This window comes from Miniopterus natalensis, chromosome 6 (assembly GCF_054644295.1).
Source record: "Miniopterus natalensis isolate mMinNat1 chromosome 6, mMinNat1.hap1, whole genome shotgun sequence".
NCBI classification, from domain to species: Eukaryota; Metazoa; Chordata; class Mammalia; order Chiroptera; family Miniopteridae; genus Miniopterus; species Miniopterus natalensis.
This window is the reverse complement of record NC_142086.1, coordinates 28990924-29063012: the sequence shown is the minus strand read 5'-3', so window position 1 is coordinate 29063012 and position 72089 is coordinate 28990924. Positions and strand designations below refer to the sequence as shown.

General features: G+C 36.6%; 4 protein-coding genes and 1 non-coding gene across 5 annotated transcripts; 4 read left to right on the top strand and 1 right to left on the bottom strand.

The window, feature by feature from the left end:
• The first annotated feature begins 12465 nt into the window (after window positions 1-12465).
• On the top strand, window positions 12466-13389 carry LOC107543047 (olfactory receptor 5AC2). Its single transcript, XM_016220459.2, has one exon. The coding sequence runs from the start codon at window positions 12466-12468 to the stop codon at window positions 13387-13389; it is 924 nt and encodes a 307-aa protein (XP_016075945.2).
• Window positions 13390-24371: 10982 nt separating this feature from the next.
• LOC107543045 (olfactory receptor 5AC1-like) lies at window positions 24372-25292 on the top strand. The gene has a single exon (XM_016220457.2). The coding sequence runs from the start codon at window positions 24372-24374 to the stop codon at window positions 25290-25292; it is 921 nt and encodes a 306-aa protein (XP_016075943.2).
• A 6261-nt stretch (window positions 25293-31553) lies between these two features.
• Window positions 31554-35463, top strand: OR5H2 (olfactory receptor family 5 subfamily H member 2). The gene is made up of 2 exons (XM_016220464.2): window positions 31554-31561; window positions 34515-35463. The coding sequence occupies exons 1-2, from the start codon at window positions 31554-31556 to the stop codon at window positions 35461-35463; spliced, it is 957 nt and encodes a 318-aa protein (XP_016075950.2).
• A 22405-nt stretch (window positions 35464-57868) lies between these two features.
• Window positions 57869-58825, top strand: LOC107543054 (olfactory receptor 5K16-like). The gene has a single exon (XM_016220465.2). The coding sequence runs from the start codon at window positions 57869-57871 to the stop codon at window positions 58823-58825; it is 957 nt and encodes a 318-aa protein (XP_016075951.2).
• Window positions 58826-63344: 4519 nt separating this feature from the next.
• Window positions 63345-63477, bottom strand: LOC148092871 (small Cajal body-specific RNA 20). The gene has a single exon (XR_015714718.1).
• Between the last annotated feature and the right edge of the window lie 8612 nt (window positions 63478-72089).

The following is a 72089-nucleotide window of genomic DNA, read 5'->3' as shown; positions in this document are numbered from 1 at the left end:
CCCTGTGTCACTGAACCAGTAGTGTCAACAATAAACTTCATTTGCTCTCATGGACGTAACTATTGTCACTCCACATATCTGCATCAGAATTAGCAGCTAAATATCCCGACTTGCCCTACCACACAGCATTTGATGACTTACCAGTGGTAACGTTTTATTGTGAGTTTTGCTTTTTAGCTCAGGGCCAAGACTGAAGTTTTTTTCTAAGTGAGAAGAACCTCCCTTAACCACTATTATGGAACACTGACTGGGTGGCGTTAGAATTCATTTTTGCTAATTTGCTAATTGTGATCACTCAATGATCCTTCTTAATGAACTCAACCTAAACTTACAAGACAACACAGAACTTGCAAAACTTACTCTGTGGTAATGGCATTTTGACAATAAAAGCAAGATCTCCATTCTCACAAATTTGCAGTGGTTATATTTTTCGAGCTCAAACTACAATTTTAGCGTTACTTTATAGAGACCTCAATGCAAATACAAAATAAATTTTCATATTTCAAGACCCATTTAGTTATGCCATTGAGCAGCTTTCACTTAACTTTTAACAAGAAATTATTAGATATCACATGCTAGACAGAAACTGTCTGGAGAATAATCTAATATAATTCTATAATTTCTTTCCAAGAGATTAAAATTCTCAATTTATATCACATGCCCTTGGATTGATCTCAGTATCGGGCAGTGCTTATCTGGGTGAAAAGACTAAATTTGGGTAAAAGATTAAATGTGTAAAATCTCATTACAGATCAGGGTTAACAGATGAACATTTGCAATCAATTTTTATGACAGGGAATAACTTTGAACTCTGATTAAGAGAAATGTTACCCACCTTTCCAAAAAAGATTTTAATTCTTCTCTTTAGTAGACCTGTTTTACAAACACTTGTACTCGATATTATTATTATGTTTTAAATTTCATCAATGAGAATTTGGAAATCAGTTTTCTCTCTTGCTATATAAATACCTGTATAATATCTTCAATTTTGCCTGCTAGCCCACCAAGCCTAAAATATTTACTACTTGCAGACCTCTGTTCTAGGGGAAGTAAAATCTGAGTGGGAAGCGAGGTCTGAGGGAAGAAAGATTTCCAGCCAAAGAAGACAGCTTGTGCATATGAGCAACAACCAATAGCGTATGTGAAAACTACTCGAGTTATTGACACCAAATCATATAAACCCTCTTCCTTCTTACCTTTTTCAGCCCATCAGCAATACCAGTTTCTTCCAGAAGATGGCTCCCTTTATCTTCCTAAAATTTTGTTATGAAAAAATTCCCTACAGAAAATTTGAAATATTTTAGTGGACACCTATAAACTCACCATTTTGATTCTCTTATCAACACTTGTTAAGCTTGTTTTATCCCCTGTCTATCCATCTCTCTGCCCCTCCACCCATCTTGGTTTTTGATGTATCAGTACACCTCCCCCCATATACTTAAGCAAGTGTTTCATTAGTGTTCAATATTTACTCACAATTTCCATTTATTTACTTACTTATTGGGGTGACACTAGTTTAAAAAAGTGATACAGGTTTCAGGTGTACAAGTCTACAACACATCATGTGTACACCGTATTCTGTGTTCACCAACTCAAGTCTTCGTCCATCTCCACAATTTCCTTTTTTCTAAAGTAAAATTTATATACAGTAAAATGTGCAAATCTTATATGAACATTTCCTGAATCTTGTCAAACTGCAATTAACCCTAAACCATGAAAATACAGAACGTTGCCATTAACACAGAAAGTTCCCTTATACTCTCCCCATTCGATCCTTCCTCTCCCACCCAGAAGCAACCACTGTTCTGATTTTCCTTTTTCCACCACAGATTAGCTGTGCATGGTGTAGAACTTGATATATATGGAATCATACAGTATAGACTTTTTTGGTAAAACTTTTTTCACTTGGCATAATGGTTTTGGAACTCCTGTTAATGTGTAAAACCAAGTGTTCATTCCATTTTATTTTTGAGTGGGAGTCTATTGTCTAAGTATATATATAATAGTTTGCTTATATATTCCCCTATTGATGGGGCACCTAGATTGTTTCCTGTAGGTATTTTAAATAAAGATGCTATAAACATTTGTGTATGAAGTATTTTTGCTTTAAAATTTTTTTTAATTACAAAATAATGCGGGTGGCGTTTACTTTTCCTATTTTTTAGGAATGAATTGCTGGTCTTAAATCTTTTCTTCCAAAGCAGATTATCATTGTTTGAAACTTTTTACCATGGAAAAGTAATTAAGAGTACATCACACTATAGAGATTATTCCCCTACCCAAGGCCCAGCTTCAACTATTATCCACTGCTGGTCAATCACTTTTTCATCCATGCCCTTACCCACTGGACCCTACCTATATTATTTTAAGACAAATCCTAGCCATCCTGCTGTTTCATCTCTAAATATATAGTATGTAGCTGGAAAGGTAAACTATTAAAAATTAAACATAATGACAGTTCGATAACACCTAAAGGATTAACAAATACCTGTTAATATTGTCAAAAATCTAATCTGTATTCACATTATCCCATTGCCTGTCCAGCTTGTTTGTTCAAATTGGGCCTCAAATAAGATCCATACATTGCAATTGGTTGAGGAAATGTTTAAATTTCTTTTTTTTTTCTTTTTAAAATGAGAATTGTAAACATTTTATTGATTTTTTTTTTTTTTTTTTTAGGGAGAGTGATAGAAACATCAGTGAGAGAGAAACATCACCGATTGGCTGCCTCCTGCACACCCCCTACTGGGGATCCAGCCAGCAACCAGGGTATATGTCCTGACCAGGAATCCAACTAGGAACCTCTTGGTTCATGGGTTGATGCTCAACGACTGAGCCACACGGGGAGGGTTTAAGTTTCTTTTCATCTGTAGACAGTCAACTTCAAATTGTGCAACCAGTGTATTCATGCAGAGTCCCAAGCTCAGGAGCATCCCATTCTTGGGGTTTAATGCTCTGCAGTCACTGTCTTGAAAGGTTAATAATTGTACCTTTGAATTTGTTTTGTAAGTAAAGTACAGTGGGGCAATAGAGCATGTGATTGGGCCTTGGAGCCTCAGCTCCCCTGTGGGCCCACTTCCTGGGGCTCCTCGTTTTCTAGGGACAGGTCCTAGAGAGCCTCGGGTTCTACAGTCCACTGAAGCCAGCCTCCGCCTCTCCCTCTCTCTCTCCAAAGCTGGCAGCACCACTGTGCATTCTGCCAGCAGCTCAGTGCCCGCTCACATCCCAGGGCGTTGCCGGTTGCTGCAGGCTGGGCCAGGAGGATGGTGGAAGGGGTGGCTAGCTCCACTTCGCCGTCCCTACTGGCAAATGAGAAAAATACCATGAAAGATTGAGAGACAAATTGTAGAAGAAAGAAATAGCTTGATATTTTAGTACCCTTAACAGCATCTTTTTCCTGCTCTTTTCAAGAAGGACCCCACTTTGGGGGTCCTGAAAATTACACTGGGCCCTGAAAATTAGTTATGCAGGTTGTCCTGTTCATAGGTTCTCTCTCTCTCTCTCTCTCTCTCTCTCTCTCTCTCTCTTTCTCTCACACACACACACACACACACACACACACACACACACACACACAACACTCAGAGTCTCTCATTTCCTTTCAGTTTACATGCTGTTGAAGAAATTAAGTAATACCCATTGCACCTCTGTGGAGTCATTTCACGTGTCCCTTTGTCTGGTGATCAAGCTCTTACTGGAGTGGGTAAAGGCAGATAAACAGAACCTGGTGTCAATATGATGTTAAAGTTCAAGCTAAGGTCAAAGAAGTCAAACTTTAATTTCCTCTAGGACCATACAAGTTGAATCTTCAAACAATATAATACTTGGATTCTGCAGTAAGGTTGATCTATGTTATCTATATGAATTCTATAAATATTTGTTTAAACTAAACAACACACAAGGATATCACTAGCCTGCCAACACGTTTACGTTGGTTATCACTTTGCAACCAGAGGACTGGCCACCAGAAAAGAATAAATAAGGATCACGCCTATATAAGAAGACCTGAAGAGGGTATTAAAGTCTGGAAGGATAGATAAAACATTTGAAAATTTGCAAAAGTAAATACTTCCTCAGGACAAATTACTACAGATTTCCCATAGTTACCTGTTTAGTGGTCAATACTGTATGTACTCTTATTTTATTATTTTTTTCTCTATCCTCACCAGAGGATATTTTTTAAAAATTGATTTTTAGCGGGGGGGGGAGGGAGAGGGTAAGAGAACTATCCATGAAGGAGAGAAATATCCATGGGTTGCCTCCTATATGCGCTCTGACCAGGGATTGAACCTGAAAATTAGGTATGTGCCCTGACTGGGAATGGAACCCATCACCTTTTGGTATACGGGACAACGCTAAAACCAACTGAGCAACACCGGCCAGGGCATGTACTCTTATTTTTATTAATGAATTTTTCAAACACCTGTGAAGACTATAAATTATCAGGCACCCAATAAGGGAAGTCAAAGTAAATTGGAGAGATTAAAAACAGATAAAAACTTTCTGTCTCCTAGTTTGGTGAGCTATGATGCTTGATTTTTAAGCATATTTTTATTTTATTTTTGTTGGGGTTTTTGTTATTTTTTTTGGTTAATCTTCACCCGAGGATATTCTTTCCATTGATTTTGTTTTTCCAGAGAGAGTGGGAGGGAGGGAGAGGGAGAGAAAGGAGGAGGGAGGGAGAGAAATATCCATGTGAGAGAGAAACATTGATTGATTGCCTCCTGCATGCACCCCAACCAGGCAGGGAGTTGAACCTACAACCCAGGTATGTGCCTTTGACCATGAATAGAACCTGTGACCCTTCTGATGCTCTAACCACTTAGCAATACCTGCCAGGGCTAAGCATATTTTTAAATGGCTCAGAAATGTTTGAGCAAGTCTTGAGATGCTTAGCTCCTATGAAGAGGCAGCCTTTAGGTGAATAGCCAGGTGGGTAATTGAGAAGAGTCTGGTCCAAGAAAAGTCACTTGGTTCTTGACCTGGTGAGATGCTGGCACAAGGGAGCTCTCTTTTCAATCTTAACTCATTTAGAACTTTTAGAGACGAAGGATGAAGCCGACTTCAATAACTGAAATACAGACTGTATTCAAGCCCTGTTACACAAGTCTTGAGAGAGATCATCTTTGTGCTTATGGAGAAAAAACAACCTTAACAAGGTGCCATGAGAATGGTAATCATTTGAGGTAATGACAAACTACCCAAGGGAAATTTGAAAAAGTTTGGTGACAGAAAAGTAGATAACAATTTCACTAAATAATTTCCCAGTTCTCATATGAGCATTATTAGTAGACATTTCTATCAGTCCCCAAAACATCTCTAAATGAGGCTGGTGATGAGAGACTTTAAGTTGAGATTCAAATTATATATGGGGTATTGAGTAATAAAACCTTTATTAATTGCAATCCTTATTAATCCTGGTTTAAATCAGGTCTGTGTCAGCTGGGGATTCTCATTTATTTGTCCCTTCCTGAACTCTATCATTGTCAGGATCTCTGGCTCTTTACAATTCAGTTATGGTATGAGTTGATAGAAGAAGTTGGCTGCATCCTAAAATATATTTGGAAGTGAGCAGTTCTCAATCTGTGCAATGCACATGCTATTGAATTCTTATTGACTTCAGAAACTTTCTTAATCCTTTAAATCACCAGTGTAACTTCCTTTAAAGTTCTGAAAAATGAACCTCTTCAGAAGGTAACTCTGGGAAGCAAGAAAACAAAACTATGTTTAAAATGGATATAGCTATAGTTTGGTCTGTCGAGTTCAAAGAGAAATTACTGTAATGTGTTTATCTTAATTCTTTCAATACAATTAATAAATCAACAAACAACGAGTGCTGGTGAGGGTGTGGAGAAAAGGGAACCCTAGTACACTGCTGGTGGGAATGCAGACTGGTGCAGCCACTGTGGAAAACAATATGGAGTTTCCTCAAAAAATTAAAAATGGAACTGTCTTTTGACCAGTGATCCCACTTCTAGGAATATGTCTAAGAATCCTGAAACACCAATCGGGAATAATATATGCACCCCTATGTTCATTGCAGCATTATTTACAATAGCTAAGATCTGGAAACAGCCCAAGTGCCCATCAGTAGATGAGTGGATAAAAAAGCTGTGGGACATTTACACAATGGAATAATATGTAGCTGTAAAAAAGAAGGAGCTCTTATCCTTTTTGATAGCATGGATGGACCTGGCGATTATTATGCTAAGCGAAATAAGCCAGTTAGAGAAAGACAAATATCACATGATCTCACTCATATGTGGAATCTAATGAAGAAAATAAACTGATGAACAGAACAGGTCCAGAGACATGGATGCATGGAACATAATGACAGATCTCAGAGGAGAGGGGTGTGGAGGGGACAGAAAGAGATTAGCCAAAGAACATATATGCATATAGGCATAGCCCAAGGACACAGACAATACTGTGGGAAAGGCCTGGGGTGGGACATGGGCTGGGTGGAGGGGGGCAAATGAGGGGAAAGTGGGGAACACCTATAATACTGTCAACAAAAATTTTTTTAAAAAAAGAAATCGAATCTATCTCATCATTCGTATAATATTTAATACAGAGTATCTGAAAGTTCATTAAGTATAAGTCACTATATAAACACAAATTTGCTCATTATGAAGAAAATAAGGTTTAACCAAGATAATAGAAGGCCTTTCAAAGTGGGAGGCAACAAGAGTTTATTTGAGATTAAAAAAAGAAAATGAATAGCCACTGGGAAGCACTGATTTCAGTAGAAGCCCAAATATTGTTCGAATTAGGAGACAAAGACAAGGGGTATTTATGAGAAAGGAAAAGGGGACAATTACATCAATTGAAGGAAGGCTTTTCTATTGGCATAGGTAAGCTCATATAGTGATGCTAATTCTTTTTTTTTTTTTTTTTAAATATGTCTTTATTGATTTCAGGGAGAGGAAAGGAGAGGGGGAAAGAGAGATAGAAACATCAATGATGAGAAAGTCATTGATCGAGCCCGCAACCCGGGCATGTGCCCTGACCGGGAATCGAACCCCAATCGCCTGGATCCTAGGTCGATGCTCAACCGCTGAGCCACTCCCGGCCAGGCAGTGATGCTAATTCTAAACATTGTTTTTCATTTTCAGTCTGGTAGACATCAGTCCCCTAGTCTTAATATCTACTTTCTTGTAATCTAGGCAAATAGTCCTTTGGGGCACAGTGTTGCTTTAGGCCCAGTCCAAAGGTCATTTTGCCCTCTTAACATTCCAAAGGTTTGAGGCATAAGACTAGCAAGGCAGTTCTTCTGGGATGGCAGTGCCAGCTCATTTTAAAGTGGCTCTGTTTATATTATTTTTTCATTTTATTTTACTTTATTTTTCATTTATTTAATTGAATATGTTATTTTTTTGCAAGACAGATCCAGACTGTAGGACATTCTGGTGCATCCTCTTCAACAAGTTAATATTTTAAGTATCTTTGGTCCAGATGAGCATAGCAAAGATGGATGTTATGTGTTGAAGTGGTGGAGAGACAAGATGGAAGGACCCAATGAGAATAGAACCAACTAAGAAACCGGTTTATACCTTGTTTGAGAGAGAAATAAAATTACTGTGCTAACTCACTAAGATATTGAGGTCCCTTTCTTGAAGCAGCTAGGGTTGCTATAACTGATACATCTACTCAATGCAAAAGGAAAAACAGTGCCTGTAGTTAAATATTTTACCTGTTTTGTAATATGTGATTAGGGAAAACTAGGCTTAAGGATTTTGGTTCTTGGCTTAAATGCAATGGAAAAAAATTACAAGTTTTAAGTGGAGATGGGATGGGTGGATGTATTGGATTACTAGGGGTGCCATAACTATTATCATAGACTGAATGGCTTAAACAACAGAAATTAATTTTCTCACAGTTATGGAGGCTGGAAGTCCAAGATCAAGGTGTCAGTAGAGATTTTTTTGTCTAAAGTCTCTCTCCTTGGCTTGCCTCCTCTCTGTGTCCTCATATGGTCTTTCTTCTGTGTGGGCATCATAGCTGGTACCTCTTTGTATCTTCAAATTTCCTCTTCTTATAAAGACGCCAGTTAGATTGGATTAAGACTCACCCTAGTGGCCTTATTTTAACTTAATCACCTCTTTATTTTGTTCATTTATTTTAATCCTCACCTGAGAACATTTTTTCCATTGCTTTTCAGAGATGGGGGGGCGGGGGGGAGAGAAACATCAATGTGAGAGAGACACATTGATTGGTTTCCTCCTGCCTGGCCAGGGATAGAGCTTGAAATCTTGACCAGAATTGAACTCGAGACACTTCAATCCTCTGGCCAACACTCTAACCACTGAGCAAAACCAGCCAGGACAACTTAATCACCTCTTTAAAAGCCCTGTTTACAAATACAGTCACATTCTGAGGTACTGGAGGTTAGGGCTTTTATATATTAATTTTGGGGGGACAGAATTCAGCCCATAACATAAGAATGGAATCTGGATAGTGATATTACAAGTTTTACATTTTGTTAAGATTGGTCTTGAGGTAGTGTAGAGAATGAACGGACTGGAGTATTAATGGATTCATATAGATGAGTTAGGAGGTTATTTCAGTAGTCAATGCAAGAGGTGAGTTTAGCTAGAATTTGGTTGTAATTATAGAGAGTGTGAGAAATGGATGGATATAAGAGACTTTAGGAGATAAAATTTATAAATTGGCAAAGGTTGAGCTATAGAATCTGAGGGAGCATTCAGTGTCAAGAAAATCTCCCTGTTTTATGCCTTGAAAAACTGTTTAGTGGTACCATTCCCCAAGTCAGAGAACATCGGAAGGTCTGGGGATAGTGTCACTGGACAGACCCTGCAGTCGGAGAGGGAGGGCTGTTCCTTCTTTGGCCTTTGCCAATCTCATAAGAAAGATTTCAAATGAGGGACAGAAATTGTGTTGTAGCAAAGCAAGCAAATTTATTAAGGAAGCAAAGCAAGCAAATTTATTAAAAATATATTGGCGTATAGCACAAGTGGGCACCCAGCTAGTCTGAGTGCTGTCCGGTGGAGGTTTAGGGATTTTTATACTTTTCTGTCTACAGGTTTCAAGGTTCCTCTGCCATATATCTTGGTTTCCCTTTTCACTTTGTTGTGGTTTTTTCCAGAATTTATGTGAACATCTGTCACTTTTATCCTGGCAAGTTCCAGGGCTGCTGACTTCTTTGTTTAGTGGGTGAGATAAAGCTCCCATTCTTTCCCCCTTCCCTCTTTCCTGTCTTAGTATCCCCCCAAGTAATGTTTATCCTTGGGTTTAGCTGGGGTCTTTGTTTTCTATTTTCCTAGGCCAGGGTGATTCAAGTTATGTATTCTCTGGTTAGGAAGGAGAGGTATTAACCATTTAGTTTCAAGTGTCCTTGTTTGGGGAAGATAAAGTCTTGATATTTATAAGCTTGCTGCAAGCTTCCCAAACTGTTGGGCCTTGTTTAATTTTATTATCTCAGTTTCTCCTTCCACTTGCCCAGGAATTTTCCTAGCTTCTTACTATCCTGCCACAGTAGGGTAACTGAAGATCCTAATTTCAAATTTGGACATGATGACTCTAAGGTAACTTTGAGACTTCCAAAGGAACATGTAAAGTAGGTATCTGAATGATGGCAAAAGAAACAAGAGAAAGGAAAACAAATATTTCCTAAAATTTGTTTATTGATGTTCTGTAGATGTTCCCTCAGTAATCCCTGTGAATTATATAGTTTTTAATTGTTACAGCTAGTTATGGGGATAAATCATGATTAACTCACAATGCCCAGTAGAATGAATTTGACTTCATCCTATTGGGAATTCTTTGGAAGTGTAGAGGGAATATCTTTGTTTCCTTTCCCTTTGTTTTTATAGAGCAAGTTTGGAAATAAATATTATCTCCATTCATTTTTGAGTTACTGATGAAAATCAGTGTGCCAGTAATCATTGTCTCATTTCAGCATATTCGACGTTAACTTCAGGAGAACTATCACTTTCCAATTATTCAGTGTTTTGCAGGAACTGGGTAAGAGTGCAGCGATTTCTACATTTTCTATTACTTAAGAGTTTTGTGATTTGCCTTTAGATGTAACAAAATATCTGTGTAAGATATCTATGTAAGAAATTAAAATTCCAGTGAGTCATTGAGATTTTTCTCAACCAGCCATCAAAATCTGGACAGACGGGAGGAGGATGGCTTACTGTAAAGGAGATATTTATCACTAAATTTTATAAGTAATAAAATTTTGATAGAATTAAATAAATAGGAAAACTTAAAGTAATCACAATAAGAATGATTTAACAGCTTTAAATTTTATTGTATAATATAGAGAGTTTAGAATTGAGATACAGCTATGAAGCTTGTATCTACTTTATTTGTAATTTTACAGAATAAAGATCATCTTAGCCTTTGAGTTTGGTTGCTATCTATAATACACAGCTTTTAAAATTTCATGAAATCATGAGAATAAAGGCAAAAGTCAGTTACACATAACCCTTATATTATACATATATAATATATAGTCAGCACTGTTTCTTTTACTCTAACCTGAAGATATTTCTTTCATATTAGTCATAAAGAAAACAATTCCCAGAGCTAACTACTTCTAAGGTTAATTATACTGAATTTATAAAGTGAAATTGGGAAGATCTATTGTTCCATGATTTGTATTGCAAAAAAAGTAAGGCCACTTTATTCAGGACAAAATTTCCACTTTGGGGAAAAAAAAGTGACATCTCCTTAACATTAACATAGTCCATGTTCAGCATATATACTCCATTGAATTTTCTTAGGTATATATATTAATAATAGTTTCCCTGAAGGTATGTGTTTGGTAATTTATTAACTCTTTGTTTTAGCTTAGTGAAAGTTAAACAAACCTAGTTCTTCTAATGCATCCTCATTCAACATGTCTTGTATTATTAATGTTCAAAGGTATGGCTATAGAATTATGAAAATGTTTTTTTAAATAAGTAAGTTATTATTATTTCAACTGTTATTATTGTGGTAAATGTATTTTTGTTTCCCTCTCAAGGAACATAGGAAGTTACACATTTGTCCCAAAACATTTGGGAAATTCTATTTTGGATTCTCTTTGAGATATAATTTATAAGCCATAGAAGAAAACTAATCTTATTACTTCATGAAAATATCAGATATTATATTCATAATAGCACTAAAACCTATAAACCCCCTAGAAATAAATTTAACAAAAAAGTGCTGATACTATATAAAGAAAACAGTAAAAATGATGACCAAACTTGGACACCATCTTAAACCATTTCAAAATACTTTTGACTAATTTAAAAAATCATTTCTCCCCTCAACAGTCAAAGGTCAACTACCAAGAATTTAAGTGGAAAGTATCATTAAGAATTAAAGATCATTATGCTAAGTAATATAAATCAGGCAGACAAATACAAATACTGTATGGTTTCACTTATATGTGAAATCTAAAAAAATAAAACAAACAAACCAAACAAAAACAGACTCATAGATGGTTACCTGAAGGGAGGGGGTGAAGGGATGGGTGAAAAGGAGAATATAGTCAATAATACTGTGATAAGTTTGCATCGTGACATAGAATTAGTGGGATGATCATATCGTAAGGTATAAAAATGCTGAATCAGTATATTGTACACCTGAAATTAATATAACCAATATAATATTGTATACTAACTAATTAAATAAAAAAATTTAAACATAATTAAAAATCATTAATAAATATTTTGAAAATTTTAAGATTATTTATTCCTAATTTTACAATACAGTTTTCAGTGTCAAATATTCCTTGTTAAAAGTATCATTAGCATTTTACTTAGTTCTATTAATATAATAGTGACTGTCCTTTTATAGACCTTCTAGGTACACATGTGCATATGGGCAGACAAAAAGACATAAACACAGACGTACACACATATATACACAGATGTAAAAAAATTATAAAAGAGCATATGATATATATTCTGTTTTTATCATGAACTGTGGGGGTGGGGGTGGTGACAAAGAATCTCTCCTCTGCTTTTTCTGTTCCTACCACTACATCTACTCCTGAACAGGAAAACCAATGTTAACCACTTAATATATTATTCTACATCTTTATCCATGCTCATATAATCATATTTATTTATATTTATAAACAAAAATTTGAAAATTATAAAAATGTTTATGATTATAAAACGTGGTTATGCCTAAATCATTAGTCTATTTCTTTTCCATATGCAATGGTCTTGCATTTGCATCTCTTCCACATGCAATAGTTTTTCACGTGGTTTTAATATTCGCTCAAATATTTGCATTTATCCCCTCCCTCCCCCCCAATTTTAAGGTCAGATACCTAAACACAAAATTTGTAAACAGACTGACTATAGGATGAAAGTTAAGCATTAAAAACTAATAAAATGGTAAGTAACACAAAGATATAACTTAATTTGAAAAAAAACAACAACCCACTACTTCGTGTTATCTCAGTCACATGTTTTCTCATTATAGTGATCAAGTGTGGCTATGTCAGAAGGAAACAAGACTCTGGTGACTGAATTTGTTCTCACAGGACTTACAGAGCGACCATGGCTGCAGGTCGTCCTCTTCCTCGTGTTCCTTGTCACCTACCTCACCACCATGGTGGGCAACCTTGGACTGATGGCTCTTATTTGGAAGGATGCCCATCTCCACACGCCCATGTACTTGTTCCTGGGTGGTTTAGCTTTTGCAGATGCTTGCACTTCAACTTCTGTAACTCCCAGGATGCTGGTCAATTTCTTAGACAGGACAGTAACGATATCCTTAGCTGAATGCATCACCCAATTTTATTTTTTTGCTTCCAGTGCAACTACAGAATGTTTCCTCCTGGTCGTGATGGCCTATGACCGCTATGTAGCCATTTGTAACCCCTTGCTTTATCCAGTGGTGATGTCCAACAGACAGTGCACTAAGTTGATAAGTATTTCATACATAATTGGTTTTCTGCATCCTCTGATTCATGTGAGTTTGTTATTAAGATTAACTTTCTGCAGGTCTAATATAATACATTATTTCTACTGTGAAATTTTACAGCTGTTCAAAATTTCATGTAAGGACCCATCTATTAATGCACTAATGATATTAATTTTTGCAGTTTTTATACAAATATCCACTTTAATGACCATCGTAATGTCTTACAGTCGTGTGCTCTTTGACATTCTGAAAAAAAAGTCTGAAAAGGGTAAAAGCAAAGCCTTCTCCACGTGCAGTGCCCACCTGCTCTCTGTCCTGTTGTACTATGGCACTCTCATCTGCATGTATGTGCGCCCTGCATCTGGCCTAGCTGAAGATCAGGACAGAATGTATTCCCTATTTTACACCATTATAATTCCCCTGCTAAACCCTTTCATTTACAGCTTGAGAAATAAAGAGGTTATAGATGCCTTGAGAAGAGTTGCAAAGAAGTAAACTGTTCCCAAGGAAAATTTCAAATTGTTTTTCTTTTCATCCTTTGTATAAATAGTCCCCAAGTCTTGCAGATTAGCCATGGCTCTGCCCTTTCGCCAGGAGTCTAGTGGTCAGGGTGGTCACTCAGCGCCGGGTGAAGGAACCCAGCTTCGCACAATGTTTTCTTGGATGTGGGTCCAGTTGAAGTTACTACTTCAGTTGAATGACTTACATCTTCCATAGCTGACTTATTTAAAAATATCATAATTCTTTTTTATTTGAACATTTAGTTTTTTAAAATTTGTTGTCTGCAAGGAACTTCTCCCCCAAATTTTATTTAATTATTGATAGTAATTAAATAAAATAATTACTGAGGCTGGTATATTTATTTGTCTAGAATTGGACAAAGGTTATCATAATCTTTTTAAAAAATTTATTGGGTATGAAAGGTTATTTCCTTTTTTACATTTTGGGGGGGTTCACTTTTAAAAATTTAGGTTAGCTAGTAATTTTAGTATTTTATGGATGTTTTAAAATACTCATCTCATAATTTTTTTATTACATCTAACTTTCTTTGCTATTATTAAATGCATTAATTCCCCCTGCTTTTTTTTTTATCTGCTTTCTTTTCTTATAATATTTTGTTTTCTTCTAGCTTTTATATTTAGAGTTGAATTCATTTATTTTTAGTTTTTATTTGTTGTTGATATTGTGGGTATTTATATTTTGTGATATTATTAATATTCTTCTGAAATGAGTTAGCTTCTGAGCGTTTCACATGTTTTTCGCTTTCTGCTTCTCATTGTTCATATGGGGTTTCTACTTCACTCTAATGTGAAATTTTATTGCCATATAATATTTCCAAACAGATGAATCTATTAATGCATTGATTCTTTTATCTTCTCAGTTTTTTTTTAAATATATCTTTATTGATTTCAGAGAGAGGAAAGGAGAGGGAGAGAGAGAGATAGAAACATCAATGATGAGAGAGTCATTGATCGAGCCCACAACCCGGGCATGTGCCCTGACCTGGAATGGAACCCAGATCGCCTGGATCCTAGGTAGACGCTCAACCACTGAGCCACGCCCGGCCGGGCTCTTCTCAGTCTTTACTCAAACTTCACTCTTATGAATAACATTCTCTCCTACACTCATGTCTCCTTTGGCATACTGAAAAAGAATTATGAAAAGGGCAGAAGTAATACCTTTTTCACAGCAGTGCCTATAGTTTCACTGTTCTCTTGTTCTACCATAATGATCTCTTTTTAGATGTGTAAATCTTGTGTATGGCACAGATGAAGAATGGGGCAAAATACATTCTTTATTGTATATTATTGTAATTTCTTGATAAATATCTTTTTTTAAATCTTCTCCTGAGGATATATATTTAAAAATTGATTTTTAGAGAGAGAGGAAAGGAGGGAGGGAGGGAAGGAGAGAGAAAGAGATCAATGTGAGATAGAAACATCAGTCTGTTGCCTCCCATGTGTACTCTGACCTGGGATCGAGCCTGCAACCTAGGTATGTGCCCTGACCAGGAATTGAACCCACAACTTTTTGGTGTATGGGACAACGTTCTGACTGAGCCACTTGACCAGGGCACTAAGTCTGTTTTTATACAGCAAAAGAAACAAATTTTAGATGGACTAATAAAATGATAAAGGAATACATATTTTTAATATATTTTACAATTTCTATTTAAATAAACCACAACACCTTATAGGTATCTTGTACATTAACAGTACTCAATACATTTTTTATTGAAAAAAATGGAAAAGATGCAAACTTTATATGACTATACTATAAAAATATGGTTGATAATTTTAAGTGATTAAGTCTTTTAAACACTCAACTAATTTGTCAGAGTGTATGATTTGTTTTTCATCTATAGTCAAGAGTGAAGGACCATTTCAGTTGCATCTCTTACTATATTATCATGTCAATGGGTAATCATTGGGTGAGTTAATGCATGAAAGCTCTTACTCCAATAAAAGCCCTTTTTGGAAACTGTTTGAAGCACACGTAAAGAAAGAGACTTATGTAAGTCTTTTTTCATAAAACCAAACCAATTTTTGACTTTATTATTCCTGAATAAGTTGCTTTGCAAGAGTTTTATATACAAAAAATGGTTTGTAATTAAACAATAAGTCCATGTGTTTTAAAAACAAAAGTGACTATATACATCTTCTTCAAGCATTTACAGGTGATTACAGTCACTTTAAAAAGTAATTTTAGCCCTGGCAGGTGTGGTTCAGTTGGTTGGAGTGGCTTCCTGTACACCAGAAAGGGTGGTGGGTTCGATTCCTAGTCAGGGCATATACCCAGGTTTCGGGTTTGATCCCTGGTTGGAGCGCCTATGGGAGGCAACCGATCAATGTTTGCTCTCACATTGATGTTTCTCTCTCTTTCCCTCTCCCTTCATCTCTCTCTAAAATCAATAAAAACATATTATATATATTTTAAATCCTCATCAGAGGGTATTTTTCCACTGCTTTTAGACAGAGTGGAAGGGAGAGAGGAAGGGGTGGGAGGAGAGAGAAACTTCAGTGTGAGAGAGACACATTGATTAGTTGCCTCTCGCAGTGCCCCAACTGGGGCCAGAGGAATGAACCTGCAACCCAAGTAGTGCCCTTGACCAGAAATCGAACCCCCAACCTTTTGGTGCTTGGGCCAGCACTCTAACCACTGAGCAACACTAGCCTGGATAAAAACATATTCTTAAAAAAAGTAATTTTAAACAAGTAATTTCTCTTCTAAATATATAGATTTAGACAAATATTTATCAATAATTTTCACAATAAGCAGAGATAAAAAATTTCTGGTATGTATGAATTTCTGTTTTTATTCTGACATAATATCAGTGAAAATCGTTATTAGAAGAACTGTGAATATAAAATGTATATTTTTAGGAATTAGAAACCATCTGAAAATTTTCATTGTTTCCAGTAGTCTTCTAATACTGGTGTCTCATTTGAGAGGGACTGATTAAACTAAACCTTCATTGTACCTTCCTATCTCCTTTCACCTTTTCCCTTCCAGCCTGGTGCCCATTGTATGCCTTTAACCTTCTTATTCTTGTATTTTACTGATGAATAAAACAAAAATATTTGTCTAAATAAATGAGCAATATTTTTCTGTTTCTGCTATATTTCTTTCCTGAAGTGTCATTTTTAGATGACAATATCTAGCCTTTCTGTATTGGTTAACATACAATTTTGCAGAAAGTTCTCCAGATAAGTTAGTGTTTGTACTAAAGAACAGTTTGAAACTCTGGTTGCCTCCTATACCCACTACTCCCAATGAGCCTAAAGCAGGTCTGTGCAGCCAGGTATAGAGTTTTTATTACATGAGATTTCTACCTTGGTCACAGCTGACTAGATGAGAAGTCACAAGATCCAGGACCTCACAATCTGCAGGCCTCCCTTTTTTCTCTATCATTTGTTTCTGTGGTTGCTGTCTTCATGTACATCCCTCTCATACCTAATAATGCATGGGGTCAGGCCATATAAATATGGTTTTTTATCACTATGAATGCCATGTCAGTTAAGAATATCTGAGACTATAATATCAATAATGCTAGCTACTCAAGGAAACTAATGAATTTTCTGTATGGGCCAGAAAAATTCCAGATCAGTAGTCTTATGATATAAATCAATGGAACACATCTACATCTCACATACCAAGGGAAATATTGCCCATTTGTAATGTAACTGTGTGTGTGTGTTTCTGATAGCATATAGACAATGGACATTTGACATGTATGGAATAGGTAGTTATGAACATTGGAATTCATCCCAAATAGGATATTAGAGATTGTTCAATATACTGAGAAATGTGAGTACATTTTGTAGCTCTGCCATACGTAAATTTTGGAGATGAACCTGAAAAAGTAAGTGGGAAACAAAGTTCGGAGAAGTTTTGAACAGCTAACTGAGGTTTTGGGGCTTTGTTCAAGTTGCAATAGGGACTCACAGGTTTTTGAGTGGAGTGACTTGATAAGAACCAAAACAGATTTGAATGCATGACCTAATTTATGGGCATGCACACAGAATATTAAACAACATAATCAGTGAACTAAAGAACCATGATGCAAGAGCCATACTATAAAATATGAGCAAAAAACAAATTAGGTGATAAATTAAAAATAATTTATCCACAAATCAATAAAACCTAGTTTCAATGAATTCCACCACTAAAAACAAAACAACAGAAAAAAAAAAATCCAAAACTCCCCAAAAATGCCCTATTGATAGAAGACTGGCTATCTGATTTCATTGGAACATTTTATTGGAGTGAGATAAAATCATAGCAGCTCAGCGGAATCACTGTAGGATACTTTAATTTATGCCAATATGTTAAATATTTATTAGCATTCTAGCTATAGAGAGGAGAATAAAAATCTATAAGTTGCTGCTGTGTTACTTTCTCACTGATGCAAGGTTTAGAGAAAAGCATTAAAATCTCTGAACACTGAACACTAGTGAAACACTCAGGAGGATAATTTCTTTCCTTAGTAGACTTGGGAATAAAGCTGCATCTTGCATCTGTCCTATACATTTCTGTCTCTCTATTATGCTAAAAGAGAAAAAGAAAAGCCCGAATTACAGCCAAATCAAGAAGAAAGAGAGATTTTCTTCCCTTCCCTACTTTTCTACTTCTGTGATCTTTGAAATTGCTCCCAGATCCCAATAAGCAAAAATTCCTTAGAATTCAAGGCCCAATGGAGAGTAGACTTGTAAAGGAGTTAGGATCCTCTGGCAAAATCTTCTTTTTCTTTTCTTTTTTTTTTTTTTTTTTCTACAGAGGAGTGCTAATATTACACCACGCAGAATTAACAGAGGCAGTTCCTCATCACTTCAGCGCTTACTTTAACATTTCTATATTCATAAGCCTCCGCCCGGGGAGAAGAGACACCATCAATTATCAGAGTTCAGGAGTCTGTTGCAGTCATTAGGCTCAGCGTTTGTGTTGTGAGAAATGGTGAATGAAACAAGTCAAGTGAATGAAACTGCAGCAAATATCAGAAGTTGAGAGGAGGACACTGAGACCCGGTCGAGTAAGAGAGTATTAGAAGAGGGACAGGCTGCTCCGAGGGACAGCTCCCAGCTGCACTGGGTGAGAAAGCCTAGTGCAATGTTTGAAAGTTACTGCTCTGACAAGAAAACACAAAGCCTTCGGTGCTAAACTTGCACAAACCGTAGACCTACCCACAGACAGCATAATTTTCTTTTTCATTGAGTAAATCTCAATTACTACACCATGAGGATCTCTCAGAGGAGACCTTTGCAACTCAAAAGAGTTGACTCATAAATTCCTGTATTTATCAGAAATGTGCATTTTACTATCTTGTACCAAGAACAGATTTTGCTGTATGCTCTACTGTGCCTAAGGCAGTAAAAAGGACAAGCACATAATTCTTGTTTGCCAACTTCATACTTGGAAACTTTTATGACATGCTTACGTTACTGAAGGAAACACAGTGCCAACAGTTGGCACTTTCAGGGCTTCCACCTGGGTTCATGAGCTCTATCGGCCTCGCTCAGCATATGAAACCCTCCTCCCACAGAGCCAGCGTGTCAGGCAGAAATCTAACGGGCCTGGAGAGATACTGGGTAGCTTGGCCACTTTTCAAGGAGAACTCCTTTCATTCTTATAATAAGATGAGGAAAACAAAGGAATAAACTGAATTTTTTTCTTAGCAACATTGCATACAGAAGTCACAGATGAAATTCTGATTTTTAAAAAATATATATTTTTACTGATTTCAGAAAGAGAGAAAGGGAGAGGGGGAGAGACATAGAAACATCAATGATGAGGGAGTCATTGATCGGCTGCCTCCTGCATGCCCCCTGCTGGGGATCGGGCCCTCAATCTGAGCATGTGCCCTGACCGGGAATCGAACCATGGTCTCCTGGATCATGGGTCAGTGTTCAACCGCTGAGCCACATCTGCTGGGCTGAAATTCTGATTTTTAACTTCAACCCCTAGATCAACTTTATTATCAAAGAAATATCCGAATCATTTGCCTGAAAAATCTGACTATATTGGACAAAAACTTTGAATAAAGGATAATTGGATACGTTTTAGGATGAAGAAAAGGAAAGGCCTAAGGATTTCGATCTTTCTTCTAAGAGCCATGGGAAGTTACTTATGAGTTTAAGTGGAGTTATAGCTGTGGGTGCGAGAACAATCAGTCTCAGTTTGGCTGTTTGTAAAGAATGTAGAGAATGACCCAAATGTAGAGAATGGTGGGAGAAAATATTACAAGATACACATAGATTATTAAAAGGTTATGTCAGTATTCCAGGCAGGAGATGGCATTTTCTTGAAACTGGAGAGAAGTAGATGGTTTCAGCAGACACTAAAGAGCAGAAGTTGTGAGTTTGATAATGGTTTTGACATGGGTTTGTGGGGGGAAGGGGCTGGAGAATTCAGCATCACAGAAAACTCTTGGGTTTATTTCTTTAAACATAGAGTAGACGGTAATGACATTATGGAGAATGGGAAGATAGGATGAAGTATAGGTTTAGGGCCAGGGTTTGAAGAGACTCTAAAATTGGTTTTGGATACATTGAATTTGATGAATCTTTGAGATGTTTGAAAAACTATTAGGTGGTTGGAAAGTGGCAACATCAGGAGTAATAAGATAAAGGAAATGAGCGTGTCCTAAAAGTTGCTTAAAGGCAGTTTGTCAAAGTGCCTCACAGTGAACCCTAATGACACAAATTGTGGTTCTAATTGTTACACCTGGGTGTGTCTGGGGTATTGTTGATTAACTCACAATGCCCAGTAGAACAAGTGGAACAACTTTGCCTTCATCCTACAGGGAATCCACTGGTGACTTTCACTGAGGGAATTCCAAGGTTCTTTTTACTTTTTTATGTATGAATAGATTTGAAAGAATGCATATAAATATGCATGTCCCTGAAGTTGAGGTTTCCAAGGAAAATCTTTGCACAAGGAAACACTGCTTCATTCTGCAGCTTCCACTTTTCTTCATATAAGGGGTTTAGAAGAGATGCGGCCATGGAAGTGAGGGCGGTGGGGGCCTCATCAGTTTGGCAATTTATGGAGATGACCGGCCCCGGTGTAGAGTACAGTAGAGGAAGATACACATTTTTTTCTTTGAAAATCCAACATCTTTACTTCAAAAATCAACCATTTTCTCAACCTCCCAAAGACTTAGAAGAACTGAGTGAGGACATCAAAGTCTGTCTAATTTTAATTGTTTGTAGTTTTTCAGTTTGCCTGTTTGATAATAAAATGTCCAGGTAAGAAATGAAAATTCGGGCAACCCTATGAGATTTTCTGTTTGTCTTCAGGATAGAAAATTCTAGATGCTTGTCATAAATACTAGATGTTTTACTGTTGTGGAGATATGCATAATAAGATTTCTTTTTAATAGTAAATTTGGAATAATAGAAGAATGAAGCAAATGGAAAAAAATGATAATAACTCAGAAGTTTCAAAGATTATTTCCACATTAGAAAATTTTCTTTGTTAGGGTATGACAACTAAACTGTGCTGCTCTAACTTCTGTAATTTATTCATGGAATCATGAAAAGACAAAGTAAGGTCACCAATGATAATTTTCTTAGGCTCTTTAAAATGTGTGGTGAGATATGTGTGTGTATATATGTCTTAAGGAAAAAGTCCCAAATGCCTAATGACCCTTGACCTAATTATGAAAATGGGAAATATCAATGATGGGTTTAAAGTTGGCGAAAAAAGAAAAGTAGGCTCACACAGGACAAAACATCCACTTTACACACTAAATGATTACCCTCAGTGTCCACAAGGCCAATTTTCTGAGAGACATATCAGTCAGTCTTCTTGCGTTGTGTTTCCAGAGCTCCTTGTGGGTATATATGGTACTTTAAAAGATAAATTTTTAAAGCTATTTTTTCTTGTTCTAGTCTCAGTGAACATGGGAAAGAACTTACTACTCTCCCTAATGTTGAACCATGAAGAAAAATATTGCCTTTGGACCTATTTTAAAGTTAAACAGACCCAATTTTGGTATATTGATAATTTTTAATGTTTTTAATCAGTAACAAGTATGTGTATAAAATTGTGTTATTTATTTTTGGAGGGGAAGAAACAACTAAACTGACACACCAAATTATAGGTGAATTTTCTCTTAAGTAATCTAAGAGTCTCTGCATTCACCTTCAAATATGTTGGGATTTCTTCTTTTGGATTTACTTTTAGAAAAAAATTGTATGTCACAGGTCAAAATCAAATTATTTAAGTACCACATAAAACATTCCATCTGCAATATTTATAAAAATTATAAAGAATTTACCAATATATCCCAAAAGAATGGTACTTAAATATGAAGAAAACGATAAAAAAACTTATTTTACTTGTATATAATAAGCCCTACTTGTATACTTGCATACCAACCTACATTTGCAAAATGCCTTTGTCTATTCAAAAAAAGAGACAGACAAAGAAAGAAATTGCTCTTAATGGTTGAAGTTAGATATCACTGAAAATATTCAAAAGCATATGCTATATTATTCAAAAATAATTCTGAACTTAAAATATATTTTCACAAAATATTTATTTATAATTAACTTCTATATTTTAATAAAAACTTTATTGCCACCTACTAAATACAATAATAGCATTGTTATTCTTGTTTCTATTTCTCACTATTATGAATTTTAAGACTATCCTTAAATATTTTTTGTACATATAAATATATATATATTTGTATAAATAGATTAATAACGTATTTTTTTATCAGAAAAACTCTTTTGAGGGGCTATCTCTCTCCTCCTCCATTCTTTCACCTACACAGACACAAATATTAACCTGGAATCTATCACTTTATACAATCTTTATGTTTATATGTTTATATTCATTAACATATGTGTGCATATATTCATAGATATACCTAGAGTGAGAATTTTAAGACTTTGTTTTCTGTTTGTCTAATGTGATGATTTCATATACATTTCTCTGCATCTTACATTTTTTACTTTCCTAACAATTGTGGAAATTTCTTTGAGTCAACTGGTAAATGCTAGAACTCGTTTTGAAATGATTATCATAATATTGATGAGTTCAGCAGGATTTGTACAACTATTGCTTCATCCTGTTTGTATTTTGTATTATTTCCAGTCTTTTGCCACATGAACACCACTGAAGTAGACTTTCCTCCCTATGAAATGCTGTTGTTGCTATAGAATGGACTATAAATGTAGATCACTAGATTGAAGAGTATTTTTATTTTTGAAAGATACTGCCAAATTTTAAAGGCTTAATAATTTACATTTTCACTAGTAAGTGTGAGAGTGAACTTTTCCAAATTTCCATAAGCAGTAAATTTTGCAAATCCAAGGAATGAAAATTGATGTCTTATTATTATTTTATTTGGATGTCCTGAGCACTGGGGAAGGTGAGCATCTTTTCCTACATTTGTTAACTATGTTGACATATTGTTCTGTGACTTGCCCATTAAATTCAATTTTAGTTTTTCTATTGAATTGACTTTTCTTACCAATTTGTAATATTTATTTGTATGTGATAGATACTAATGTTTTACCTATCATATTTACTATCCATATTTCTTCCAAAGTTCTATTCATCTTTTACTGTATTATAGATTTGATACATACTCCATTTTCTTGCAATTAAAATTAGATTAAATATACCTATATCTTTCTTTATAATTTGTGAGTTTCTTCTATTAGTCAAAGATTTTTGTAATATATTTCAATTATATTTATTTCATGAATTTTCTTAGAATGTTTTAATTGCTTGTTCATAAAATTTTTACTTTTAAATCCTTGATCCAGCAGCTTTTTAAAAATAGGCATAGGAAAGGGAACCATTCGTACTTTTTTTCCAGATAGATAAACAAATATAGCCAGACTATTTATTGAGTAAATCATAATTTTCCTCAACTTAAAAATCATCCATGTAATATATTAAATTCCAATATATACTTGAATCTGTCTTTGGAGCCTGTGTTTGGTTTCACTATTATATTTTCCTGTTTTCATGCCATATCATACTCTGCTGAATAGCTTTATGTTTTAACACTCACCTCTGCACACTTGACTTCCTTACTGTTTCTATTTTCTTTATCTCCTAAAAATAATTTATTTTACATGGATTTTATGCTCATGCTACTATATTAAAAAGTGATTAGGATTCTAATTGAAATTAATTTCAACTCTACCAACCTTTTTAATACTGTCTTCTTACCAAAGAAGACATTTTGCTGTCTATTTCTTCAGAAATTGTATAATGCCCTTTGGTTAGTTTTGTGATTTTCTTCACATAGATCTTAAATATTTCAATGCATTTTAAAGTATTATGGCTAATAAAATGGATACATTTTCCTTTTATTTCTCTTTCTTGTTGGTTATTGTTTGCATAGAAAAACCTAGTGATTATTTACATATTCATCCTCCATCTGATATTTATTAAAATCATAGTGCTATTTAATTATAACAATATAACATCAGTGAGAGATATAAGTTTAATTTTTACAAGTTTTATAATTTATATCTTTATTATATTATTTCCTTTCATTACTTAAAGTCTTAGCTGTATCACAATTTCTAAGGCAACACTGCATAGTAATGGTCAGAGTGAATGTTTCAATCTGTTCTTAATTTGCAGGGACACGCTGTACTATTGAGAATGTGTGCTATTAGTTTTGATAACTAATCCTTCACATATTTAAAAAGCTAAATTTTATTTTTATTTTCAAATATTTTTTAAAATTAGAAAATGATTATTAGCTCGCAATCAATTTTCCAAATGAAAGAATAAGCCAAACTTCTCTTACTTTTTAGGACCAGTTTCCCAAATACTTATTGTTTGTAAATAACTTTTACTAAAGGGTAAAGGTAAAAGTTCTGATTCAAGGGAATACATAAACAAGAAAGATGCATCTTTCTCACATAAAATGTTATTTTCACGGTATTTTATAACTGTGTTCTTCACTTATTCCTTCACTGCAGTGATCAGCCTGAGCGAATGTGATGGAGGTAAACACCACACAGGTGACTGAGTTTGTTCTCACGGGACTTACAGATCTTCCAGGACTGCAGGTGCCCCTGTTCCTGGTGTTCTTGGTCATCTATCTGACCACCATGGTGGGCAACCTCGGACTCATTCTTCTCATCTGGAAGGACTTCCATCTACACACTCCTATGTACTTACTCCTTGGCAGTTTAGCCTTTGCAGATGCCTGTTCTTCATCTTCCGTGACTCCCAAGATGCTAATTAATTTTTTGTCTAAGGATCATGTGATATCCCTGGCTGAGTGCATCACCCAATTTTATTTTTTTGCTTCCAGTGCAAACACAGAATGTTTCCTCCTGGTCGTGATGGCCTATGACCGCTATGTAGCCATATGTAACCCCTTGCTTTATCCAGTGGTGATGTCCAACATCTTCTGCGTTCAATTATTAGGTGTTTCATATGTTATTGGGTTTCTTCATCCCATGATGCACGTTGGTTTGTTATTTAGATTAACTTTCTGCAAGTCCAATGTAATACATTATTTCTACTGTGAAATTTTACAACTGTTTAAGATTTCCTGTACTGACCCTGGGGTTAATATGCTCCTGATTTTTATATTTTCAGTGTTTATACAACTTTTCACTTTCATGACCATCATAGTCTCTTACAGTCGTGTTCTCTTTGTCATCCTAAAAACGAAGTCTGAAAAGGGCAGAAGAAAAGCCTTGTCCACGTGCGGCGCCCACCTGCTTTCTGTTTCCTTGTACTATGGCACTCTGTTCGTCATGTATGTGCGTCCTGGGTCTGGCCTCACTGAGAATCAGGATAAAATGTATTCTTTATTTTACACAATCATAATTCCCCTGCTAAACCCTTTCATTTACAGTCTGAGGAATAAAGATGTTATAGGCGCCTTGAGGAGAATAATAAATACATAAACAGTTTTAAAGGCAAATTTCAAACTTGTTCTTTTCAAACTTTGCACAATGCAAACCAGCCCTGACTTTATCATTTTAACAGAGGGCTAGTGCCTGGTAGTTTATGAGTGCTGTGATGATGAAAGTCAGCGTCAATGGGTTTTCGTTTCATCGGAAGAGCTTTATATCACATGAAACTAAATTCTTTATTTAAAATATTTTTAAAAATTAAGCACTTAAAATTTGAAATTTTTGAATCTTTATAAATTCCCTCTGAATTAGAGATAGTAGTCTGTAATTTTACTGTTGCAGACATTTGCTGGAATTTTACTGTTGCTGACATTTGCATGGTTTTTTGTTTGAGGCTCGTGTGACTGAGCCAAGACAGTTGGCCAGAGCTTGAATATAAAAATTCCTGTTGTTTCTCAACTGTTCTGAGACTCAGGTAAAGTGACTTCTTGTAGGAAACTCCTGAAGAGGAAATTTTGTAGTAAAGATTTTTTTTTTTTTTTTAATGAGGAATATAAGATATTGGTGGATTTTACTGAGAATAATGGAAGTTGGGATAAAATAGACTATTGAATAAAAGTATGGCTCACATATGTGAAAACGCAAAGTGTGTTTTATCAGGGAAAATATAGGCAATATTGGTATTCAAGAATTTCCAGATTTTGGGAGATTTCAGGGTATATCCCCTCAAATATTTGAAGTCTATTATGTTTATCTTTACATGTTTAATAAAGCTGGAACTCAGAAATTTGCATAGTTATCACTCTGCTTATAATCTCTTACATGTTTATTATATTTAAGCTAAAATAATTTACTTCTGCAATTATAAGATGAAGCATATATTAATTTGGGTGCCACTATGGAATGATTCTCATATCTGAAATGATTGTAAAATCCTTAAATGTAATTTTTTTCATTGATTGCTTTTTAGAAAATGTGTAGTGGCTTTCTTTGTTGGCCATATCCTAAATTTAAAGGAACTCTAAAGTGGTATATGTATAATTTGTTTAAGTAAAGGTGTTATATCTTTAGCTACCCATGGCTGCTGCAAAATCCTCAGCAATACCAGGCTGAGCAATAATGAAGAATTAAGAGGAAGAATCATGGATACAAAAAACCTGATATATGTGTGATGTGGAGTTAAACAGACACTAGCAGAGCAAAGACAATGGGTTAGGTACAGAAGGTCACCAAAGTGGAAAGCCCCAGGTGCTTACCAATGGCCAAAACTGGGGAAGCAAGGGCCTCACCCCCAGGGTAATGTTTCCTGCCCTAGCATATCACTGGTCATGAGGTTTGGACACTCTCTTGAGCTTTCATCTCCTGGCATGCCACTAGCCATGCCGTAGATCTCCAGGAAGGAGCAACAAGGGACCAAAGAGTTGCCTCATGTGACTCCTATGTATGTCTTTGCAAGATCACTCCCTTAAGCATTAACCTCTAGGGATAACATCCAGGCCTCAGTTGTGTATCAGCTCCAGGCCCAGAAAAGCAGCAAAAACCAGACAACTGACACCGAGACTAACGTCAGGACCAGGTGCATTGACTAATGACCCCCTGCCCTGGTGCCAACCAATCAGTAGAGACCACAACCCTGAAAGGACACCCCTGGAAAGCTGATGATATTCTGTTGATATCTTCCTCTGAGACCTCCAGATAAACACCCTCAAAATGAAGACCCAGTGTGGCTCTCTCTATGGAGCATGCCCATGCCTTTCCCTGCCCCCTTGCCCCAGGCATGGTGTCCTTGCCTTTCTCTTTCTCCTAAGTTCCAAGGACCCTTCCTTTGCCTCTGTAATTCGTTTCCTAAGCTTATTTCTCCTGTGCCTCACTTCTACCTCTGTGACTTTCTAAATAAACTTTTGCTTATATTTGAGAGTCAGTTCTGAATTCTTTCCCAGCCAAAATTGAAGTACCAAGGTTCCTAAACTGAGGTCCAATCACTGGTAACATTCTGGTGCCTTTTCGCTGCCAATACATGGGCATAACAGGTATTTAAGGTAGGAATATACATGGTTGAGAACAGAAGCACAACACTGCTCTGTACATGCTAATGCTAACTGAATTAAAAATTTCTTTTAATTAAAACAGTACTAGGTGAAAATGGTCCTTGTGATATAATGGGAGGGACTAAACAGAAGTACCTTCGGTACTGATGGAGATCCAAGTGGATAATCCATTCATACTTCTGCAAGGTCCTCTGCCCTCTTTTCAACCAGGCAGAGGAAAATGGTTTAGATTGTGAAGAAGGACACTATTATTTCAAAATACAAGAGCTGTGAAGCCATATAATATAAAACTCCTTTGAAAATTTCAAAGATTGTACTATTTATCTTTTAAGAGTATTTAGGAGAGAATCTACTAATGGAGGAGACCTATAAAGCATTTATCACTTTTAAGCTGGTGATTCTAGAATGGGCAAGTCAGGCTTACTCAGTCTAAACTAGAACTCATCAAGCCATTTACTAAATGCTATGGAGGTCACCTACAGTATACTAAGCACAAGGAAAATATGCTCCTGGCAAAGAGTCCCAGACTGCAGGGTTATAGAGATCTACAGGCTTCCAGACAGAGTGACTAGATTACTAACAAGGAAAGATAAATACAGTGACATCTCACTTCCCATTTGTTGCACTGGAAGTACAAAAACAGTGGGACAGCATTTATCAACAATTGATAGAAAAATAATGGGATACATGAGTACTGATGAGACAAAGTGTATGTAGAGGGATTATAAATGGCCATGCACACAGTGTTTACTGCTAAACTCAGGAACACTATCCATGACACAATATTGTGTGATTGGCTGCCCAGTGTATAAGACACCATAAATACTGGATCAATAGATGATAATAATGTAAGTGGGAACTGTATTATAAGTATTTATTTTGATTTTAAAGACTGTAAAAAATTATATAACATTCACTTCTCTTTTAGGGGAATTTCGGCCAATATCAGGGACTCTCATCCAGTGAAGAGGCCCTATGTTAAGTGATATGTAGCACAAATTGTATGCTATGACTTTGAGACACTGTTTTCTACTTTTCTAATCCCATAAAAACAAATTTCAACATTTATTTCATTATTTGCAGACAGATCACACCTTTAGTTTTTTGAGAATGGGTTGCTTGAGGGATACTCTGACTCACTATAATATCTAGTGTTGAATGGCTCATTCAGTGTGAATCACAGATCACATCACTCATTGATTCCTATAGAATGCCTGTCACAGATATTGTTGGTGTCTGCCCACATCTTCTCTAACTATATCTCTGCATCTGAGGGCTTTCACTGTTGGTCAGAGCTAATCTACTCTCACATAAGGCATCTGGTTAAGATCTGGGAAATAAATGCAATTCATAGAATCTCCCCCAGACCATTTATCAACCAATAACTGATGGGAGATGGTGAATAAATACTCCCAACTTTGCCCTTTGGGTGATATAAATTTGAAGTTCATGCTTTACACTGGCTCATGGTGTTTCCCAAAAAGACAGCTAGGTTGCCCACAGTTGTAATTTGTTTCATAAATCACCCTTTATTGGCTACATTCCTTTTCTGTCCCACTTTCTCATTTTCTCACTCATCAACTATTCACAGATAAATTACTTGCACTTGAATTATATCATGTCTCAGGGTTCGGCAGAATACAAACTGAGATATTCCTGTTTCCCTAAGGCAGAATTCATATTTGATACGGAAACCAGGCATACCTATACCATCTTATTTCAACATGACACAGTTATTACTTCTACAGAAATATTAATGGTTGGTGGCCTCTCACTACTTTGAAAATACCCTATTCATTCACATGTTATTTAGATTCAAGTAGAATCTTAACGTGGTTCATTCTTCTACCTCAAACCTTTAAGAGTCTGGGCCCCACCACACACAAACATACAATCTGTCAAAGTTGAAAGTCCATGCCCTGCCAGGCTGGGCATGGCTCAGCGGTTGAGCATCGACCTAGGATCCAGGAGATTGGGGTTCAATTCCCGGTCGGGGCACATGCCCGGGTTGTGGGCTGCAGCCAATCATTGACTCTGTCTTCATTGATGTTTCTCTCTTTCTCTCCCTCTCCCTTCCTCTGACTGAAATCAATAAAGATACATTTTAAAAAAGAAAAAGAAAAAGAAAAAGAAAGCCCATACCCTTATTAACTTGGTATCTTAAATATAGACTTCAGCTATTTAAAATAACTTTAGGTTTTCATAATTCAGTATATCTTATTTGTTTAGCCTTTAGTTATTCTTTGTTTCCATTTTTACTGTCCTATAAATAAAGACCATATTTCAATTAAAAATTATGAGATAAACAAAAAACAAACAAACAGGAAAGAAACAACCTAACGTTAAAGGACAAAGCAATCAAAATAGCCTGTCTCAGATACAACTCAGAGGTTGGGACTATCAGTCAGGAAATTTTAAAATGATCATTATTAGTATATGAAAGTTTCCATGCATGACCAAATGAGGAATTTCATAGAGATGAATGTAAAGCATGTTTTAAGAGTCAAGCAAAAATGAAAGAAATTTTTTTTTGGAAAGATATGTGAGAATAAAGGTAATGAATGCCTGTGGTAAGTTCATTAGTAGATTAGACAGAGGGGAGAAACAAACATTGAACTTGAATATGGGTCAAAATATATTATCAAATAAACATAAAGAAAGAAAAGAGTAAAAAAAAAAAAAAAAACACCAGAAAAATCAAGTACTGTGAAAGAATATAGTTATCTAACATATTTGCAATTGGAATCTGAGAGGAAAAGAAAGAAAGTGGGGTAGAGAAAATATTTGAAAATATAATGGTCAATAATTTTTTGAATATAAGGAAAGGTGTCAAACCAAAGATCCAAAAAGTTTATAGAACCCGAAGTAGGATAAATACCAGAACAAAGAGAAACCAAATCACAAACAAAATAAAAATACAAAAGTACTTAGGCAGATGATATTGAAGTTGTTATAAAACAAAGATAAAAAAAAAGTTTGAAGGTGTACAGAGGGAGAATAAAAAGTACAAAGCCAGAGGATAACTAAGTGTCATATTTCAAATTGTGAGGGAAAAATATAAGCCAACTCAGAATTCTATACCCAATAAAAATAACTTCCAAAAATAAATGTGGTCCAGGTCCTCACTTGGGGGGCCTAGCTTCCCCATGGCAGGAGTCTTGGTTTCAATTTTTGCCTTTCACCCCAGAGGATGGTGTAGGTGATGGGCCAGGAGGGCTGGAGCTGGGCTGGTTTGACCCTCTAACCTGTCTGGGCTTCCAACATCCCCTGTGTGCTCCTTTCCTCATAGGCCAGGAACTGGGCAGGGGGCTGTGCAGTCTCTGAGGAGTGGGGTTCTCAGCTCTAAAAACTCCATGGATGACCTCACTTCTGCAGTCAGGAAGAAGAGTGAGATGACTGGGCCTGTTTCAAGGAAGCATACACAGGGATTATTTAGCATTTCTGCCAAAAGAACAGAAAACCAATGGTAAAATCAAAGCCACAGGCTGATCTTTGGGTTCCCCAGTAACCCATCCATGTGGTCCTGCCAGAATCTTGTCATTTCACACATCATGTCGATGTCTCCTTTGTTTGGGAGAAGGAAAAGGAAAATGCAGAAGGAATCAGAGTATTCCTTTCTCTAGAGCTATCTAAATAAATTAAGCAGAAACAGCAGGTTACAAAACTGTATGTATACTGTATAATTTCCTTATCTGCAAACATGCTGATGTTGGATATTTGCCTAATATATGATAAAAAATTTGAAGTTTCATGCTAAAATATCAATAGTATTTCTAGGTGACTACAGGATAGTTTCAATTTCCTATTGTTATCATTATTTTTCAAATCTTCCTATAATAGTGTTCTGCAAACTAAAATAACTTAAAAGAGTGAATGGAAGGTATTGACCATGATTCTCTCATTAACCATTGTGATTTTTCATCCCATTTCAGCTTAAAGAGGGGAGTTAGCTATATATCTGAAATGTGAGCTGTAGTTTGTATGAAAAATAACTACTTGGGTTTGGCTCCTGCAAGGGATCTAGAATTTTGGCCTCATTAAAATCATGTATGACTAGCTCAGACAAGACCATAATAATGAAAGCACTCAGAGCATCGAAATTTATAGATAAATTGGAGTTTGCATAAACATGTCAGAAGTGTTATTTGTGGTGGAAAATAGTGACATAAAGTACAATTTCAATTCTTAGAACTGTCTACAATGACTCAATGTTTATGAATTTAGAGTTTGTAATGACCTGTGGAACAACATGGACTTCTTATACATGTCCAAGTCCACAATACCCAGTAGCTTTGTCCTAAAGGGAATCCTTGAGCATTACCATGGGGATTTTAGTTTTGCACTCCTTTCTCTTCTGGCAAAAGCACAGAGTTGTATAAGTAGTTGAGTCTTCTATTAAAAGAAAATTAATATAAACAATACTTTCCTGAGTTTGGGAAATGCACCCTCCAAAGTAAATCAGAGTGCGAAGAATTGCTACCTATGTTATCGTCATTCCTGTACATTATACAGGGTGCCCCAAAAAATGTATACACACTTTAACAGCTGATAGCTCAATTTGGAAAATGAAATGTATTTTAATATAATCGGCCTTTATAATTATTCCAAGTGTGTGTTTATATGTTTTTGGGGACACTATATTTTTCTACCTCAGAAAGCTTAATGTATTGAAAGAATCTCCATAATTTCTCAAAAGATACAGGTAAGAGAGAAATGATTTGTATAATATTTATTGTTATTTATATAAAAAATTTAAAATACTGTTTAATTTATAATACTTTTAGATTGGGTTTATAAGATGTCAAAATAGCCAGGTGGAAATGGGAAAAAATAGTGCATTAATTTTGTATTTTATTTGAATGACAAACATTTAGATATGCAAAATATCTATTAAGACTAAATTATTGCCTTTAATGTGTTCTATTATTTTGTTAAGCTAACTATATTTTATGAGGTAAATTTTGGTACATAAATGGAAATATGTAGATGTCCCTCCACTATGCTTTCTAACATTTATGAATAAATCAGTACCCACACAAACTGAATTTGAGAGTTTTCAATTATTTAGTGATTGGGATTGCAGGGAAGGAAAGCCATTCCATATAAAAATCTACTTTACTGCTGGAATTATTGACACTCATTATTTATATTGCTTGTATTCAGGATCCAATTTTAGATCAGTTTTATTTTGCAAAAATCACACACATACACACACATAAAATCCTTAACTGGTGGAGAGGAAAGTGTTCTCAAGTAAAACATACAGGATTTCTGGAGAAAGTCACTTCTAATCACTGTAATAACAAAAGAAAGCAAGTTTTATTTATGGAAAGAACTTTCAGGCAGTGCTAATACATTTATGAAAAACATAAAATTTATAAAATAAAATTTAGTATTGAAGCGTCTTTTTCATACACATTCGCAACAGGAAATTACTTAATTGAATGGAAACTGTCTCAAACATAGAAATGTAACAGAGGTTGGAGGAATCACCTGGAAAAAATAAAAAGGGCAGGAACAGAAGAAAGCCAAGTAGCCATTCATCAGGCAAAATCATGTCCCAACAGTAGCTCAATGAGACTTGCTGCCACTTCTGCTGAATTTGGCATGCCAGCTCACACTGACAATACCATTAATACGGATGCAGGATGCATGTGTTACAGTCTTCATATTTCTTCCTTTGCAACCAACATTCTCTTTTGTCCCTGTATATTTTCTTCCTCTCTCCAAATTCTTCTTTTGTTTGTTTGTTTTTAATTCTCACCCGAGGACATCCTTCCAGAGAGGAAGGGAGAGAGAGACAGAGAGAGAGAGAGAGAGAGATGAAAAACATCCAAGTCAGAGATCAAACCCTCAACCCATATATGTGCCCTGAACAGGAATTGAACTGTCAACGCTTGAGTGCATGGGAACGACACTCAACCAACTGAGCCACTCTGGCTAGACCCCTCTCTCCATATTCTAAATGTAGGTGAGGTGGGTTTGATTGGTCAAGGCCCCTCACTCTGGTGCAAGGGGGATGGGAAAGTAAATTTCTAGCCATTGAGTCTTCTTGAGTGGGTGGTCACCTCTGCAGGTCACCAAGACTATGTGGCATAAAACAAGATCAGATGTTGGCCATCTACTATGCTGTGCAATCACTTCATAACCTCTTTAATATAACGTCCTCAAGTTGCTTTCTGTGATTTCTTTTCTTTACTTTATGCACACTTTCCAATGGATAGGTCATCACTAAATATGCCTCAGCTATCCTAGTGACTCCTAGGACTATTTCTATTAAGCTCTAGGAGACTCATACTACTAAGTATGTCTCACATGGATTTCAGAGGATACTCTCTCAACAAACTAGCCCCTAAATCTGAGTTCTTGATCTCAGTTTTGATGACCATCTTACCCTGTCACCAAGTGACTTCCCACTCCTTCACTCCTTTCATATCTAATATGTCTCTTAGTCCTAGTGACTCTGCATTCTGAATTCATCTGCATCTATCTCTCATTCCTCCTCATCACTCCCCATGCTTGACATGCATTTGAATCACTTGGAGAGGATTATAAAATGCAGATATAAACCAGATTCTTGACCCAATCAATCAATCTCTTCAACAATACCTCACAATCCATATTTTGCACAAAAAAATTCCTCAGACAATTCTGATGTGTATTCTGGTTTAGGAATCACAGGACCTAACTATCAGCTTTCTGACTAGTATTCCTGACTCCAGTTTTCCCTCCCAACAGCCTATTTGTACACTACCATGTATTTACTTTTTATGATATCTCACAGTACCACTCCCACGTCCTAATCTCCAGTGCCTCCGTATTGCCTCAGGAACAAAGTTCAAGATTCTTCATATGGCGTTCAATTCATTTTATTACCTCAGCTGTTCATCAAACCTCTCTTCCCTTGACCCTATTTCCATGTCTCATACACAAAATTTCCCTATAATAATAAATGGTATCCGCATAAGTCTAACACATCCTTAGAATGTGTTTTTTTCTTCTAAATTTGCTCATTTCTGCACATTTTGAACTGAAATCCTTGCATTTCCCCCTTTTGTTCAATTACCTCAAAATTAATTCTACCTACTATAGAGGTAAGATAATTAAGGGGGGAATTCTGGTATGCATGGTTTTTATCTCATCTATCCTCCCCCATATTTTTATGTTATAAATCCTTAATGATATATCTTTTCATTTATTCCATTTCAGTTCAGGCAACCTAGAGTGAGGACATGGAAAAGGAAAATGCAACGTTGCTGACAGAGCTTATTCTCACAGGACTTCTGTATCAACCACAGTGGCAAATCCCCGTGTTCCTGGCGTTCTTGGTGATCTACCTCATCACCATGGTGGGAAACCTCGGTCTAATTGCTCTCATCTGCAATGACTCTCACCTTCATACTTCCATGTACTTACTCCTTGGGAGTTTAGCCTTTTTGGATGCTTGGATATCATCTACGGTCACACCCAAGATGTTGGTCAGCTTCCTAACCAAGATTAAGGTGATATCTCTCTCTGAATGCATGACACAGTTGTTTTCCTTTGCATTCAGTGCAACCACAGAATGTTTTGTGCTGGCAACAATGGCATATGATCGCTATGTGGCCATATGCAAACCATTACTTTACCCAGTGATTATGACCAATAGACTCTGCATCCGGCTGTTAGTCTCATCCTTTGTAGGTGGTGTTCTTCATGCTCTCATTCATATAGGTGGTTTATTCAGATTAACCTTCTGTAATTCTAACATAATACATCACTTCTACTGTGATATCATGCCACTGTTTAAGATTTCCTGTACTGACCCTTCCATTAATGTTCTGATGGTTTTTATTTTCTCTGGGTCAATACAGGTGTTCACCATACTGACCGTCCTTGTCTCTTATACACTTGTTCTCTTTACAATCTTAAAAAAGAAGTCTGTCCAAGGCATAAGGAAAGCCTTCTCCACCTGTGGAGCCCACCTCCTATCCGTGTCTCTATACTTTGGCTCTCTTCTCTTCATGTATGTGCGCCCTGGATCTGCACAAGCAGATGACCAAGACATGATGGACTCTCTATTTTACACTGTCATCATTCCTTTGCTAAATCCAATTATCTATAGTCTGAGAAATAAGAATGTCCTAGATTCACTGGCAAAAATATTAAAGAGAAATGTTCAAATCTCATACTAATGTATTTTCTCTTCTTTATTAAAACAGTCAAAATGTGGTGCAGATTAAATGTAGCTCTGTTTTGGGTTAGTGTTCCAAGTTTTTTGCAGTTATAATTGCCATACCATTGTAAAACTTAAGGTGGGAGTACCTAATAACCTCCTTAATGTATGTGTATATTTTATTCAAAAACAGAAAGATTTGTGATCAAGTGTTTATATAATACTAAAATAAAGAGAAAAACTAATAAACTATTTTACATGTTTAAATGTTCTCAATGTGGCTTCATAAATGCATTAGGCACTAAAATACTGCAGTATCTCTGAATAGGACTTATTCTGATGTATTGATAATTACAGGACTGAGCAGCCTGAAGAATCATATCATAGTTAATCCACGGTGGAGGCAGGTTTGTGCTTGAGCGAACAGAGACAAATCACAGGAATTCTGTTAGCCATCAAAAGGTCTTTCATTCCATTATATTTGGGACATGGTGAGTTCTACCTCTTGTGGGGACTCAACTCATATATCACACAGAGAAATAAACAATAATGGAAATGCAATGGAAAAAGAAATGAGAATAGAGTTAAGGCAGTGAAGGCTGGGCCAAATTACAAGAGAATGCTCTTAGCCCAATGTGCTTCCATGAGTAACAAGAAGAAAGGAGTTGTCTCTTGGTGCCTGTGATGCTTGAAAGGCCCTTGCCAGGTCGATGCTCAACCGCTGTTTGTATTTTGTAGGACAATATGAAGTACTCTACTATTCAGGAAGCTAAGAGATGAGATTGAAGAATTTAATTCAGATGGGTATAAAGAGAGGGGGAAAAAAGGTAGAATCAGAAGGAAATAGTCTTAATCTTAATCTTCCTAGAATTATAAAGAGGAAACTAATAAGATAAAGAAATATGTAATATATATAAAGGTTATTTGAAGGTGTTGTTGATAATGAGAGGGTTCAGATGCATGTTACCAAAGTTCAAATAATGTTAAGATACAATGTCATAGTGGCCAGAGGATGTTTGGGAAAGACAAAATCAGCAAGATTTTGGATGTTTTGTGCCCCAAAGTGCTTCAATGTTAGTTTTGCATACTATAAATACATAATGAGTGGTCTATCTTCACCTCCACCCCTGCCCTTCCTCTCTCATCACTGAGTCCCTACCCATTCCTACTGATATCACTGAGGCCCTCACACTCATAACTAAAAGCCTCTTTGATGTACAGAACTCTAGGTCGTTATCTCTTACATCTTGCACACATTCTCTTATTTCCCAAACACTGCTGTCAGATTAATCTTTTTTTAAAAAATATATCTTTATTGATTTCAGAGAGAGGAAAGGAGAGGGAGAGAGAGATAGAAACATCAATGATGAGAGAGTCATTGATCGGCTGCCTAGCCCGAAACCTGGGCATGAGGCCTGATGGGGAGTTGAACCTTGATCCCCTGGATCCTAGGTCGATGCTCAACTGCTGAGCCATGCCTGGTCGGGCTAGATTAATCTTTATAAACAGAGCTCTGATTAAATCATATCTGTCTTTTATAATTTTAAATGAATTGTCATCACTAACAGATTATATGCATATAAGGTATATTTACATAGATCTGTGTATACATATGAATTTTATGTTTATTTGTTCATGTGTAAGATTACATTATATCTAAACATATCTACATATAAAAACACATACATATCTACATAGATACATGTAAATATTATATATATAATTGCTTCCTGGAATTATCTGAAGACCTTTCCAGTACAACTGGTTAAACTCTGAAGTCTCTTCCTCCACAATTTTCCTAATCAACCCTGTTATATAGGATACGAATTACTGGAAACTTTCTGGACATACCATCCTCTCAGGTACTTGCTTCTATTAATACAGGTCTTTCCACAAAAAGATCCCAGCCCACCACCAAATAACCCCATCTTCTTTTACAACTGAAATGCTATCCTTTCTTTAAAATCTGTCTCAAGAGTTACAGCTTCCATGATGCATTTCCAGATTCCCTTGAAGAGGATTAGAATGCTCCTTCACTTGAAATGTTCATTTGTTTACTTATGTTTATTGATTTTTGGAGACAGGAAGGGAGATAAAGAGAGAAACATCGCTGTGAGAGAGAAATAGCAATTGGTTGCTTCCCGTACGTGCCCTGACTGGGGATGGAACCCTCAACCTTTTGGTGTATGGGAATACTTTCCAACCAACTGAGCCACCCAGCCAGAGCTATGTATTCTTTTAAGACACAAATGACCTTGTGTAATACCTATTTTTGGCCTACAGCTTTTTTAGATTATATTTTAAAAGCTTTAGTACTCTTTTTATCTTTTGCAGTGTTTAACAGAGTCGTTTACACACATAAGATCCTTAATAAGTATTTGTAAAATATTTGTAAAATGGAAGTAAATATGACAGCACAAGTACTCAGAATGCAGTAAGACTGTCTTACTTCCTTTCAGTCTTATAATGAGCCCCAGGAGATTACTGAGCGTGGGATGGCTGCTGCATGTCAACCAACCTTCATAAATTTCCTCATGACAATTGTATCATAAACTTACAGTGAATTATTCTTGATCTTCTTATCACTTAGGAGAGACTATGATAAAATGTGAGGTAGAAATTATTCAATTAGATATTTGGATTAAAGGGTTCAAAATATGTAAGTATTTAAAACAAATATCATTGGTCTATTTCTGAAAGTTCACTTTATAAGATTAGACAGGTATTCCTTGAGGGATGCCCACAATTCCTAGGGAAAAAAGTGAATATATCACTGACCAGACACTTTTATTATTTCTTACCAGAGAATCCATGTGATTGCACATATTTGTATTTTTTGATATATGTTGTTGCATAATATTCCTATTGCTCTGATTTCTTAGGAACTATGACTGACAGTGGTGATAGGCAGTCAAAACCTTATGGTATAAATACCAGCAAGTCTGAAGGCCTGAGGACCAAGAGGGCCAAGAGCAGGAGAAGATCAATGCCACAGGTCAACCAGTCAGGCAGAGAGTGAATTCAACCTTCCTTTTCCCTTTTGTTCTATCCACGTCCTCAGTGAATCAGATGAGACCCACCAGCATTAGGAAGTGTTAATTACTTTACCTAGTCACCAATTTAATACTAATCTTTTTCCAGAAACACCCTCACAGACACAACCATTAACAATGTTTAAACAGGTATCTGGATATCCCATGGTCAAGTCAGGTTTACACATAAAATGAACCATTACAAGTCTACCTGTTGACAATTTCTTAAGCCATACTTAAACTTCAAATAAAGACATCTGCAAGGTCATAATTCCACCTAACCTGATACAACCATGCTGTGTAAAACTGAAAATGCACTAACCCCTTCAGAGAAGAAGGTAGAATCTTTGAATAATGTTTACTCTTCTTCTTGATATCTGGTAACTTAAATACTTTAATGTCAAATTAAGAATACTTAATACTATGATATAAAGTCAATACATTTTATGTTATAAAAGGAGTAAGAGAGTGGAAATATATCCATATATCTCCTCCACAAATTTTCTTGTCATCAATTTTCCAGTCAGATTTCTTCAAAGTCCCTGACCATTCAGCCAAACCTTTGACCAAAGCCCATAAATTGTTATACAATCACTTATGTGGCTATTTTTTCTTCGAGGCAAGTTAACAGCCAAGTGCACTGTTCCCGGTTTTGCCCACTGGGAGGATTTTCCTTCACCACTGTCCTTCAAGGATGTCCCAGAGGGTGGTAGTAGTGCTGTAGGTGTCCACTTTCTGATGTGGAATCATCAGCCAATTAGGCCCAGGTCATCTCCTCCTCTGGTTACTGATTATAGAGAACCCCTGGTGAGACCATAAGTGCAGTCTTGGGTAGAGGAGCCAGTGTAACAGGTATGGGGGACCATGGGCATTTTGGCCACTTCTTCATGTAACTTACTGGTGCCTTCAGGGCCTACTCAAACTAGATCATATATATATACCACTTCCATTTGATGATGCTGTGTCTGTGTATCCCCAACTTTATGAATCGGTGGGTCACATAATACTCAGTTTATAAAAGGCAGCTCTTGTTCCCTGGGAAATTGGTGGCCCATGGTTAAGCATTCAGTCTCTACTAAGGCCCCGTAGCAGAGGCCAACAGCTGTTTCTCAAATGGAGAGTAGTTGTCTTGGTAGAATCTGAGAGTAGATGGCAGGGTTTTGCTCCAAACCTAAGGGTCTGCACTATGGTTACCTATAGAGGCCTGACAAAGGCTCCAAACAGCATCCCTATCTGCTTCTACCACTTTGAACACCATTGTTTCTGTTGGATCACACGGCCCAAGTGACAGAGCAGCTTGCACTTCAACCTATACTTGTTGCAAAACCTTCTGATCTAAGCCTCACTCAAAACTAGCAGCTTAACTGGTTATTTGGTAAATGGGTTAGAGTAATACACCCAAATAAGGATGATGTTGCCTCCCAAATCTGTAGGAGCCCACGAGGTTTGTACCACATTTTTGGTGCAGGAGCGTCCCGAGGCAACAACCTCTCCTTCAAGGGGTTATCTCCATTTGACCCACACAACTGGACCTCCAGAAATTTCAGAGATAAAATGGACCTTAGAATTTTTGTCTTTCACTAGCAAAATTCTAAGGACAAGCGATAATTAACCAATGATTCTACCAAAATATATGCTCTTTGCTTTCCCCTAGCTGCCAGTCAAGTCCTAAGTGGAGGTTAAATGTTATTTCTACTCTTCAGATATCAAATCAAATAAAAATATTACTATTTTCATATAGTAGAATTTTAATATAAATATCTTTAATTTTTTGAATGAATATCATTATCAACTTCTCTGTTAATGCTTAAACACAATTATAAACACCTTACCATCATTTTCAAAGCCCCTTAATAGTTTTCATTTAAGTAGGGGAAAGAGCAGAGTCCCTGACCTTGCCTCCAGACCCCGCATGATCCCACCTATGCTGGCCTCCCCTTGGCCTGTCTAGCTCCTCCTTGCTTCTCTCTTTGCTTTTTTCCTCTCTCCTTAATGACCTAGTTTGCTGAAAATCTATACTCTCCAGTGACAGAAGGTCCAGAGGGTTGCAAATGTCCAGAAGCATCACCTTGTTAGAAATAAAGACCCTTAGGGCCTGACCCCTGACCTATTTAAACAAAATTTGCACTTTAAGAAAATCTGCAAGTAATTCACAGGCATTAAAGTCGAAGAAGCACAGACTTAGGCCACCTCCCACTACGATCCTTTGTTTTTTGGTTTTTTGCTTCTCCACTGACCTTTGCCTAGTAAGATTTCTAGTCAGTTTTCAGCTTAGAGCAGGGAGTTAGGTATAGGTCTGAAAAGTAAATGGCAATTTGCACGAGGATGACAACTTTACTTGGGGTTGGCTCCTGAAGGGAATCTAGAACTTTGGCCTCATTAAACTCATGTATGAATCAAAGAGCTCAACCCACCAAAATTTATGATAAATTGAAGTTTGCATGAACATGTCAGAAATATTATCTGTGGTGGAAAATAGTGGCATAAAGTGCAATTTCAATTGTTAAAACTGTCAGTGGTGCTGAGAATTAGCGAGATCAGATTCTTACCTCTCAGAGAAAAGGTTTCAATACAAGAGAGGGAAAATTGCAGCAAGCGCAAAATTTTATTCAAAGTGAAAGTGAGTCTGAGGGACACTCAAATGGGCTCGAAATGGGCCTAGCTCGTGCTTTTGTCTTATTCTTGCCCCTCTCACATTTGATCTTAATCTCCCTGTACCATTTGTCCTTTAGCTGGTGGGCTTCCTAGAATTTTGTTTGCCTGCAGGTGTCTTGTAAGATTTCCCCTTTTGGTGCTGGGAGTCATTTTTACTGCATTTCTTTGTCCCTGTTTTTGTCTAACTTGGATGGCTCTTTTAGTTTTCTGTTCTTCCCTTTTTCCTATTTATTTAAGCATGGTCTTTGGTCAGTTTGCCCTTTCTCTGCCCTGCTCATATCTATCTACCTACCTACTCTAACAAAACTAGAACTGTCTACGATGACTTGATGTTGTAACGCCCTGTTGGACAACATGGACTTCTCATACATGTTCATATCTACAATACTCAGAAGAATAGCTTAGTTTTGTCCTAAAGGAAATCTTTGAGAGCTATTAAGGGAATTTTAGTTTTGCACTCCTTTCTCTTCTGGCAATAGCACACAGTTGTACAATTGGTTGACTCCGGTGTTCGACACAAACTTATATAAACATTTTCTTGAGCTTGGGAAATGAAGCTTGCAAATTGAATCAGTCTACAGAGTTGCTTTCCTAAGTTTTTGTCTTTTTCCTACTTTAGAAAGCCTAAGTCTTTGAAAAGATCTCCACAATTTCTTACAAGATATGGGTAAGAGAGAAATGAATTCTATAACATTCATTATTTTTATATAAAAATTTAAAAATGTATAATATTTAATATTTTAGATTCGGTTGACAAGATGACAGATAAGTCAGATGAAAAATGTAAAAGAATTAGTGTATAGCTTATTTTTGTGAGTAAACTTGAAGAATAATACCTGTTCGAAATATTCCCTTTAGCTACAATTTATTATCTTTTTAACATAACTATAATAACTTTATAAGATAAGTGAACTAGAATGTTAAACTATTTAAACTGGATTTTAATATGAGGTCATAATGTTTTCTATGTAAGAAACTCTTCTGGTTATTCTCATTAAAAGACCTATTTTGTTTAATTAATCACATTTTCTGATTAAAGTTTCAAGGTAGTTCCCTTATGTATTAACTCCTCTAATCTTTCACCTACTTCTGACAATAATTTCATTGAATATTTTATATAAATATAACAGGAAATATGAAGAAAATTTCCTTCCATGGCTCTTTTCAGCTTTATGGCTTAATAAGTACCCACACACAAATTTAATTTGAGAATTTTCAATTATTTAGTGATTTGAGATTGCATAGCAGGAAGCCCCTTCCAAATAAAAATACATTTATGAACCAGAATTATTGGCACTGGTTATTTATATTGCCTGAAATAGGTTCCAGTCTTTGGCTCAGTTTTATTATACTAAAAAAACTGGCGGAGAAAAAAGCGCTCTAAAGTAAAACCAGCAGGATTTGTAATGACAAAACCAAAGCAACTATTAAAATTGTAAAGAGCTTTCGGGCAGTGCTAGTATATTTAAGAATAATTCAGCCCTGGCTGGTTTAGCTCAGTGCTTGGAGCACTGGCCCACGGCCTGGAGGGTCCCAGCTTCGATTCCAGCCAAGGACACCTACCTTGGTTGTGGCTCGGCCAGGTCACATGTGGAAAACAGCCAGTTGATGTGTCTCACATCGATGTTTCTCTCTCTCTCTCTTTCTCTACACGCCCCCCTCCCCAATGTCTCTGAAAAGCAATGGAAAAAATATCCTCAAGTGAGGATTCAAAAAAAAAAGAACTACAAATATGGTAAAGTAAAAGTTAAAATAAAAATCTTTTTCATACAAAATTTCGATAGGGAGTTTGACTGTTCAACCCTAGATCAAGTCCCCTTACTATAGGTACAAGGGGAACCTGAAGCTGAGTGGTTGTTATCCTAGCTGGTTTTGCTCAGTGGTTAGAGCATCAGCCCTTGCACTGAAGGGTCCCAGGTTCTATTCCAGCCAAGGGCTGGCTTGATCCCCAGCCCTGGTTGCTATTCAAGTGGGAGACAGCCAATTGATGAGTCTCTCTCACACTGATGTTTCTTTCTCTCCCTCTCCCCCTTCCACTCTGTCTGAAAAGCAATGGAAAAAAGAAGCTGAGTGGTTGTCTTTGCTGACATCAAGACTCAAGTGGTAAAAAGGGGGATCAATTGTTAGCAATCTAAAAATGACGTGTATCCACCTATAATCTCTTTAATATAACTTTAGGTTTCTTTCCCTACTCTTCTTTTTACCTTATGAACACTTTCCATTGGATAGGCATCCTTAAGCATGCCTTCGGTTACCCCAGTGACTTATCGGTCATTGTTTCTGTTAAGCTTCAGTAGACTCACACTACTACTAAGTATAGCTCACCCAGATGTTTAGAGGATGCTCTCTTTACAAACTTCCCAGTACATCTGAGTTCTCAAACTAAAATTTTTTTTTTTTAAATATCTTTATTGATTTCAGAGAGAGGAAAGGAGAGGGAGAGAGAGAGAAACATCAATGATGAGAGAGTCATTGATTGGCAGCAGCCCACAACCAGGGCATGTGCCCTGACAGGGAATCGAACCCTGATTGCCTGGATCCTAGGTCGACTCTCAACCACTGAGTCATGCCCGGCCGGGCTCAAACTCAATTTTTGATCACCATCTACCCATCCACTTTTAAGTGTCTCTTCTCTCCTTCACTGACTAACCTTTGCATCTACTATGTCACTGAGTCCTAGTAAGTCTACATTCTGACTTATTTTATCTATTTATTTGTCCTCCTTGTTAATCCCAATACCATATACATGCCTTTGAATCAACTGAAGGCCATTTTTATTGATTTCAGAGGGAGGGAGGGAGAGAGACAGAAACATCAATGATGAGAGTCGTCATTGATCGGCTGCCTCCTGCACGCCCCCCACTGGGGATGGAGTCTGCAACTGGGCATGTGCCCTGACTGGGAATTGAACCGTGATCTCCTGGATCCTAGGTTGATGCTCAACTGCTGAGCCATGCTGGTGGGGCAACTGAAGGGTATTTCAAAAATGCAGATTATATGATTTCATTGCTTACTCAATGAATTAATAGCTACAGTAATACATCACAATCTGTATTTTGTACAAAAGTTTCCCCAGACAATTATAACATGTAATGTGGTTTGGAAACTACTGGACAATAGTAACAGCTTTCTGATTAGTCTCGATTCCTGCCAAGGGCACATACCTTGGCTGCAGGCTCAATCCCTGGCCCCAGTCAGGGAGCATGACAGAGGCAACCAATAGATGTTTCTCTCTCTCTCACTCTCTCACTTTCTCTTTCTCCCTTCCACTCTCTCTGAAAAGCAATGAAAAAAATATCCTCAGGTGAGGATTAAAAAAAAAAAAATTATGTTCCTGGGAGAGGTTGAAACTGCAATTAAATCAAGTATTAAATCTAGGTTTGGTATCATGGGTTTTCAGCATGAGTGACACCATTTTTGGTCTGTGGTTTTTTTGTTTGTTTGTTTAAGTACAAAAATGTGTTTCCCATTCTTCTCACTTAAATTAGATTAACCTCCCTTTGGAAATAACCTGAGAGGTCCAAGACAAATCCAGAGCAGGGAGCTCTGTCCTTGAACAAACCCCAGCTTGGACTTCCATATAAAGCTTAAAACCAGGATTGTAGGCATCACATCTTAGCTCCACTCCCACATCCGGAGACAAGTCCGCAAAAGAAAGGACAAACAAAGGAGCTCTGAGGAAAACACTATGAAAATCACGAAGGAAAGAGAGAAAATGGGGGAAGAAGAGAAATATTTAGGTCAGGACAGTGACACAGGTAGGGCTAGAGATTGTGTCATGAGCATGGGAGCATCCCAGAAAGGAGTCTTCCCACAATGCCAGGTTTCTTAAGGGAGGCCTCCCCAATAAGCCAAAAGAGTCACATGCAGGTTACACATAGGGAGGGGGAGTTTATGTGATAGAAGAGAGAAGAGCAAACATGCGGAGCAAAGTTCTGCTCACCGACAGCGTCTGCAGGTGAGGAGAAGAGGGCACCGGTCTCAAGCCAGGTGACTACAGTGATGAGTCCGGCAAGGCCCTGAGCATGACCTGTGATGTAGCCAAGCCCAAGCAATGCTGGTGGGAACTCTGAGTTCTTGTAGCCCATAGAGTGGGGGTCCCACTCATTTCGGTGTCCAGATGGGGTCCTTACCCATGTGTCCAGATTTGGGTGTTTCAGGTCTCTCCTAAGGGCATTCCTTTTACACCCAATTACCTCAGTCTTGATATAACTGTCAGTCTTGGGTGACACTGACTTCATGCTGGATTGTGAAAGGTGTCAAAAAAGTTCACTCTGCTCTTGCTCTAATAGATTGGAAAAAGGAAGAGGAAGGGATTTAAAACGGAAGAAAAGAGATTTGGAAATACACTCGATAATGCTTTATATCCATTACAGTTTACACCATTAAAAATGAATAGAAGTTTTAAAAATGGATGGAATTAAGGCTTTCCAAAAGAAACTGGATTTCCTTCCCCTCTGTTCATTATCTCAAAGTTTACGCTAGGCTAGTCTCCAATGTTTATACTCATTTTAAATGTATTATAAATATAAATCAGTGGCTTCAACAAATCTGATACATAAGACCCAGAGATCTTCTCTCATTTTATTATACAACCAAGGGGAGGGACTACTTCAGTGATTTCTCAGAACAGAAATAATAAAAAACATTTCCCTTTCTGAGACTATCAATAGTTTTTGAAAAATGATTCATCACTTGAGAATCATTGAAGATAGTACCCTGGGTAATACTCTCGTTCACTTTTTAACTGAGGACATACATAGACAATTAATACTCTTTGTTGAAAATATAATAATGAACCTGAGAGTCTTCTCTAGAGACTCTATTAAAAGTTTGATGCTTAGAGACTGTGAATAAGAAAACTTCTGTAATTGTAAATATGTATCAGCATTTACCTGTCATCTCAGTGGACATTATTAGAGAATCCACAGGGATTTCTTAGGAAAGGTAATATGGCTGTCATCAAATGAGACAGTGTTTACATAATATTTATAAAACCCAATAGTAACCTTGCATAAAGGGCAGATATTTTTTCTCTGCTCTGGCCCTAAGCCAAGCCTATTGCATATTCTCCCACCCCTCAACCACTATCAAGCTGAGGCTGACTCATTAGTGCAAAATGCAAGTGGTAACGGCTGCTCTCTGAAATTTATAATCCTTCTCTCTGTGAATTCTGATTCATTAGTATTTATTATTTTCCCTTAAATATCTAATTTCATACTCCACCCCATACCTCCATAGTTGTCCTGTCAAGATTTGATACTTCTGCCCCGGTCAGTGTGCTCAGTGGTTAGAGCATCAGCCAGTGCACTGAGGGGTCAGGGGTTTGATTCCCAGTCAAGAGCAGGTACCTGGGTTTCAGGTTCGATCCCCAGCCCTGGTCAGGGCATGTACCGGAGGCAACCAATCCATGTCTCTCTCTCTCTCTCTCTCTCTCCCCCCTTCTCTACCTTCTACTCTCTCTAAATATCAATGGAAAAAATATCCTCAGGTGAAGATTTGATAGTCCTGAGTCCTAGGTGCTACAAAGGAATGGTCTGTTTTTCTAGTTTGAATTTAAAGTTGGCCACAGATTGCATTAATAGAAATCTGCTGCATATGTTTTTTAATGCCTCCAATTTCCCCCCAAATCTCCCTGGACTAATCACCCATAATGAATGGGGCATTGGCCTGATCCAGAGCAGCACTATCCTAATTATTAATGCTGGTGAAATAGAATGATGACATGCGTACACTCTAGGTTTAGACACTTTGGTTTTGAAGTCACGCTGTACCACTCACTAGCCATATGCTCTGGCTAAATCACAAACTCTCTGTGCCTCTGTTTTCTCACTTGTAAACTAGGGAGGGGCAAGAATAAAATTGACTGTAGAAATTTGTTGTGAAGATTTACAAGAGTAATCATTGTATAACATTTAACACAGAGCCTGGCACCCAGAAAGAGACTAGCAAATGTTAGAGTATTCCTGGTAAAACAGACGTCTCTGGCGATACTGAGCACCTTTTCAGGTTCCTGTTGGTCATTTCTATCTCTTTTATGAAAAAACGTAGGCCTTTGCCCAGTTTTTAATTGAATTATTTGTTGTTTTGCTATTGAGTTGTATGAATTCATTATATATTTTAGATAATAGCTTCTTATGTGATATATGGTTTGCAAATATTTTCTCCCATTCCATAGGCTGCCTTTCATTTTGTTGTTTCTTTTGCTGTGGAGAAGCCTTCTAGTTTTTAAATTAAATTAATTGAGGTGACATTGGTTAATAAAATTATATAGGTCTCAAGTGTACAATTCTGGGATACATGATCTGTGTATTGCACGGGGTGTTTACCACATAAAATCAAACCTCCTCTGTCAGCATATATTTGACCCCTTTCCCCTTTACCACCTCCCACTCAGCCCGCGTCCCATGTAGTAACCACCACACTGTTGTCTGTGTCTAGGAGTTTTTATTTGTCTGTTTGTCTCATTTGTTCATTTGTTGCTTCCAGTTTTATACCCCACATAGGAGTGAAATCATACGGTTCTTCACTTTTTCCGTCTGACTTGTTTTGCTTAGCGTGATGCTCTTCATTAAGATCCGTCCATGTTGTTGCAAACGGCAGTATTTCACGTTTTCTTATGGCCGAGTAGTATCCACCGTGTATATGTCCCACATCTTCTTTATCCAATCATCTATCAAAAGGCACTTCGGTTGTTTCCCTATCTTGGCCACCGTGACTAGTGCTGCAATGAACATAGGGGTGCACATATCTGCAAATAAATGTTTTCAAGTTTCTCAGGTAGATACCCAAAAGAGGGATTGCTGGGTCATATGGTAACTCTATTCTTAATATTTTGAGGGACCTCCATGCTGTTTTCCACAGTGGCTGTACCAGTTTACATTTTCACCAGCCGAGAATGAGGGTGCCTTTTTCTCCACAACCTCTCCAACACTCATTACTTGTCTTGTTGATAATAGCTATTCTAACAGGCGAGGTGGTATCTCATTGTAGTTTTTATTTGCTTTTCTCTAATAGCTAGTGATGTTGAGTATCTTTTCATATATCTGTTGGCCGTTTGTATGTCTTGAGAGAAGCATCTGTATAGGTCCTCTGCCCATTTTTTAATTGGATTGTTGTTGTTATATAATTTCTTTATATATTTTGGATATTAACTCCTTATCAAAAGTGTTGTTTGCAAATATCTTCTTCCATTTGAATGGTTGCCGTTTTGTTTTGTTGACAGTTTCTTTTGTGGCGCAGAAGTTTTTAGTTTCATATAATCTCACTTACTTATTTTTGCTTTTACTTTCCTTGCCTTGAGGTCAAATTCATAAAATCCTCTCTAAGACCAAGGTACATAAGTCTAGTACCTATGTGTTTTCCTATGTTATTGTCTTATATTTAGGTCTTTGGTCCATTTTGAGTTACATTTTATAGATGGAGACAAATAGAAGCCTAGTTTCATTCTTTTGCATGTGGCTTTCCAATTTTCCTAGCACCATTTATTGAAAAGGTTGTCTTTTAGACATTGTATTTTTTTTTTTTGACTCCTGTATTGAAATTTTTTTGCTCATGTACATGTAGATTTATTTCTGGGCCCTCAGTTGTGTTCCAGTGATCTGTGTGTCTGCTTTTCTGCCTAGACATGCTGTTTTGATTATTGTTGCTTTGTAGTATAATTTGAAGTCAGAGAGTCATTCTTTTTTATCAGTATTGCTTTGGCTATTTGGGCTCTTTTGTGGTTCTATACATATCTGATGATTTTTTTTTTTCTTTCTCTATTTCTTTAAAAAAATTCCATTGGGATGTAAATGCTATTTTTTTAATTTATCTTAAAAAAAAAATCTTTATTGATTTCAGAGAGAGGAAAGGAGAGGGAGAGAGAGAAACATCAATGATGAGAGTCATTGATCGAGCCCGCAACCCGGGCATGTGCCCTGACGGAGAATTGAACCTCGATCGCCTGGATCCTAGGTCAACGTTCAACGGCTGAGCCACGCCCGGCCAGGTGTAAACGCTATTTTAAAATGTCTTTGCATTAGAGGTGTTATATTGCTTTGGGTAACATGGTCATTTTAACTATGTTGATTCTTCCAATCCATGGACAAGGAATATCTTTTTTTTCTTTCCCTTCATTCTCTTTTAATAAAGTCTTGTACTTTTCAGTGCATAGTTTCTTCACATCCTTTGTTAAGTTTATTCCTAAACTTAATATTTTGTTCTTTCTGTTGCAATTGCAAAAGAAATTGTTTTCTTCATTTCTTTTTTTAAAAAATTTCCTTGTTAGTATATAGGGATGCAATGGATTTCTGAACATTGATTTTGTATCCTGCAACTTTACTCTATTTGTTTATTGTTTCTAATAGTTTTTTAGTGGAGTCTTTAAGGTTGTCTATATAAAGAATCATGTCGTCTGCAAAAAGTGATGGTTATAATTCTTTATTCCCAATTTGGATGCCTTTTATTTCTTTCTCTTGACTGATTGCTCTGGCTAGGACTTCCAGTACTATGCTGAATAATAGTGGTGAGAGTGGGCATCCTTGTCTTGCTCCTGATCTTAGAGGAAAAGTTTTCAGTTTTTCACCATAGAGTATGATATTAGCTGAGGTTTTGTCATTTATGGCCTTTGTTATGTTGAAGTAGTTTTCTTCTATACCCATTTTATTGAATATTTTCATCATAAATGGATGTTGTATCTCATCAAATGCTTTTACTGAATCTATTTATATGATCATGTGGTTTTTAATCCTTCATTTAGTTAATGTGGTGTATTACAATGATCGATACGCATATGTTGAACTATCCTTGTGTCTCTGGAATTAATCGCCTTTGTCGTGATGTATTATTTTTTTAATGTATTGTTGTATTTGATTTGCTAGTATTTTGTTTAGGATTTTGGCATCTGTATTCGTCAGAGATATTAGTCTGTAGTTTTCTTTTTTTGTGTTATCCTTGCCAGGTTTTGGTAACAGGGTTACGTTGGTCTCATAAAATGTGTTAGAAAGTACTGCCTCTTGACATTTTTGGAAGAGTTTGAGAAGGGTAGGTATTAGATCATCTTTGAATGTTTAGTAGAATTCACTAATGAAGCCATCTGGTTCTGGATTTTTCTTTTTGGGAGGTTTTTGATGGTTGTTTCAATTTCCTTTCTGTTGATCGATCTATTTAGATTTTTCAGTTCTTCACGATTCAATCTAGGAAGGTTATATATTTTTAGGGGCTTATCCATTTCTTCTAGGTTGTTAAATTTGGTACCGTGTAGTCTTTCACAGCATTCTTGCATGATCCTTTGCATTTCTGTGGTGTCTGTGGTAACTTCTCTTTCATTTCTGATTGTGTTTATTTGAGTCTCTTCTCTTTTTTCCTTAGTGAGTCTAGCTTGTCAATTTTATCAGTCTTTTCAAAGAATCAGCTCTTTGTTGTATTAATTTTTAGTATAGCCTTTTTGTTCTCTTATTTCATTTATTGCTGCTCTTTTTTATTATTTCCTTCTTTCTGCTGACTTTGGGCTGCTTTTGTTCTTTTTTTTCCTAGTTCTCTAAGATGTGATATTAGGTTGTTTACTTGGGATTTTTCTTGTTTTCTTGACATAGCTCCGTAATGATATAAACTTTCCTCTTATTACTGCTTTTGCTGCATCCCAAAGGTTTTCATATGTTGTATTATCATTCTTATTTGTCCCTACCTCTCTTTTCATCTCTCCTTTATTTATTCTTTGACCCAGTCATTTTTAGTAGCATGTTGTTTAATCTCCACATAGTTGTCTTTTTTCCCCACTTTCTTTTTGCAGGTGATTTCTAATTTCAAAGTACTGTGGTTGGAGAATATGCTTGGTATTATTTCAATCTTTGTAAATTTGTTAAGGCTGGTTTTGTGTCCCAACATCTTGAGAATGTTCCATGTGCAGTAGAGAAGAATATATAACCTGGTGTCCTGGGATCAAAGGCTCTGTAAATGTCATGTCCATTTGGTCTAATTTGTCATTTAAGACTGATATTTCCTTGTTGATCTTCTGTTTGAATAATGTATCCATAGTTAGCAATGGGGCATCTAGGTCCCCTACTATAACTGTGTTTTCGTCAATTTCTCCCTCTAGTTCTATTAGTAGTTGCTTTATATACTTTGGTATTCCCTGATTGGGTATATATATATTGAGAAGTGTTATGTCTTTTTGATGTAATGTCCCCTTTATCATTATAAAATGTCCATCTTTGCCTCTTGTTACCATTAGGTTTATGGAAAAAAAAGTTTTATATATATAATAGTCCTTTTTATTTTGAATACATCTTATCTCCATTTCCCTTTGCAAATTTAGACCTTCACCCCCTCCCATTTTATGTTTTTGTTGTCACAAATTATCCCTATTTTTGCTGTGAATTCATTTCAGAATTGCAGTAGCTACTGTCTTCTTCTCTTTTAAAAAAAATGTTTTACCTCCTTTAACCTTTATGTTATATTTAAATGTATAATACCCTATTCTGAAAAAGGGTTGCAATACCCTTCTTCTGTCTGTCTGTTAGTAATCTACCCATAGTTTTGTATCCCTTTGCCTTTTGTTTCTAGTAGAACTATCCTCTTGAGTATTTCCTATAATGAAGGTCTTAACAGGGGTAAATTCCCTATAATGAAGGTCTTAACAGGGGTCAATTCCCTAAGCTTCCCTATGTCTGAAAAAGTCCTTATTTCTCCTTAACATCTAAAGGTTAACTTTTCTGAATTTATTATTTTGAGCTGGTAACTTTTCTCTTTCAATAGTTTGAACATTTGTTTCCACTCTCTCCTGGCTTGTAAGGTTTCCAATGAGAAATCCAATGATAATTTAGTGGGATTTCCATTATATGTTATTGTCTTCTTTTCCCTGGCTTCCTTGAGAATTCTTTGTCATTAATTTTTCAGTTTTAATATAATGTGCCTTGGAGAAGGCCTTTTTGGATTGAGATAATTAAGTGCTCTGTTTGCTTTATGGATTCAAGGATCTAGTTCTTTCCATAGGTTTGGGAAGTTGTGAATGATTTGTTTGAATAGGCTCTCTGCTCCCTTCTAACTCTTCTCTTTACCCATTAGTCTTACATTGCTCTTTCTGATGGAGTCAGATAGTTCTTGTAGAGGTCTTTCACTTGAGACTTTTACTCTCAAGTCTCTCTCTTCTTCCATCTGTGTCATTTCTAAATTTCTGTCTTCGATATCACATATTCTTTTCTCCATCTGCTCAGCTCTATTTCCTAAGCTCTCTAGTTCATTCTTTATCTCTGTTATCGAGTTCTTCTCCAGAATTTCTATTTGGTTCTTGCAAAAAGTTTCTATCTCTTTGGTAAATTATTTGTCTTGTTCATTGATTTTATTTTGAGTTCATTAAACTGCCTATCTTTCTTGTATCTCTTTGAGTTTTTTTCAGAACTGCAATCCTGAATTCTGTCATTTAAATCACAGATTTACATGTCTTTGTTTATTTTCTGAACTTTTTTTTTTACTTTCCTTCTGAGCTGCCTTGTTATTTTAGTTATTCATGGTATTTGGTGGTTTCCTTCTCTAAGCATCTGAGCGGCAGTTCTGTAGTAGGCTGCTGAGTCAATAAGAAGTATTTCTTTTGTTTACCAGTAGGTGGCGCTGAAGCAAAAGGGTTTTCGGTGTCTCTTACTCTGCTCTGGCTTCTCAGGTCTCTGCTGGGTGTGGAAAATGTTGTTTCCTGGGTAGGTGGGCCTCCCCTCCGTAACCAGGTCACCTGAGTCTCAGGGCACGAACCCCACAGCTGAATGTAGTGGGTGGTGGGGTTTCAAGCCTGAAATCCCGGTGCTTTCCCCTGCAACCAGATAGGTTTCCGCAGTGCAGCCGTGATAGGTGGGAGTGCAGTGGGCCTGGGAGGCCTGCTGGTGCCTTCGGGGCTTTGTTCTCCTAGTAATGGTGACTGCCAGACCCCAGTGCCTCATCTCTACTGCCATCGTGCTCAGGGAAGAAATGCTTCTGCGAATCCAGGTCTCAGGGTTGCGGATAATGTGCTCTGAACCACACACTCACTGCTACAGCTCCTGCTGGGGCCTCTGGTAGCTCTGGGAGGGAGGGTGAGGGGAGTCAGCCCGGCTCCATGGCTTTGATTTTCTTCCTGTTAATGGTGGTTGCCAAAGAACTGTGGCTGCACCTCTGTGCTTCGTCTCTGCCCAGGTCACTGGGTTCCGCGCAGCTTGTACCGACCCCTTCTGCAGCCCATCAATGACTCTGTCAGTATTAATGTTTCTATCTCTCTTTCTCCCTCTCCCTTCCTCTCTCTGAAATCAATAAAGACATTTTTTTTTTTTTAAATGGGCAAAGGACCTGAATAGATACTTCTCCAAAGAGGACATACAGATGGCCAAGAGACATATAAAAAAATGCTCATTGTCAGAGAGATGCAAATTAAAACCACTATGAGGCATCATCTCACACCTGCCAGAATGGCTGCCATCAGTAAATCAACAAACAAGTGCTGGCGAGGGGGTGGAGAAAAGGCAACCCTGGCACACTGCTGGTGGGAATGCAGACTGGGGCAGCCACTATGGAAAACAGTACAGAGTTTCCTCAAAAAATTAAAAAAGAAACTGCCATTTGACCCAGTGATCCCACTTCTGGGAATATATCCTAAGAAACCCAAAACACCAATCAGAAAGAATATACGCACCCCTATGTTCATAGCAGTGTTATTTACAGCAGCTAAGATCTGGAAACAGCCCAAGTGCCCATCAGCAGATGAGTGGATAAAAAAGCTGTGGGACATTCACACCATGGAATAGTATGTGGCTGTAAAGAAGAATAATCTCCTATCTTTTGTGACAGTATGAATGGACTTGGGGATTATTTTGCTAAGAAAAATAAGTCAGCTAGTGAGAGACAAATATCACATGGTCTTATTTATATGTGGAATCTAATGAACAAAATAAACTTATGAACAAAATAGGTCCAGAGGCATGGATGCATAGAACAGAATGACAGATCTCAGAGGGGAGGGGGTTAGGGTGGACAGAAAGATATTAGCCAAAGAACATATATGCATATAGGCATAACCCATGGACACAAACAATAGTGTGGGGAAGGCCTGGGGTGGGGCAGGGACTGGGTGGAGGGGAGCAAAGGGAAGGATGGGGGACATCTGTAACAGTGTCAACAATAATTAAATAAAACAAATCATTGGAAATGTCATTTCTTTGCGAAGTCTTTTTTTTGTCTTCTAAGTTATGTCCTTCTTTGTGTTCCCATATACCTTGTATACAGTTCTATTTTGATATTTAACTCAGTCTGAGTGGCTCTATTTGTAGTTGTATAAGTAATTTACTCTCTGAATTGGTAGTACTATGACAATAGGATTATTTCTTATTTATATATACAACTTACTTCCCAAGCCCACCTCTACTGAGGGGTCAATGTCTGACTCAGTGACTTGTCTTTTATAATCACTCTGTGGATGTTGAATTTAATTTAAATGAAATTTCGGCAACCAATTCAATAAGCATTCTTTGATGGCCTACATTACCTGGTACAATGAGAGGTTTGCAGTATGGAAAATAAATAAAAAAAATTCAGCTGAGAATAAACAAGACTTTCATACAAACAAAAACTGAATGAAGGGATACACAAGTGAAGTATGATTAAGAGCTCTTTGTATGATAAACACAGCTAATTATTTTTCAGATCAGACAGCTGAAGACGTCCTCATGAAGGGAATCAGACCTCATACAGAGAAAGATTAAATAGGACTTGGATAGAGGAATAGGTTAAAGAGGGCAAGGGCCTTTTATTTATTTTTTAAAATTTATCTAGTTGAAAGTATTACAGATGTCCCCCCTTTCCCCCCCATTGACCCCCTCCCCTTCCACTCCCCCCCCCCCCAGGCCTTCACAGAAAGAAGTAGATTCTGAGTAAATATTCTGAGTTAGGATTTAAGTCTAGTGCATTGAGGAATAGAGAAGTGATGGCTATGTTTTTGGAGATAGATTCTTAAAGATTAATGGTAAAAAATAAAATCATAGGTGAAAGAAGTCCAGTCCATGGAGGCCTTGAAATAATAAGATAAAAGACAAAGATTTGGTTTGGAGAGTAATGAAGAGCCAAAAACATTTTCAGTCCGTAAGAGCATGTCTATAATAGAAAAACGTGGATATGGAAGACTAATTAAAAAGTTCTCTCATGATGCATAAGTGAATCTAAAAAACACACTGTTGCCCAGCCAGGCGTGGCTCAGCGGTTGAGCATCGACCTAGGATCCAGGCGATCGGGGTTTGATTCCCGGTCAGGGCACATGCCCAGTTGCGGGCTCTATCAATGACTCTCTCATCATTGATGTTTCTTGTCTCTCTTCTTCTCCTTTCCTCTCTCTCTAAATCAATAAGGATATATTTTTAAAAAATAAAAAGTAAAATAAAAAACACAGTGTCAGAGTTGTTTCCGAGGAGGAATCTAGAGGACGGTCTTACTCATCAAAGGGATTACAGAAGACTGTAACCTCACCTTTGTCCCTTTTCCACAAATCCAAATCTCTCTTCACATTTTGGGTTAACTTCCACTTCCTCCATTAAATGATCAATATGAATTTTTTTCTCTCTCCTATAGTTTTCAAGCAAAGAAGATGAGGGGGTGGATCTCAAGTGTGTAAAAAATCAAAAAATCAACATGATCCTTAGCTGACTTCAGTGATGGTCATTTGATTTAACCCCAGAATCTCAAAGGACATTTATCTTTAACTGATGCTGTTTGGTTTACTTGTGTTTTGGAAACAGTGTCTCTCGGGTTAGGAGTCTCTGCTGAAATATCATGACGGCAATGCCAAGGAAATCCCTTTAGAGTCCATGGAAAACTCTAACTTTGTCCTGAGGCTAACATAATTATTGTCACTGACCTATTGGTAGAGAGAGTACCCTAAATTTACTTAATTTATTCTCAAATGATTTAAAGACCAAGATTTTTATTCTTCATTTCTCTAAAAGCAAACAGCATCAGTTGGCCAATCAGCTACTATAAAATGTTTGTCAGTAAACTCAAAATATGAGGACTGATTTCTAATTTATTTATATTAAAGCATTAAAATGCAGAAATACATATTTCCCTAAAATATGTCAGCAGTTTTAAATGGTTTTGTATTTTATCCACTTAAATATTTTCTTGGCCTGTCTCTAAATTGAAGACATCATGGAAAGCCGTATGAGACGTAGTAGTACAGTGGGTCATTCTGTTCTATTCTGAGCTCAAAAATACCATTGTCTTATCAGTAAATATACAGGTAAGGCTATTACTAACTTTGTAAAATAATTATGGGATATAAAGTAAAATTGATTTCTAATTCAGTTGAATAATATGTATTTCATATTGGGGGAAGGAGAGTGAGTTTTCACTCATTATTCTGATCCATTATTTTCTAAATAAAATAGTGATTATTGAAAACTAAACCAGAATTCGTATGATATGTTATCAATTGATTTGCCATTGTGTTTTGCGAAAATAATAAAAAGCTGTGTGTATGTTTTGCATACTTTTACTTAGTTTTTCCAAAATACTATAATTCTAAACAGTATTTTTAAAGTGTTATGGACCTAAAATTCAAAAGACAAACTTATCCTGTTCATTTGATTATAATCCTCTAGTGATAAGACTCCAGAAAACCTTACCACACTATATGAACAAATAGAAAAATAGTATATTAAATTCAGTGTAAACAATGATAATAGAAAAAACTAAACAAAATATGTTTTAAAAACAGTGTGCTCTAATTAATCATTGTATGCTCTTTTTAAAAACTGTCTACCGAAAAAATGCTGAGGCTAAATATTTTTAGCAATTTATGTAAGAAAAGAAAGATGATGTTGACATTTTTTTAAAAACCATGTTTCTTGTAATATTATGGTAGCTAAACTGTAGTAAATAATAAGCTTGGGTGTTCACTGAGTTCCAATATACATATGGTGGGTTAGGAGTAAATGAGTTTGTAATGTAAATAATCATATAATAAATGCAGAACCTCCAAAAGAGAATACAAGATAGGTATTTATCATGAGGAATATGAGTATTGTGAGTGGAGACTTAGTTGCCAAATCTCATAATATTAGATGTGCATGTAGGATACTTAAAACTAGAGACAGAAAATATTAGGATAAACAAATAATTAAGAATAATTATTTCTTGGGAAATGTGTTATATTAATATAAGAGTAAGATCAGAATGTTGAACTAAATACAAAATGGTATAAAAATTAACTTATATTCTCACCCTGTCTTAAAGATGAGTAGGTCTTTCTTTAAAATATCCCTTGGTAAACCTAGCTGTGAAAGGATACTAAGCTAGAGAAACCATTTAAAAAACTCACTGTGATTCTGTGGAGTTTTTAATATTAGATATTTCAAATGTCTAAAGAGCAATTTATTTTCAAACACCACATCAATCCCATAAGAAAGTATTTTAAACTTGTTTATTTTTTCCTGGAGAAAAAGACAACATAAAAAAATGTCTTTTAATTCTGTAAATGCCAAATTATATACACTGACTCGGAAATTTCACATCAGATTTGGATCATTCATGCAGCAAAAGCTATCATGTCTTGGGACTTCACATGGGCATTTCTAGACAGCCCTGTGGACACTGCCTGTGATACTTTGCCTCTCACAGACTGGACCTACTGTGCATATGCTAGTTTTCGGGAGACAGCATAGGATGAGCAAAGAGAGTTGTTTCCTTTTTGTATATGGAAATATTAACGGGGAGAATGAGAGCCCCTCTGCTTTAGAATCTCATTTCTCTATGATTTCTATCTCAGCCAAGAAGCCAGGAATGACTAAGGAAAATCACTCCTTGACAACTGAGTTTGTCCTCATGGGATTTACAGATCATCCAGTGCTGAAGAACCTTCTGTTTTTGGTGTTCTCTGCCACCTACCTGATCACCATGATAGGTAATCTCGGCCTGGTGGCACTGATAATCATGGAGCCTCACCTTCACACACCAATGTACATCTTTCTGGGCAACCTGGCTCTCGCAGATTCCTGTTGTTCCTGTGCCATCACCCCCAAGATGTTAGAGAACTTCTTTTCTGAGGACAGAATGATTTCCGTCAATGAATGCATGGTACAGTTTTATTTTCTCTGCCTTGCTGAAACTGCAGAGTGCTTCCTCCTGGCAGCAATGGCTTATGATCGCTATGTGGCCATTTGCAGCCCCCTGAAGTACCACACCGTGATGTCAAAGAAGCTCTGCATTCAGATGACCACAGGGGCCTTCATAGCCAGTAATCTGCATTCCGTGATCCATGTAGGGCTTCTATTCAGGTTAACTTTCTGCAGGTCTAATCAAATTGACCATTTTTTTTGTGATATCCTTCCACTCTATAGACTCTCCTGTACTGACCCTTACATCAATGAATTAATGATATATATCTTTTCAATGCCAATTCAGATCTTCACCATTGCCACTGTCTTGATTTCTTATATTTGCATCCTTTTTGCTGTTTTCAAGATGAAATCCAGAGAAGGGAGAGGTAAAGCCTTTTCTACCTGTGCGTCCCACTTTCTGTCTGTCTCCACATTCTACACCTGTCTTCTCATGTATATTCGCCCACTTGACGAAGGGGATAAAAATATGCTGGTGGCAATTTTTTATACAATAGTAATTCCTGTACTAAACCCTTTTATTTATAGCCTGAGAAATAAGGAGGTAATAAGTGTTCTGAAAAAAATTACGAAGAATCATATTCTTAAGTGAACTTCATCCTCAGTGAAAAACATTTTAATGTATTAAAATGGCTTCACAGATAAGGGGCATAGAAACCTAAAAATGTGTTTTATATGAAATAATAATCTCTAAATTATTAGACTTTTTGAAAAGGTATATGAATGGAATTTCAAAATTGTCTGTCAAATCTTCATCCAAATTCCACCATTACCAAGTAAAGCAGGAGGAAACTCAGTGGTAACTTTCATTATCAACTCTCCTGGAATTGTGTCAGCCTATCGTTCCAAATAAATCAGCACAGCATCAAAATTAAATGTTTAAATGTGCAGAAGAGTCTGCCTTGATTAACCTTGTCTAGTTCATGGAAGACATTATATCTAATCCTATGTAGAGGGTTTGAAACATTTAAAATTTCCTAGCAGGAGTCTCATCATTTTCATTTCAGAAAACTGACCTGGCAGACACATGTAGATTAGTCTAGGGGAGAGAGGCTAGAAGCAAATTAATTGCAGTAATCCATTTTTAAAGTAATGAAGTTTAATCTAGAGAAGACCTACAAATGGAGAGGAAAGTGGAATGAGAGGAAATACACACACAAAGTCACATATACTTTATGTAGAATAGTTAACAATGAATTATAACAAGTTGACTGTAGTAGATTAAGATCTACTTTAACCTGTAGTAAGGCCCTTTACCTTTTTATAAGCATCAATCATGTTATGTATTATAGAATATAGGACATCAAATTACATGGTAAACACTCAATAAACATTTAAAAACATTAATAGCCCAGCCGGGCGTGGCTCAGTGGTGGAGCCGCGACCGAGGATCCAGGTGATCGGGGTTCGATTCCCGGTCAGGCACATGCCCGGGTTGCGGGCTGTAGCCGATCAATGACTCTCTCATCATTGATGTTTCTGTCTCTTTCTCTCCCTCTTCCTTCCTCTCTCTGAAATCAATAAAGATATATTTTTTTAAAAACTATAAAAACATTAATAAAGTCACTTTTGTTTTTATATTTTTAAGTAATAATGAAATTAATTAATATTTTGTGTTTACTGGCCATTTTTACTTCAATAAATTATCTGTTCAATTTTTCTTTAAGTCTCCTTTGTTATTTCCTAATTTATTTATACAACTGTTTACAGAGAAAAAATATTAAATTGCTGAAACTATTTGTGGCAATTGATTTCTGTGTATTAATACTATTTTAATATTTATTTATTTATAATTGATATAAATTTAAATTTTATATGCTCATATGTTTATTTTTGTACTATATGATCTTTTTACTTCTTTGTTTATAATTTCTTAATCTGAGGTCTACTATTAATTAATATATTTCTTTTCCTCTTTTTCTTTTCTCTCCTCCTTGCTTTCCGAAGCCCTCCTCTTTTTTTATTTCTTTTTCTTTTCCTTTTTCTTTTTTTTTTTTAATAGTTTAAATTTTTGTACTTCAATTCTGATTCTGCCTGGAATTTATTAGTAGATGGCATGAATTGAAGATGTAATTTTATTTGGCTTGTTTCTCCAAAAATTATCCAGAGATTAATTTAACACAAAGAAATACTCAAGGAGAACTTCTTTGAGATCCTGGCAAGATAGTTCTAAAATTTTTCTAGAATAATAATAATAAATAAAACAAATAGACTTGATGTATATAGATTAAAATATATGATGAAGTTCCAATAGTTAATACAATTTTATCTTAAATCAAGACTCAGTAAACAGACCAATTGAAAAAATCAGATTTTCCGCATTTTAATACTCCTATGTAAAATAAGAAGAGCACCACAAATCAATGAGGAAAGAAAGGACTGATAAGCGAATAGTCTAGATAAATTGATTAGCTGTTTATCTCTTCCATTTGTGTTGAAATTTATGTTTCCCCTCATTGAGATCTTTTATAAACATAACTTGAATTTTTCTTTTCTCATAGCTTAAATTTTTATACATAGCACTCTTACTCAACTGGGATTCATTTTAAAACCTTGTAAAGTGAGAATTAAAATTTGATTTTTGTATGGCTAACCAGTAGTCAGTTGCAAAGCATTTATTATCTAACTCTTTCCTTACTCACTGATTTCTTATGACTTCTTTTTCTTCATACACAATCATACACTCACAGGCACTTGCATATGGAGAGGGGTCTATTTCTGTTCAATAAAAACAAAAACAGACAGTCCCAAAATCTACACTTATATTCTAGTAGGAAAGAGAGACATTTTGAGAAGTAATTAAGCGAAGCAGTAATGACTTTTATGATTGGAAAAGATTCTTCTGCCTCTAACCATAGTCTGAATGCTAGGATTCTGTAAGTTTCAGACATGAGGTTCTCTATTCTATCATTTTTATTGTTTCTTTTTATACGACTCCATGTATTTTTTATGGCTTTTAATATCATCAATATGAAGATGACCCATAATGTATGTTTCCAGTCCTCTAATCTGCAGACTCATGTATCTAACTGTCAAGAAGGGCATCATTATTTGGAAGTTTCAAAGACATCTTAAATTTAACATGACCAAAAAGCAACTCTCAAATTTTCCCCAAAACATGGCTCTCCCTGGTCTTCTCTGTCTTGATGGCAGCAGCCTCCAACCAGCTGGGCAAGGAACAAAGGATGTTCTGGAAAGATAGTTGGACTTGATGGACGATCGCTGGGAGTGCGGCTTTTACAACATGATGGGAATGAAATGTAGGTTACAGGCAATTAAAAAGAGTTAATAAAAATAGCAGGTACAGAATGTTTTTTAAGAAGTTTGATGCTAAAAATTGAGAAAAAATGAGATTGGAACTAAAGAGTTGTGAGGTCAATTAAGGCTTTCCAAAACGGGACAGAACTATGCAATTTAAGGAAAAAACACCTTTTATAGTGGCAAAGTCTGAAGTTAGTTGAACATTTTGAGCACTAACTTTTTTTTTTTTTTTTTTAGAAATATGATCTCTTTGGCTTTTAGTACATTACCCTCTCTTCCCCTCCCTTTTGCTCCCTCTCTTCTCCTTTTTCCCAGCCAGCCTCTAGCCTTGTGCTGTTCAGTAGGTAGCCACGAAGGGCATGGCTACTGAGCACTTAAACTGTATATAATCTAAATTATGTGTACTATAAGTATTAAAAATCACACTAGAGTTCGAAGACTTGGTATGGAAAATTAATATAAAATATTTTATATAATTTTATATTGATTATATGTTGAAAAGATACTTTAGGTGTATTTCATTAAATAAAATGTATATTATTAAAATTAACTTCATGTTTCCTTTAACTATCTTTTAATGTGGTTACTAGAAAACTCTCTATTACATATGTAGCTCACATTTATTGCTATTGGTGGCCTTGCTCTAGACTCTATTGCCTAACCCAAACCCTTATATTCAATTGCCAATTAGACATCTTTTAGAAGCTGAAAGGCACCTCATACACAGCACGTGTGGAATCAGCCTTCCCCCTGCTCCTTCCCCCAGGCCTGATCTTCTAGCAGGCCCAGTCTCAAAGGCTCCATAAGCCAGAATTTTAGAGCCTTCTTCTCTGAACCCTCACCTAGTCTTTCATGAAGTCCTGCTCATTTTACATCCGAAAGATTCCTCCAATCTGTCCACTCCACTCGTTCCACCACCTAGGACAGCCCTCATAATGACGTTCCTGGGCAATTTCGATAGTTTGTTCACATCCAGTTTTGCCAGCTTCCCATCTTGTTTTTCATGCTTCTAGCAAGAATTAAGTTACAAAATGTGAATCTGATCATTAATATAAAATATTTTTATAAGCCTTCTTTATAAAAACTTTCCATGGATTCTTATTTGCTGTTAGAATGAAAACCCAAATTTGTAATATCGTTTTAATACTCCACACTATTTGTCCCCTGCCCACCTCTCCACCCTCCCTTGTACCATTTCCCCCCTAACTCACTTTGCCTCAGTGACCCTCTTTCAGTACCTTGAACTTGACACATTTACTCCAGAAATAGGGCCTTTGTACATGTTCTCACAACTCACCCACTTCACCTTTCCCTGGTACATTCTGTTGAGCCTCCAGATTTCGGTGCAGTGATTGCTTCTTCAAGGAACGCTTCCTATCACTTCCTCCACTCCTCTACCCGCCGCAAGTAATAATGACAGTGACAGTGGCAGTGACGATAGCATTTATTGAGCACTTATGTACTAGGCCCTCTTCTAGTGTTTTGCACATAATGCATTGTCTTACAACTACCTTTTAGTCTCCATTTTCAGAGTATAATCCATTATAATATCCATTTTTTCAATGAGGAAATTGCTGCACAGACAGATTAAATAATTTTCTCACTATCAACTAGAAAGCAGTATAGCCAACAATCAAAATTAGGAACCCTGGTTCCAGAGCCCATGGGGTTAACTACTACTTTATATTGCCTTTTAAGGCGAGGCTAAACCTCTATTATAAATCTCATATCTCCAATAACTTTGCCTTGATAATAGTAAAGCTGTAATTTTAAATTCATTTGGATGGTTATTTGGTAAATGTCTTTCTCCCATAACTGCCCCCTCCTCCAATGTTTAAATTTTATTTTACAAGTATCTGAGGTGGGAAAAATGAGACTGCCCGGCTCGCGGCAGTCCTGACAATGACCCTCAAGGTTTGATCTTGACCTCCAGCCCTGGCTGAGGAGAAAAGAAACCCCCCGCAGCCCCATGGAAAAGAGGCTCTGCTCCCCAATTTTTTAAGGGGAGAAGAGGCAGATACCATATCTGCTTTTGTTTATTGCTTAAGCATAGTGCCTAGTATTGTAGCTGGCAAAAAAGTAGACACCTCATGTGAGGAAGGGAGGGAGGGAGGGAGGGAAGGAAGGAAGGAAGGAAGGAAGGAAGGAAGGAAGGAAGGAAGGAAGGAAGGAAGGAAGGAAGGAAGGAAGGAAGGGGAAAGCAAATTCCATGACTCAAATTACGATTTCTCTGTTGAGTATAGCTTAGCCAACCACTTTCTACCTCTTAATTTCAACATCTCTCTTAGGAATTCTCTTACTCTGACAACAAATTCAGAGATCCTGTCTGGTATGTACCAAATGACTTTAGAACGTCTCCTGAGCAATTACTTGATTAAGAGTAGCTGATTCATTCCACATTTATTTTAGGCAGAGGATGTCAAATTGGATCAACTGTTGAGTAATCCACCTGTAACATAATTATGAGTACCAAGTTCTCTAAATACACGCTACACTGCAGCCAACACTTCATGAGCTTTCATGCCTCTGATATTTTGCTTAGCATTCCCTTTCCAACCTTTCCCTTCTGAGAAAATGTCTACATATCTTTTAAGGTCAGGGTCAAATGTCTTCTCCTGGGTAAGCTGTAATAAAACAATTCCTATCGTGGTTTTGTTTTTTCATGTGGATGCAGCTGTATGCTTCTTATATACATGCTGGGCCTAATTGTAGAATATTTTAATATAACTGCTCTGTTAAGAATATGTTCATATTCTTGTATTTAAGTTTGGAAGCTCCCCTGAAGGAGTGGATCATATGGAGCAGACATAAGTCCTCAGACAAGAAACCAGTATTCTGTCTCTCACACTCTTGGAAATGGATCTCCTTGGGCTGAACCATGCTTGAATTTTCTGATGATTGGAAAACAACAGCATCTGCTTCTCAGAGGTAGACTTGGAGATAGCTAAGGAGGCCTCTCTATAGGGAACTATAAATGCAAGATGAGCAATTCATTCATATAAACCAGATTATCAAGATCAGCAGCCTTCAGACTATTTCAACACCCTGATCTGTCACAATAAGTAGTGAGATGGATGGTAATTAATTTATTCATAATAATAAAGTGCCATAGTTTAATATGATTTACTTTTTTATATAACTAGGGTGGATTCCAGATTATCTTACTAATACCTTTGTCACTCCTTTACATTATGATATGCTCTCTTGAATAGGAGGAAAATAAAGAGGAATCATGGTTAGTCAGCAGACAATTGCTCATTCATTACATGAGGAAGCCCATTGGAGTGTGTCAGTCAACATCAACTGCCAATTTGCTTTCTCAGTGGGGAGAAAAGGTTGAGAACTACTCTTCCAGTTGGATACTACTACATTTTGTTTCCCTGTGGTAATCTCCAAGTCTAGTAAAGGCAACTACAAACGATCCCTTAATCTTCTCTGTGCTTCAGGGAATCATTTGGGTCAAGTGAGTAGAGAGCAATGCTGTCTTGAGGTCACTGTGATTTGGTGGCAGTGGTGACTACTTCCTTAGGGGGAAAATGAGTATCTGGGAGCAGGCATGTGGGCTGTGGAAATTGGCTTCTCCCAAAAGATTTGCTCTCCACCGCCAAACTAGAGTTATTTAATTATGGAAAAGGCACTTTTGTTACAGAAAGCTTTTTAACACCCCCCAAGCAAATGAAGTCATTCCCATCTGTTCTCCCATAGTTCTGAATGTATGATTATACTATAGATTCTGTCACTTCGCACTCTAATTATTTGTTTACATGACTGCCTCTCAGTATACTGAGAAGGCACAGCAAACATGGATGGGGCTTTATATTGCTTTGATTTACTACTGCTTATTAGCATATGGTTGGCATCGTAATAAGCACTATCAACTCTTGATCAACGAGTCAAAAGTGACCAGAAAAGCAAACAAACATTCATCACATGAAATTTGAAGCCTCTTTTGTTGTCTTGGTGTTTTGCTTTTTTAATAACAATCTTAGTTTAAGATGTTATTCTTTATCACACATCTTTAATCACCCTTGGTACATAAGGGCACTCAAACATTTGTTAATTAATTTATCATCTATGCCATACCAACATGTAAAATGTAACAATGAGTCACACATAGAGTGGTTTTTCTGAAACTCAGATTTGATAGCATTAGTCCTTGACAGATTTATTCAGGGCCTACTAAGTAAAATTCAAACTCTTCGATTTGGCATTCTGACCCCATCTTTTTTAGGATTCTTCCTGTAATTCCTACATTACTGCGTTCTACTGCCACCAGGTATTTTGTGTGCTAGATAATCTGGCCCAATATAAACCAGAGAGTCCCAGAGGCTTCTCTCCCAGTTCTCTTCTCTTTTCTGCCTTCCTACTCTCCCTAGATTATTTTATTCAGTTCCAAGTCTTTAAATATATATTTGCTAATGACTCTTAATCTTTAGTTATGCCTTTTATATTCAAATGCCTGTTCGACATCTCCACTTAGATAACTGGTAAGCATCTCAAATACAACATGGATAAACTAAAACATATTTCTAAATCCAAACTTCCCTCCTCCACCTCCCTAAGAAAGCATTCCTCCTCTAGTCTCCTTCAACTCAATAAATGCTAACATCTTCCCCCAGATGCTTAAGGCAAAAAATCTGGGCATCTTCTTTGCTAGCTTTTTTACCCCCTCACACCTGCCTCTCAAATGTAAATCGTCAGCAAATTCTGTTGTCTCATCCTCCAAAAATAACCCAATTCCATCTACATTTCTCCACATCTACCACTGTCCTAATTCTGAACTACTGCAATCTCTCTTAGTTGGTCTCCCCACTTCTATCCTTACCGTTTATGGTCCGTTTTCTGATCAATGGGTGGTGTGCTCTTTTTTAAAATGTAAATAAAGTAATGCCATTTCCTTGCTTTAAAAAACTCTGGTTTGGTTGGCAGAATCATAGTCCCTCAAATATGGCCTCATCCTAGATCCTCGGAAGTTGTTCACATGCTATATTACTTGGAAAGAGGAAATTAAATAATCCTGGATTATCTGGGGGGCCCGATGTAATCTTTTAAATGTTGAAAACAGAAGCAGAAAGAGTCAGGATCAGAGTGACATAACGTGAGAAAGATTTAGCTGGCCATTTCAGTCTTTGGAGATGGAAGAGGGGCATGAGCCAAGAAATGTGGACAGTCTCTAGAAGCTAGAAAAGGCAAGGAAATAGATTTTCCCTTACAGCCTCTAAAAAGGATGTTGACACCTTAATTTTAGCCCAGAGAGAATCATTTCAGACTTCTAATTTCCAGAGCTGTGAGAGAATAAATGTATGTTGTTTTAAACAACTGAGTTTGTGGTAATTTGTTACATTAGCAATAAGAAACTAACACCCCCTTCCAGGGCTTCCCATTGCATTGAAAATGAAATACAAACCCCATACTCTGTGTTGCAAACCCTAGAAGATCAAGTTTTCAGTCTCATCACCAACCACTTTTCCCTGCCTTTTATGGGTTCCTCAAACAAGCAAAGCTTACTTCTGCCTTCAGGAATTTTCACTACCTCCCCTCTGCCTTTAACATGCTCTTTCCCAAACTGCCATGACTGGCTTCTTGCTACTCATGTCTCAGCTTGACTGCTTACCTTCCCTTATAGACCCTTTCCAACCATCTGATCTAAAGTAACGCACAGCCATTCTGTATCACATTGCTCTATTTCATCCTCAATATTCCCACTTACTAGTTTTTGCTATTTTTCTTACATATGTGTTGATATCTGCATCACCAGTCTCCATTCTATGAGAATGTAAGCTCCATGAAAACAGAATCTATAATTGTGGTGACACATATTTGTTGGTTCTCAAACAGGCCCCCATACATGGAGGACATGGAGAAACCAAAGAAGGTGGCAGACTGCTCCAGACTGGTAGGTGGCAGTTTTAATAAACAACGGAACCGACTTACCAAGCTTGTCTTTAGCAGCGAGGCGAGTAGGTCTCCACACCTGCTGCCAGAATCTTCTACGTTTGTACAGAGGCCTTGACTCAGGTCAGTCATGTATTCAGATGGTCTCACCAACACTCTACCGTCTCGAGGCTTCACCCTTGAAAAGAGCTCCCACTGTGAGAACAGTGGGTAGAAAATACAGTCCAAGGACAGGGGCGGGGGTGAGGACCTGGGTCTGGCTCATGGATCAGTCGGAGGTGATGTCCTCTAGATGACCTGCTCCAACAATAGTAAGCACTATGAAGTAGTTATTGTATGAATAAGTGGTGCAACAAATGGCAGCTGTTTTGTAGTAGTGAACAAAAGGACTTTTTTCAAATGTTAAGAAAGCCTAAAAATTTTCATAAATTTGTAAGAAATTTAGAATAACAGCAAATGAGATACATGATTTTTTTCACTGAGTCCATCAATTTTTTACTGACCCCACATTGTTTGATGGCCAAGAGATGAGCTAAGCGCAACAGTCATCATTCATCCACATTCCTTTGGAAGATCCTTTTCCCCAACAAGTCTTAACAAACTCTCATTGTAGAAGAAAGTATCCCCACAGTACCATATCAGCACAGACGTGTCCCACGTTATCATAGAAATGTGTTCCTCACTTGAAGTAGTCATGCTGGTCTAGAATTTAATTCTGAGGATAGGGATTTTTTTTTCTGCTTTGTTCTTTGCTGTGTCCTCAAGATGCACCTCAGAAATACACATAATCTTGATATGAAGTTGTAATCAAACTGAGGAGAATAAGACTTACACCCATGAAATGCCAGAGGACCATCCAAGGCAGATATTGAGACTTGAGGGGTGTTACATGGGTAACAAGAGCTTGGGAGGTTGGGAAGAAGTCAGCTGGGTTGTCCATTGGTTAGACCTTCTTGAGAGCATTAAAGAAGGGGTAGGATTTGGGCAAATGGAGGGGCATGGCGAAGGTAATAGGGACAGGATAAAAGGCACCAAACTGAGAAAGAAAGTCGTTTATTCAGAGAACCATGAAGAGAAGGACTGGGCTTAGGGGTGGTACATGTGAGTGCAGAACATAATGAGATAAAGTGAACTCCATGGTGTAGAGTTAGAAAAATCCAGATAATTGACCAAACAAATTGAAACTTGAGATTGATGGGCAAAATGAATTCATAACTCTATAAATTATGGAGGAGCCTTAAATAAGAAAGTATTTTGAGGAAAGTCTTTTTGAGGAGTAAGAAAACTGTAAAGCTATCTCAGATATCTATTAAAGGCATTATAAATATAATTTCAAAGGAAGATTCTAGAAGTTGAGTAATGACTTTTAAAAGAGGTGGGAACCCTGGCTGGGTGGCTCAGTGAGTTGGAGTATTGTCCCATACACCAAAAGGTTGCAGGTCTGATTCTAGGCAGGACACATACCTAGGTTTCAGATTCTATCCCAGGTCAGGGTGCATACGGGAGGCAGTCTATCGAAGTTTCTTTCTCTCTCTGAAAACAAACAAACAAAAAAGGTAGGAAATGTGTACTTTATGACCTCTGCTCACATGACACCTCCCCTCTGAGGCAACATATCTTAGTTCATTTCCCACTTTCTCTACAAAGCCTTGGCTGACCAATATAGTGGACATTTTTTCTTCCCACTTAGGACTTTATATTCAAGTTGCTGAGGATAAATGGTATTAACTCAAGTGAATTAAAATCAAAACATGGCCATTAACACTTGCTAAGAAATGGGATTTGCCTTACTTTTTAGGTCTCAAAGGATACATTTAATTATTCCAATTTAGTATGTTTGTAATGTTTAGGAGATTAGGTCTCTCAGGCTATAGGCTGATGTCAATGCCAAGTAAATCCCCTTAGAATTACTGAAAATATTCAAACCAATGACATAAATATCACTATTGACCTGTTGGTAAAAATATTCTCCAAAACTATCAAGGAGGTAGGGGTTTGTTTCTGGATCTACTTATAAAAACAACATCAGGCAACCAAACAACCTTTATAAAACTCTTCTCAGGGAAATTCAGGTGAGAAAGCAGTATTTAAAAATTTTATTAACCTCTGAGAACATTTATTTCTTTAAGTTCTTTAAGGTGTTTTGTCTTTACAATTTTTATTTTTTAATTTCTTAAGTTCCTTAAATTCTTTTCTTTAACCTACAGTCTATTGTGTAAGCACTAGTCAAACTATTATAATTCATTTGTATCACTTCTGAATTCAAGAGAAGCCTAAATGTACCAAAAATAAATAAGCAAAGGCACACTTTTATAGTAATAGCAAAACATTAGTGAAGTTTTGGAAACCTCTTTGAATAATGTTTTTCATATAATTTACAAATTAACAGGTGAAATGGGTTATTAACATTTATAATGAAATGGTGTTTAAAATTTATGTGTTGGACATTCTCTATCTTTAAAACAATTATAAGGAAGGGATATAATTTCATATTATTTTTTTAAACTACTGAAAAAATTTTAGGGAGCTTTCTAGTTTCTCTTTCAAGTTTTAGAGAAATTAAATATCAATGTAAAACATATCTCTCTCATTAATTATGATCAGCTAGGAAAACTGAAGGAAATATTACTATCTAATATGACTTCAAGCTGGTAAGTATAAGGCATTTAATTAAAAAATTATTCAAATTAAACTTGTATAGATTTCACATGTCCATTTTAGCATATTGCTCCTAAAAGGATCAGATAGTCTGAGATTTAAAAATTAGTAATATTTTCAGGAAGCCAAAGAAAAGAGATCTTTGTATAGCTCTGTAAAATGCTTTTCCTCTGTTCCTAGAATATGGGGCAATTATGGTCAATAAATATCCAGAAGATTATCAGTGGGGAAACGTCTAAGAGGGTCAACTGGACTTCTAAGAAAGTATGTAGCACAGAGCAGGCATTTTAATAAATACCCGGTGAATGAATAAATTATTCTTAAATTAACTAAAATAAACAAAGGTAGATTGAAATACAGCATTCCCCAATAGATTCAAGCCCAATCTTTAAGGAAAAATCTAAGAGACAGATAATTAAAGTTTTAAAAATGGACTGAAAGTCTAATAAATATGAACATCATAGCATAGATTGCTTTGGATAGGTATGGACATTTTAATGATGTTAATTCTTCCAACCCATGAACATGGTATATTTTCCCATTTGTTTATATCTTCCTCTATTTCTTTTTTCAGTGTCCTGTAGTTTTTCGAGTAAAGGTCTTTTACATCTTTGGTTAAGTTTTTTCCTAGGTATCTTATTTTTTTAGTTGCAATGGTAAATGGGATTGTTTTTTAGTTTCTCTTTTTGGGAGTTCATTATTGGTGTATAAAAATGCCATCGATTTCTGGGTGTTAATTTTGTATCCAGCTACATTGCCAAATTCATTTATCAAATCTAGTAGTACTTTGATGGAGTCTTTAGGATTTTCTATGTACAATATCATGTCATCTGCAAATAATGACAGTTTTTTTCCCCTCCTTTCCTATTTGGATGCCTTTTATGTTTTTTCTTGTCTGATCTCTGTGGCTAGGACTTCCAGTACTATGTTGAATAAGAGTGGTGAAAGTGGACACCCCTGTCTTGTTCCTGTTCTTAGGAGAAATGGTTTTAGTTTTTGCCCATTGAGTATGATGTTGGCTGTAGGTCTGTCATATATGGCCTTTGTTATATTGAGGTATGGTCCCTCTATCCCCACTTTGCTGAGAGTTTTTATCAAAAATGGGTGCTGGATTTTATCGAATGCCTATTCTGCATCTATTGATATGATCATGTGATTTTTGTCTTTCATTTATTTATGTGATGTATCACATTTATTGATTTGCAAATATTGTACCAGCCTTGCATCCCTGGAATAAATCCCACTTGGTCATGATGTATGATCTTTTTAATATATTGCTGGATTCGATTTGCTAATATTTTGTTGGTGATTTTAGCATCTATGTTCATCAGAGATATTGGCTTGTAATTTTCTTTCTTTGTAGTGTCTTTATCTGGTTTTGGAATCAGGTTAATGCTGGCCTCGTTTGGAAGTGTTCCTTCCTCTTGGATTTTTTTGGAGAATTTGATTTTTCCAAATTCTTTTGGCAGCATTTAAATTTCTTTACATACATGCACACATTAATAACTTTACATTGCATGCAGAGATGGCATTATAAACAACCTGGAAGGGTGTTAATATAGCCTTTTTGTTTTTTCTTCCCCCTCCTTTCTCTCTCTCCTTTCTACTTCCATTCACGTCACTCCCTCTCTCCCCAACCCTACCTCCTTGATATAAATACCTTGTAAACAGCCCTCGTTTGTCCTCAAACCATTTAATTTTTAAATATATACTTAACTAACGTTGGAGATAGTAAATTGCTAAGAATATACAAATGAAACTAACCTTTAAAAATGTCTTTTTCTTGTGTTAAAATATACATAACATAAAAATTACCATTTTAACCATATTTAAGTACAGAGTTCAGTGGCATTAACTACAGTTAGATTGTGTAACCATCATCACCATCCGTCTTTAGAAGTTTTCAACTTTCCAAACTGAAACTCTGTACTCATTAAACAATAGCTCCCTATTTCCTCCCTCCCTGACAACCACCATTCTACTTCCTGCCTCTATGAATGTGGCTACTTTAATTCATGTAAGTGAAATCATACAATATTTAT

Excerpts from the sequence above, each read along its gene's own strand:
- LOC107543054 (XM_016220465.2), top strand. The coding sequence starts at position 57,869 with ATGATTTCTATCTCAGCCAAGAAGCCAGGAATGACTAAGGAAAATCAC.
- LOC107543045 (XM_016220457.2), top strand. The coding sequence starts at position 24,372 with ATGGAGGTAAACACCACACAGGTGACTGAGTTTGTTCTCACGGGACTT.
- LOC107543047 (XM_016220459.2), top strand. The coding sequence starts at position 12,466 with ATGTCAGAAGGAAACAAGACTCTGGTGACTGAATTTGTTCTCACAGGA.